At 43.3% G+C, this 60948-nt stretch overlaps 4 protein-coding genes, 1 long non-coding RNA gene, 1 other non-coding gene and 1 pseudogene across 8 annotated transcripts; 6 read left to right on the forward strand and 1 right to left on the reverse strand.

The window, feature by feature from the left end:
* Positions 1-7305: 7305 nt before the first annotated feature.
* Positions 7306-10807, forward strand: LOC148119282 (HLA class I histocompatibility antigen, alpha chain F-like). Its single transcript, XM_087897849.1, has 6 exons — positions 7306-7390; positions 7597-7866; positions 8070-8345; positions 8878-9153; positions 9279-9386; positions 10653-10807. Exons 1-6 carry the CDS (start codon positions 7306-7308, stop codon positions 10694-10696), a joined length of 1059 nt encoding a protein of 352 aa, XP_087753975.1. The 3' UTR covers positions 10697-10807.
* Positions 10808-16658: 5851 nt separating this feature from the next.
* Positions 16659-23130, forward strand: LOC148119283 (patr class I histocompatibility antigen, A-126 alpha chain-like). The gene is made up of 5 exons (XM_087898680.1): positions 16659-17068; positions 17304-17582; positions 20338-20613; positions 20728-20838; positions 22764-23130. Exons 2-5 carry the CDS (start codon positions 17378-17380, stop codon positions 22802-22804), a joined length of 633 nt encoding a protein of 210 aa, XP_087754806.1. The 5' UTR covers positions 16659-17068; positions 17304-17377; the 3' UTR covers positions 22805-23130.
* A 2436-nt stretch (positions 23131-25566) lies between these two features.
* LOC148119284 (U6 spliceosomal RNA) lies at positions 25567-25673 on the forward strand. The gene has a single exon (XR_015735549.1). It is a non-coding gene; the product is annotated as a U6 spliceosomal RNA (small nuclear RNA).
* A 3033-nt stretch (positions 25674-28706) lies between these two features.
* LOC148119285 (uncharacterized) lies at positions 28707-30653 on the forward strand. Its single transcript, XR_015735546.1, has 2 exons — positions 28707-28883; positions 30130-30653. It is a non-coding gene; the product is annotated as an uncharacterized LOC148119285 (long non-coding RNA).
* Positions 30654-31391: 738 nt separating this feature from the next.
* Positions 31392-35342, forward strand: LOC148119286 (HLA class I histocompatibility antigen, alpha chain G-like; annotated as a pseudogene). The gene is made up of 6 exons (XR_015735393.1): positions 31392-31485; positions 31612-32369; positions 32526-32801; positions 33383-33658; positions 33793-33891; positions 34953-35342. The product of XR_015735393.1 is annotated as an HLA class I histocompatibility antigen, alpha chain G-like (transcript).
* Positions 35343-41609: 6267 nt separating this feature from the next.
* LOC148119287 (HLA class I histocompatibility antigen, alpha chain G-like) lies at positions 41610-45511 on the forward strand. The gene is made up of 5 exons (XM_087898681.1): positions 41610-42303; positions 42538-42816; positions 43507-43782; positions 43897-44007; positions 45114-45511. Exons 1-5 carry the CDS (start codon positions 41721-41723, stop codon positions 45158-45160), a joined length of 1296 nt encoding a protein of 431 aa, XP_087754807.1. The 5' UTR covers positions 41610-41720; the 3' UTR covers positions 45161-45511.
* An 8451-nt stretch (positions 45512-53962) lies between these two features.
* LOC148119288 (HLA class I histocompatibility antigen, alpha chain G-like) lies at positions 53963-60548 on the reverse strand. Of its 2 annotated transcripts, none has more exons than XM_087897851.1 (5): positions 60470-60548; positions 59957-60367; positions 56490-56765; positions 56265-56375; positions 53963-54347 (listed from the first exon to the last, which is right to left on the reverse strand). In XM_087897851.1, the coding sequence occupies exons 1-5, from the start codon at positions 60540-60542 to the stop codon at positions 54307-54309; spliced, it is 912 nt and encodes a 303-aa protein (XP_087753977.1). In that variant the 5' UTR covers positions 60543-60548; the 3' UTR covers positions 53963-54306. The 2 variants fall into 2 exon arrangements, with proteins under 2 accessions (XP_087753977.1, XP_087753978.1); XM_087897852.1 differs by adding an exon at positions 59448-59726 and having other exon boundaries at positions 59957-60542.
* Positions 60549-60948: the final 400 nt, after the last annotated feature.

Here is a 60948-nt window from a genome sequence, read left to right on the forward strand (position 1 = left end):
GAACTAAATTCGGGTCCTCTTCAAGTGCTCTTAACTACTGACTTATTTCCACAGCCCCTGCTTCCAGGTACGGATGGCTGAGTGTGCACTACCACACCAAGTTTTATGAGGTGATGATCAAACCCACTCAGTTCCTCCACGTCAGGCTTTCGCTCTGCTGAGTCACAGCTCTGCTCCAGTTTCTTACTGGGTAGTGCAGTTGACCTGAAGCTCTCCATAGTCTTCCTGCCTCAGGCTCCTGAATACTGAGATTAGAGGTGTGAGACACTATGCCTGGTACATAAACAAAACTCTAGCAAAGAGTCAAATTCCTCTCATCGTGTGAGCCACATAGTTTGCTTTCAAATATTTACAGGTTCATAAAAAGTAGGTCAGTGGAAGGGTAAATGAGCTACTTTTAAATGATGTGACAAAGATCAGTATAGGCCATGTGGGTTAAATATTAATCTCAATTACACCCCCAAGACTGTAGGGAGCTGCGTAGTTCCGCGCTTTAAAGATGGTGCCGATTTCTGCTTTCCACCTCCCTAAAGGTGAGCGCTCCCTGGCACAAACAACTCCATATAAGGCTAAGGCTAAAGATCTGGCTTCCTTCTGCCTATTTGGACCTATCTGCATTCCCCACGTAGCATACCGGGGTTGGCTACCCAGAGGGTATTTAAGCTATGGGCTGGCTTTCCCCAGGGTGAGAGGGTCAGAAGATTGTTCAAGGTTCCTGAATAAACCACAGAAAGAAGAGTCCGGTGTTGCTTCTTCTTTGCTGGCGAAGCGGACGTGACACAAGACTATTCACAGTTAAAGCAAATTAGGAACTAGACATTTTAAAGATGGTGGTGTGACTTTTTCTGCTCTCTTCTGAGGAAAGTTATGACAGTCACAACTGACCCCATTTCTCTTCTTGTCTGCCAGACTGCTAGACAGGTGGTTAGATTTTATCAGGACCTCTTCCCTCATAAACAGTGACTTAGAAAACCGAGTACTGATAAAGAAGGAGAATGGGAATAAGGAGGAGACTGAAAGAGGCTGACTGGAAGATATTGAAGAAGGGGATGAGATTGAAGTGAAGAAGAGGAAGGTGATGATAAAGACAAGAGAGGAGAGGATGATGAAGGAGGTCACAAATAAATAAAAAAAATTGATTCCAATCTTAAAATTTTTTTCTTTTTATATTTTTATTTTCTCCAATCCCTAGGAGTGAGTGAGTCGTAGTTATTTCTCTCCTGTCCCTCTTGCTCATCTATTTTTGAGATTCCTTTTCTCAACACCATGGCTTTCAACTTATTTTATTTTGAAAATACCTTGAGCAAAATAAAAGGAAAAAGAATCTCCACCTTTCCGTTCTAAGTTCATTTTTATCCCTTTTTGTCTCAAACTGTGGAATCAATACCACTACTGTGCTCTGTGGGGGGAAAGAGAACCCCTCAGTTCCCTAGAAGACAGATTAAACTGGCCATGCCACAGTTTCCCTTGGGCACAATAAGCCCACTAGGAAGTCAGTTTATGCTATTGAGAATATTGCTCTTTCTAGAGCTTTATTTGGGAAAAAGAAAACAAAGACAGTGTTTTTAAAAACTTACTCCAAACAATGAGTATGGAGTTTGACAAGAAGTAGGTACAGCCTGGTACCTGCATATCCTTACCTTCAGCTGGTACAACACGTACCAGCAGATGTCATCATGATTGCTCTGTCACAGGTTGTTCACCTTCCCACTACGATTGCTACAGCAAAGAAGCTAAAACAGCCATGCAGTGCTGGCGCACACCTCTAATCCCGGCAGCCGGGAGACAGAGGCAGGAGGATCTCTGCGTTTGAGGCCAGCCTGGACTAGGGAAGGAGTTCCAGGACAGCCAAGGCTACACAGAGGAACCCTGTCTTGAAACAATAAAAGCAAAAGGAAACTAAGACGACCTGCATAGCAAATTAGAGGCCTGAGGATGTTAAACATGCAGCCTCAAATGCCCTCATTATTTTTGTATCCAATACATAAGCCTGTATTTATCTCTGTCTAATACTATTAATCTCCCATGGTCTAAAAAGGATAAATGGCTGCAAAAAAGTCCACACATCATGAGGCATCCTGGCCACATGGCCTTCTTGTGACCTTTAACATTTTGGCTTACGCATATCTTCTATAAAATAGGATATATGTGTTCCTCCATAGTAAAAGGACTAAAAAAAAAAATGATTTTGTCCTAGGTTTCTATATCAGAAAAAACTTTACATAGTACTATTGAACCACCCAACTGACATCAAAATGAAAGAAAATAGCCTCCTGGATTCATGTGAATCAAAGCAAATGAGATCAGGACTATTAGGGGGAAGCAGCCTTTTAAGTGACTTTAGATTACCAGGCCAGTTCTCAAGCCCCAGAGGGAGACAGCCATTTCCCAAGGTCATGGATCAGGATCCATCTATTTCCTTCTCATAGTGTTCTTTTTAAAATCCTCCTAAAGATAAAATTTTTAAATTGTATTTTATTATTACTATTATTGTTATTGTTATCATTTAGTTTTTCAAGACAGGCTTTCTCTGTGCAGCCATGGCTGTAGTATGAGGACCGGCTTGTTGGGGTATCTGTTCCCACCCAGTACCCCACAGCCGGCAAGTCCCAGAGAAAATCAACCACACAGAGATCTCTATAAGTTATAAAGCTGATTGGCCCATTAGGTCAGGCTACTTATTAACTCTTATAACTTATGTTACCCCATTATCCTTATCTACATTAGCCACATGGCTCCATACCTTTCTCAGCTGGGCAAGTTACATGCTGCCTCTTCGGTGGTTTGCGCAGGAGTGGCGGAGGGAGCTTCTGCTTCCAGAATACTCCCAGTCTCTTTGCTCCACCCCTACTTCCTGTCTGGCTTTCCCGCCTATACTGCCTGCCTGGCCAATCAGAGTTTTATTAAAATATGATTGACAGAATACAGACAATTCTCCCGCACCATTTCCCTCTTTTTTTTTTTTAAACAAAGGAAAATACCCATAGTCCATTTGTTGGGAATGTGGGCGTAGTATTTCAGGCTACTTCCTGCTGGTTGGGGGTGCTGATAATCTTATGGGGACCTAAAGAAAATTTAGAGTTATAGTCATGTCCAGATTGGAGTATCCTGTGAGTCTTGATCATCTCAGGCAGCATTTTGAATCTGTTCTGGATGTAGAACTCAGACATCTGGGCCATCTATTCCTGTCGGAGATTTTTCAGGTGGCCTCCCTTGGTCAAAGGTGATTTTTTTCTTAACTCTGAATAAATCCAGAGCCTCTTGTTTTCTGTGGAAACACAAGCAGAATCTCTTCTCCAAAGTAACATACCTTTTGACTTCAATTTTGAAGCCAAGATATTTTCAAAATACCTTTCTTGGATTGATTCTGCAGCATTTATAAGCAAATATCTTTTAGCAGCTGTTGCTCCTTCCTCAGCAATCAAACAATTCAAAGAGAGCATAATAGCATACAGTATCAAGATTCTCTGTATATTTTCCATTATGCAGCTTTGTTTTAACCTCTATTTCTTTTATTTTTACTTTTACTTTTTGAGACAGGTTCTCTGTATATCTTTGTCCTGGAATAACTCTGTAGACCAGGCTGTCCTTGAACTCACAGAGATCCTCCTGTCTCTGCCTTCCCAGTGCTGGGATTAAAGGTGTATGCTACCGTACCTTGAACTCACAGAGATCTGTCTGTCCCTGCCTCCCAGGCATTGGGATTAAAGGTGTGCACTACCACACCTTGAAGTCACAGAGGTCAATCTACCTCTGCCCCTTGAAGTCACAAAGGTCAATATATCTTTACCTCCCAGGCATTGGGATTAAAGGTGTGTACCACCACACCCTATGTCTCCCTTTTTTTCTTTTTTCTTTTTAATGACTTTAACCTTTAGCCTGCATATCTTTTTAACATAATGTAAACCAGTTAGAGGTTTTCTTCCTCTTTGAATCTCTCTTTAATGTATATCTCTCTTTTTATGATTACATGAGTCTTTAATTTACTAAGCAATATGGAGAGCAGTGGCTTTGATACTGGATCTGACTCTGTAAACCAGAATAACCTCAGTCTTGGAGATCTGCTACCTCTACCCCTTGAGTGCTGGGATTAATGGCATATCCCACCGCCACCTGGAAAAATAGAATCATTGATCCCCCTCCTTGCAATGTCCAACACACACACACACACACACACACACACACATACACACACACACACACACACACACCAGTCAGCTGGTCTCACCTTTCAAGTGCTGTGATTTCAGGTCTCTGTCATCATATTGAGTTTTGGTCTGTATTTCTTAAAACTCAAGATATATATATTCATCAGACAAATGAGGCTAAACCATTGTAATTAATTATTTTTGGAGTACTTGTTTAATGGGTTTTGATGAAATGTGATTAGATTTATTCTTTTCAGATTGTTTAGTCTTATTATAGTATATTCTTTTCTCTGTTTGAAGGTTTATTGCCATTTGATTATTGATCTTCTTTATCTTTTCTTAACTAACAACTTCTTTGTAAAACTTCTAGAGACATCTCACACAGAGAAAGTGACAAATCCAGGGACTATCACTCAAAATATAAAACTCTGGCATGCTGATTTTTTTGTCAGTTTGTTTGTCTTGTTTTGTGAGAAAGGGCCTCCCTCTGTCTCTGTAATCCTGGCTGTCCTGGAGCTCACTGTGTTTTCATGGTGTTCTGTCTGCTTCTGCCTTCAGAGTACTAGGATCAAGGCATGTACCATCATGTTTGGCTTATACTGTTTTTGTTGTTGCTGATTATTTGTTTTGCTTTTCAATTGCTTTATTACTGTATTTTTCCATGAAAATGATTAAAACTCTACTGTTCACAGAAAGTTACACTGAGTGGAAAGGCAATCTCCAATTACAGGCTGGCAATGTAAGACCCAGCCATCACATGGAAATAACACAGGTCTCACCATAAACAGATCAGTAAAGGTATATCAGTAAAATGAAAGGAAGAAGAATAGAGTATGAGTCACTGTATGAATCTCATGGAAAATTGTAGAAGTCAAGGCATAAGGCAATATTCATCATGATGAGCATGTTGATTAGAGAGTTTCTTCCTAAGAATACATAGTTGACGCTAGCTCTCTAAGTTTTCTCTTGATTCTTCTCATCTTTTCCATCATAACATTCATACCATCTCCATCTCCACCCATCTCATCATTAATCTGCCTGTTGGATACAACCTGTAGGAAGTTAGGCCCATATTCCCTAAATGATTGCTTATAAATATTTGTTTACATTTAAAGGGGGATATGCTACAGAGATAAATACATTGCATTGGTATGGATCTTGGTTTATTGATACAAATTTAAGGTCAATTTTGTTATATGTATATTTCTGCTCTTGATTAAGGTATTGTGTTTGTGCAGCTCATTTAAAATGTAATGTATAATTAAGAAATACAGGTTAATAGATAGTCATCTATAATAGCCAAGCATGTAGTCATGTTAGTTAGGTTTTCTAAAAGTACAAAGATATATTTCAGTTAGACAGATAATCTTCAACACTTTCAAAGACCTACAAAATATGGCATTTAAAATGTTTTAAGAACTTAGGACTTTCATGGCAATGAGACACATCTGATCCTGGCAGCACCAATCTACTTCAAGAGGAAGATGAGCATCAAAGAGGCTCCTTACAGAGTTTGTTAGCCATTTGGGCAAGAAAGTGTTCTTGCTTGATGATATACTGTATAAACTGGACATGCAGGACCCACAGAAAAATGACTGCTGAACTTGCCTAAAGAAGGTGAAACAGTCCTGCTTCATGGAAAAGTCTGCCAGATATTATTGGCCTGTGGGGTGAAGATGGATTCTAAAACATTACAGAAGAACTTTGGGTGACTGTCCAGGCAGCAAGATGTCTCTATCAATTCTAGAATTTTGGAAGTTGCTTACAATGCACTTCCTATTTACTTAGGTAATTTTATATCCTTCTTGAGTCTTTGATGGAGTTGAAGAATAGTTATAACTTTCCTTGGTTATAATAAAAGATAAAGTAGATATAAAACTTTAGACTTTTTAGAAGATAGGATAGAGATAGAGCATTTTCCTTAATTTGTCAAATGTAAATGGACTAAATATTGTAACTATAATTCTTGTTTGATAATTGGATATGTAATTTACTGTTAAAATTAAAACCTTTATTTTTATTTGGACAGAAAACAGAAAATGATGTGGGAAGTACTTCTGTATATATGCTTTTATTGGTTAATGAATAAAGCTGTTTTAATCTATGGCAGGGTAGAATAGAGCTACTTGGGAAAACTAAACTGAATGGTGGGAGAAAGTAGGTGGAGTCAGAGAGATGCCATGTAACCCCCAAGGAGAAAAATGCCTGTGCCCCGTACCAGCAAACCATGAGCCTAATGGTAAAATATAAGATAATGGAAATAGGTTAATTTAAGATATAAGAGCTAGCTAGCAATATGCTTAAGCGATTGGCCCACCAGTGTTGTTATTATTATAATTTATGTTATATAATATAATAATTATATTATATAATATTATAATTTATATATAATTATATTATATATTATAATTTATATAAACTATTATTATAGTTTATGTGTGATTATTTCAGGTCTATGCAGCCAGGAACCAACAAACAGCCTCTGCCTACATATCTCAAAACAAATTGAACAAAAGCTTCCAAAAATACAATGCCAAGTGCAAATATCTGATTCATTAGTTTTCCTGGTTCCCCCTTAACCAAGTTTTACATTGACTTTGTTTCCATGGGAAACTCTCAGATGAGAGAGGCAACAGAAGGTATTTGTAACACAAAGGATGGGTTAAGGCTGGGTGTTAATGCCAGAATTAGGCCAGGTGTGGCCCAGTGGAGTTTCATGCCTATTGGAGGCTGTTTGCTATCTCTCTGGCACCAGGCCAGTAGGACATTGTGCCACAAGATCCTGAAGCCAAAACATTCAGAATCTCAGCATATCTCCTGATCAAGACTCAGAGAGAGCAGATGTGACAAAGAGTACCAATTACAGAAGGAAGAGGTCTCCATAAGTCCCTGGTCTGAGGTTTTGCCTTCAAGGTGTTTGAGGTGGGGAGACGATAGGCTGGGAATTCCCTCATCGCCACAGAATTCCTTTCTGTAGCTTTCAACCCTTGTCAGTTGTCCTCTCCTTCCATCTGGACACATGGTCTCACTCCCACTGCAGGTCAGAATTCTGGAGAAAGCCTCATAGTCACTGTGGAATCTCCCCACAAACCATGATGCTATAAACTCCACAGAGAGGAACAAAGTCTCAATCCTTCCATGTTTTCAGACACCAAGGATGGGTGTTGTGGCGCCGCATTCCACCCTCCTGCTGCTCTCAGTACTTCTGGCTCTGACCCAGACCAAGACCCAGAGTGGCGCTGGTGAGTGTGGGTCAGGAAGGAAAGGGCCTCTTCCAGGAGGAGCCAGGATAGGGCAGCATCCCAAAAGCCATTTTTCATCACCTACTCAGATCCTCCAGCCCCTACTCTACCCGCGTTCTGATCCCTGCGCCCTAATCGCCTCCTGGCCCATGCATGTGTCTGTGGTCCCTGAAGAAGGGTTAGGGCTCATTGCGCACCGCCCACAGGCTCACACTCCTGGCGGTATTTAGTAACCACGACCGCGTCTCGATCGGGTCTCCGAGATCTCCAAGTCTTCATCGTTGCCTATGTGGACGATACGCAAATCCTGCGCTTCCACAGTGACGTGGCAACAACAATGGAGCCACGCGTGCCATGGGCGAAGCAGATGGGGCCCAATTATTGGCAGTGGGAGAGAAATGGTCTGGAGAGATATTCATACACTGCCCGAGAAAACCTGCGATTTGCAATCCGGATCTATAACCAGAGTAATGATGGTGAGTGACCCCTACATGTCCCCACGAACTGGCCCCAGTTGCCCCGGGTCCCAGGACCAAGACTACCCGAAACTTTGGAGCCCGCAGAGTCCCTGGACCCGGGAGAGCATCGAACTGAGACCCGGTTTCCGGTTCAGTTTAGGTGGAAATTATGTGGGTGGGCAGGGCCCTGTGGACAAAGCTGACTTTGGGGGTGGTTGCAGGCTCTCATACCTTCCAGTGTTTCATTGGTTGCGACGTGCGTCCAAACGGACACCCTCTCCGTGGGCACTATAGACATGCCTTTAATGGCCGTGATTACATCAGTCTGAACGAGGACATGAGAACTTGGACTGCTGCAGACAAGACGGCTCAGATCACGCAGCGACGGTGGGAGGCAAAAAATTTAGCAGAGCACTGGAGGATCCTCTTGGAGGGCTTGTGTGTTGCTTGGCTGCTCAGGCACCTGGAGATAGGGAAGGCAATTCTAGAGCGCTCAGGTAAGAAGGGCTGAGTAGCAACTCCTCCTCCATCTGCACTCAGAATAGGACTCAGGTCTCCAAGGTTGGGGAAAAAAAAATGGGACTAGTTGAAATACTGTAGCTCTCTCTTGTATCTAAAGGGGAAGTCATGTTCCCGTTTTCCTGGCCCAACAGCAAAAAATGACTCTCCCAGGACTTGCTTTCTCTTAGGACAGTTTAGGTTCCCTAGAGATTATAGGAAATAAGATCCCTGAAATAAACAATAGGAGCCCAGTTCAATCTGCAGCCCTTGTGAACAATGGCCTCTCACCCCTCCATCCAAGACAGGATCAGAAATCCTCTTTTAATTGTGGGAAACTTGGGAATCTTTCTTTTTTCAAGGAATAGATTATACTAATGCCTGAGTGTAGACAACTTGTGTGGGGTTTGCATCACCCTCCTCCCCCAACATCTTGATTCTGCTGTGCTTTGTTAGAATAGGCGCATGAATCCCACTTAAGTCCTTGGAAAATGCAATAGAATGCTTGAAGTTTCTAACTTTTCTCCTCAGATCCTCCAAGGGCACATATAACTCATCACCCTAGACCTGAAGGAGATGTCACCTTGAGGTGTTGGGCTCTTGGATTCTACCCAGCTGAGATAACCCTGATCTGGCAGAGGGACGGGGAAGACCAGACCCAGGACATGGAGCTGGTGGAGACCAGGCCTGCAGGGGATGGAACCTTCCAGAAGTGGGTAGCTGTGGTGGTGCCTTCCAGGGAGGAGCAGAGATACACATGCCAAGTGCAACATGAGGGGCTGCCTGAGTCCCTCACCCTGAGATGGGGTAAGGAGGGGTGTGAGCACAGAACCTGATGTCAAGGAAAGCAGGTGACCTTCTGGAGACCCTAGGTAGGATCAGTGCTGAGCTGGGGGTGGGAATTGGTCCTCAACTCTACTCTCTCTTCCCAGAGTCACCTCCATGGTCCCCAACTGGAGTGATATTTGGTGTGGTTCTCCTTGGAGTTGTGGTCACTGGAGCTGTGGCTGCCATCGTGATGCTGTGGAAGAAACGTGCAGGTAGGGAGGAAGTGGTTTCTGAGGGTTTTCTGTAGAGATGAAGCCATGGGTGGAAATGTGCTCATCTCCTGTCTTGTTACTGTGAGACACACCATGTGTGACTGCTTACCAGTACACAGGACTGGGTGTACTGACAGATTTTGTTCTTTTGTTTGTTTGTTTGTTTTGAAGACAAGGTATCTTTACATAGCCCTGGCTGTCCTGAAACCTACCATGTAGGCCAGACTGACCTCAAACTCAGAGATCCACCTGCCTCTTCTTCCCAAGTGCTAAGATTAAAGTTGTGTGCCACCATGCCCAGTTGTGCTACCACTTTTTAAAGTCCAGGGCTATGAGGATGCTAGAACATGATTATCCTGGATCTATCAGTAGTTTTATATCCCTGATGTAGTTACTCAGATAACTTTTCCAGGAATTTACTTTCATTATTGTATTTCCACATTTTACCATCTTCTCCCAGCTCTTGAAGTTTCTTTACACTTTAAGAGAACACCTAGTAAGGGTACAGAAAGGAAGCAGAGCAAGTCCCTCAGTCACTTTCCCTGTCCCAAGCATTCCTGCAACTGGACACCACAGAGTCCTCCTCAGCCCCCAGCTGAGTGAGCACGTGGTGAGAAGGAAAAGCTGGAACTGCAGGAATGAACTGGGCTGGGGTAACACTGCACATCCAGTTCCCAGAGTAGCAGGAAAGCTGTCCACAGAGACCAGCTCCAGGGCCTCAGTGATTCCTGTGCTCAGAGGATCCCTGTGGGACCTGATGTTGATGGACTTGTCAGTTCTGTTCCCAGCTGTGAAGCCTTGGATTTGGTTCATTGGCTTTTTCCAAAATAAAATAATCACCAACCCTCCAATATCACATATTAAATTTTTTTGTTTTTAAAGCATAAGAGTTTGGATTCTATTCTTTATATCTAAAAGTAAGAAGTCAATCTAGGGAATTTTTAGATAGTAGCCAGTCAGAGTCTCTATATAATTGATTCCTGTATTTCCTCTCTGAGGCTATACTTCATGGGAAAGAAAACAATATGTATCTGTCAACATGATAACTCAGGACTGATAATGTATATTCTCCCTTGTCTCTCTCAACCCCTCCCACAAATGGAGTGCCCACATAAAACCCTTTTCCATCATGGATGCTGTTCTCATCACTAACAGTGGCCATAAATCTTGTGCTAAAATACTCAGACTCTTTCCAGATCCCTCATTTACTTTGCTCAGTTTGTATCCCAGGACTCACTCTTCCTTTTTCTGTTTCTCTGTTAACAGCATCTCACACTGTGTCCCGTGCTGGCCTAGAACTCACTAAGTAGCTGTGATGGCTAATCTTCAGTGTCAGCTTGACTGGATTTAGAATCTGCTAGGAGATTCAATTCTGGTCACATCTGTAACAGTGTTTCCAGAGATTAATTGAGGATGGAAGATCCAACCTGGGGACCAAGGGTAAAAGGAAGAACAGAAGAAAAGCAGATGAGAAGATCCCTAAATTCTATGTCCTGATCTACTAAAGTTTGTGGAATCCCACCCACATGCTCCTGCTGCCACATACTGCATCATGCTTTATGCTGAGAGTGACTGTACTCTTTTAAATCGTGAATCAGAATAAACCTTTCATTCTTTAAGTTGCTCTGCTGGGGATTTTGTCACACAATAAAAAACAGTAATAAATAAAATTCCATGTGGGCTTTGAAATACTTGCAATCCTCTTTCCCTTTCTTGCTGTGTTAGAATTATGTATATGTGCTATCATACCTGGCAGCGGGAAATTCTATGTAACATGTCATAAATGAGGCTGATGCCCAGCCTGGGAGCTCCTGTCTACATCAGTGTAGCTCCATGATCTGAGTAACAGCTGCCTCTGCACACACTTAGTTATAAATGCAGATTCTTGACTCTTCAACAGACTTCAAAAAAATAAGTCTTTGTTTTGATTTTACTTGTGAGGCTTTGTTTTGATTTTTTGTCCATTTGTTGAAACAGTCTCACTATGCAGACTTGACTGGTCTGGAACTTCTATACTTGTAGACCAGGCTGGCCTTGAACTCAGAGAGGTCCTAGGAGAGGAGGCACTGAACTCTGCCCAGAGTGCTGAGATTAGAAACCTGTGTCATCAAGCCTGACCTTTTTCTTGTTGCGAAGTTCAGAGATTTCTGTGCACAGGGAAGTCTGGGAATCTCTGGTCTATGGGCCTTCTAGACACAAGCCCAGAGCTGCACAGTCTACTCAAGGTGTGTGCTCTAATGAGATCACTGTGCACTGAGGGGCCAGGGTAAGTCTGTTTTTCACCTACTACTAACATTCTTTTGGCGATTTTATTCAACTCCAAGGTTTGACATGCCGTTTAAGACTGCCTCCCAAATAAATTTCTCCAGCCCAGGCATGAACATCTCTAGGCTCATCTGTCCCTGTCAGTCTGGCTGCTTTGCATGCATTTCCTTGTTTGCAAACAGCAAATCTACTCTACTGCCTGTGCAGTCCTGAAGTTTTGTTGTTGCCTTACTTCATTCTGTAGTCCAGATTTAACCAGTAGGAAATATTGCAATGTCCATGTTTTAAATGAATCCAAAATTCATTTTTTTGCACTGTTTTCTCTTGCTCACACCTTGAGGAAAAACAACCCGTGTCCTTTGCCTGAACTACTAAATGAATATCCAATTCCTTCCTCTGTTGTCTTGCTTACTTCTAACAAATTCATTCAGTTCTCAACCGGAATGATTTTGTTTGTTTTTTTGTTTGTTTGTTTTTGCAACACAGTCCATGAAGCTGGACTTGTAGTCTCATGAGTCTGCTTCCCAGTTCGTGGGCTTCCAGGTATGCACCACAACACCTGGCTCTTGGTTTTGCTGTTTTTGAATTATTTGTGTATTATAAACATTAATCCTGTTTTAGATTTATAGCTGGTTTATATTTTCTCTCTTTCCTTAGATTGTCTTTACCCCCTCTAATTGTTTCCTCTGCAGGGCAGAAGCTTTTCATTTCAGGCAACCCATTTGTCAGCTCTTGTTATTGTTTCTTGAGTAATAAACACTTTCAGACCATCCTGACAGACAGTCTGTGCATCTATCAAAAGGGTTTTCCTCTAGCAGATTTCAGAGTTTGGGGTTATATTTAAGGTCTTTGAGATTAGTTTTCTACAGGATGAGAGATAGAGATGTAATTTTGTTCTTCTACATGGGGATATAAAGTTTTCCCAACATCATTTGCTGAATGGATTTGTGTTTTTTCCCCCCCATTGACTGCTTTAGGCATTGTGGTTGAAAATAAAATAACGGTGTATAAGGGGTTTGGTGGTATCAGAGGGCCAAGGAATGCCATAAAAATCACACAGACTTCACACAAGGGGTTTATTGGGAGGAGGGGAGGCTGCCTCTGAGTGGGGATGTGAGAGACAGGCAGGGAGGAGAGAGAGGGAGTAGAGGGTGGAGGGAAGGAGGGAGGGAGAGGGGAGAGAGAATGGGAAGGGTGATGGCTCAGACTTTACAGTGGGTATGGAGCATAAACATAAGGGACCTTGGCTCAGGGGAAATGTGTCCCATTGTGATGACAGGGATGCTGGCCCTGAGTCCTAGAAGACTGGTTTGGGATGGGGGAAGCACCTGCTTCTGGAATGTGGGTTATTCTAACACTGTAACGATAGATGGTATCTGAGTCTATTCTGTCCCATTGGTCTGTGTCTATTTCTGTGCCAGTACCACACCTTTTTGCTGCTGCTTCTGTAAAACCATATGTCTGTAACAGAATTTGATACAGTATTTTAACTCTTCTAGTATTTCTCTTCCAGCCAAGTAAGACTTTAACTATTAGCAGTTTTTTCTGCATCCATATAAATTTAGAATTTTTTTTTAGTTCTTAAAGAATGCCATTGGAAATTGCATTGAATTTCTAGATTTATTTTAGAACTATAGCCATATTTGCAATATTAATTTTGTCTATTCATGAGCATAGTAGATCTTTATATTCTAGTAATTTATCTTTCTTTCTTTTTGATTCTTTGGTTATTTTAAGTTTTTGAGATAAGTTCTTACTATGTAAACCAGGCTAGCCCCAAAGTTGCTGCAATCCCCTTTCTTCTGTCTGCTGAACATTGGAATTACAGACATAAGCCATCATGCCCTGTCTTATTTAGTGTCTTATTTATTGTAGATGTCTTTAACCTCCTCGTGTATATTCCTAGATATCTAATTGTTTTGTTCTGTTTCTGAAACCATTATGTCTGGGACTGTTTTTCTGTATTTCTCACCATGTTTGTTGTTGGTATATTGAAAAGCTGTTGGCTTTTGTCTGGGACTTTACATCCTGTTACTCTGTTGACATTATTTTATTTTATTTTTAAAACCTATGTTTTTTTAGGTGTATTTATTATGTATACAACATTCTGTTGTATACATAACATTCTGCCTCCATGTATGCCCACACACCAGAGGAGGGCGCCAGATCTCATTACAGACGGTTGTGAGCCACAATGTGGTTCCTGGGAATTGAACTCAGGACCTCTGGAAGAGCAGCTAGTGCTCCTAACCACTGAGCCATCTCTCCAGCCCCTGTTGACATTATTTTAGATTTCAAACACAAGATCATATCACTGACAAATAAAGATCATTTAATTCTTGTTTCATTTCTGGTTTCCTTTTCCTTTCTTTCTCTTGCTTTATTATTCTTAAGACATCAAAAACTATATTAATCAGGAGTAGAGAAAATAGACAACCCTTGTCTCATCTTAATTTTAGAGGAAATGCTGTTTCCCCATTTGGTATAATGCTGACTAGAACTTTCTTATATATGGCATTTATTGTGTTGAAATACATTCCTTTTATACCTAGTTTCTTCAGGGTTTAAATTTATCCTAAAAGATGTTGAACTTTGTCAAAGACCCTTTCTGAATATGTTGAGGTGACTCCATGATTTCTGTCCTTGCAGCTACTTAGGTGCCACATCATAGTTATTGATCAAATATATCGAGTCATTCTTAAATCCTTGGAATGATACCAATTTGGTCATGGTATACGATATCTTAATGTGTTGTAGACTTATGCTTGCAAGTGTCATATTGAAAATGTCCACATCCAAGTTCATCATGGAAATTGACCTATAATTTTGTTCTGTGTCTTTACCCAGTTTTGATATCAGGATAATTGTGGTCTTAAAAATGCTTTTGGTAGTACTGCTTCCCGTTCTATTTTATGAGATGATTTGAGATACGCTGATGTTAGTTCATAACCGAGTCCATATGTCCTTGTATTTTTACACGGTTCTCATTTTTATCATTATCAGGTGTGAAACTGTCCCACAGCCATCAGTCACATTTACACTAGATTTGGAGACTGGTGGGAAAGGAACACACCAATTCTTTGTTATAGAAAAAAATCCACCTCTTTTTGAGGCAGTCACTAAATAGCCAGAAGTTCACCCACTGGACTAGGTTGGCTGGAAGTGAGTCTGGGGGACCCACCTGCCACACTCTCCACAGTGCTGGACTATAAGCCATACCGCATGGGCTCTGGGGGTCGATCTCAGGATCTCATGCTTGCACGATAAGCACACTACCAATTCCCAGGACCACAGTAAACAACAGCGTCTCAGTGTGTAGCTCTAGCTGTCCTAGAACTCATTATATAGACCAGGCTGCCATTGAACTTGTGGACATCCTCTGCCTCCGCCTCTGCCTCCTACCCAAACCTCCACATCCCCATTTGTCATATGAAAAGGTGAAGGTATCAGGGCTTTGGGGTAACTTCTATTTGGTCAATAGAATGGAATCTAATTTCCACATCTGACCAAGGGTGGAGACTATACACACACACACACAAACACGCGCACACACACACACACTCACACACACACACATATTGATCTGTCCCTACATTCTGATCTGTCCTCAAGACCAGAATATTCCAACCAATGTCAGCTCTTTTAAGAGTTAATCTAACTAGTCCTGTCAATCACCTGGTCAGCAGACAACCCTTCTAGAAAGCTGGTCATTTGAAAATACACAAAGAAGTTTGGCAGTGGTGGGTTGTGGTACAACACACCTTCAATCCCAGAACTCAGGAGGCAGAGGCAGGTGGATCTCTGTGAGTTCTAAGCCAATCTAGTCTACAGAGCGAGTTTCAGGTCTGGCTCCATAGCTTCTGAATAACCCTGTCTTGAAAAACAAACAAACAAATAAATAAAAATAAAAAAGAAAGCAAACAAAGAAATGGGAAGAATAATAATGCCCCAAGTGAGATAATTCTTTACTACATCCCTGGAGGCCCTCTCTCAATTCAGTTCTTGCATATATTCACTGCTAAGCCTAATACTTTCCTGATTTTTCTTTTCTTCATTTTCTTTTCTTTTTTCTTTCCTGTTCTTTCTTTTCTTTTTCCTTTCTTTCTTTCTTTTTTTCTTTCTTTCTTTCTTTTTTTTTTTTTTTTTTGGCTTTTTGAGACAGGGTTTCTTTGTAGTTTTAGAGCATGTCCTGGAACTAGCTCTTGTAGGCCAGGCTATCCTTGAACTCACATAGAACCTCCTGCCTCTGCCTCCCGAGTGCTGAGATTAAAGGCATGTACCACCATTGCCTGGCTGTCTTCCTGATTTCTAACTCAAAAAGGTTAACTTTCTTCTTTCTTTTTTATTTCCCCCTTACTATCTCTCCTTTTGATCCAGAACAAAATCTCCAGTACGCTTACTTTGACAGTCTGGGTTTTTTCCTCCACACTTTTTCTACAGTTGCTTACAGTTTTGACCCTAACTCAAAGACATTACCCTTTCCTTTGTTACTCCAGATAGCAGCTGTTATATTTTGGCTTTCCAGTGCTGTTGTTGCCCCTACCCTTACCCCAACCTCAGCCAAAACTAAGCATCCTTCTGAGACTGGTTTTGTTATTATTTTTGTTGTTAGCCCTATTTTTTAAAAGCAAGAAACACTAAGAACTCATAAATAAGAACCCCTTATTCCCCAGTAATGTTTGAACACCCACGTGTTCCTTTCTGCTATATATGGGAATTTCAGAGAACCACTCAGACTCATCGCTATCCGTCCCCACACACCCACAAAGGCATTGCACTCCACAGCGAGGAATAAAGACCTAATCTCATCAAGTTCTCCAAACACAGAGGATGGGGTCAATGGTGCCCTGCATCCTCCTTCTGTTGCTTGCGGCCATCCTTGCCCCAATTCAGGCCTCTGTGGGTGAGTGCGGGATGGAGAGAGAAATCATCTCTGTGGGGAGGAGTGAGGGCACCTGGCAGGTACAGCAGCACTGAAAACCACGTCTCCGCCCTCTCCTAACTAGACCTCCCCTCTCCCGGAGAAGGGCAGCCTCTGCCAAGCTCCCTTCTCCAATCCTCCTCCGGAGCCCTGCGCCCTGCACCCTTCCCAGCAGGTGCAAAAGTTCCCCAGTCTGACCCGGCGCACGGTCAGCGCGCAGCGCTCCAAGGCTCACACACCATGAGGTATTTCATCACCGCCTTCTACAATTCTGGCTACGACAAACGTCTTCGGTTCATGGTCATGGGCTACGTGGACAACACGCAGATCTTGAGCTTTGACAGCGAGGTGAGCCAGCGAGTGGAGCCGCGGGTGCCATTTATGGCGCAAGATCCAGATCATTTAGAGGAGCTGGCGCTTTTCGGCAGGCGCGTCTTATAAATTGGCCGAATCGAACTTTGGACCCTGTTCAGCTTCCGTAGCCAAAGGGAGAATGGTGAGTGATCCTAGACTCAGAAGATTAGCCTACAGTCTCAACATATTACTAGGGCCATGGAAATATACTTGGGTTCGTGAAATCAGCCAAGTTCCGTCATCCTGGAAAAGGTTGAGAAAATGTATTTGGGGTTTCATTTTAGTTTGAAATAGGCTTCGACCCATCACTCTTAGGCTAAGTGTGTTTTGAGTGGGGCTAACCTAGGAGCTCATACTGACCTCCCTGGCTGCAACAGGGTCTCACACTATCCAGTGGCTGTGCGGCTGTGACACCGGACCAGACCACCGCCTCCTCCGTGGGTATAAGCGGATGGCTTATGATGGCCTCTCTTACATCTCTCTGACCGAGGACCTGCGCTCCTGGATCGCAGCGGATACTGAGGAGGCTCAGAGCACCAGGCGCAAGTGGGAGGCAGCTGGGTTTGCAAGGTCGTGGAGATCTTTCTTGGAGGGAAGGTGTGTGGCCTGGCTTGTCAAATACCTGGATAAAGGGAAGGAGATTCTGCAGCGTGTAGGTAAGAGGGGTAGGGTAGTTTCTGTGTGCTCTTGAGTTTATGGGGAGAAAACAAAACGGGACCAAGTCCTAAGCAATCTATTGTGAAATACTGCCTGTCTCCCAGGTGCAACACAGGTTTTTAATGTTTCAAAATCAGTGTGGTTGTGATGACGCTCACTGGGGATTTTAGCCATTCACACCCACCTCCCATGTTGTTCCCCAAACACAAGGAATCCTGAATCCTACCAGCTGCACCTGGTACAGAGTTACTAGTGTGTACAGGAGTTAGAAGGTTAATTGATGGGCAGGGTGCAGGGGTTTGATGCCTTTACTCCCAGCATTTGAGGAATAGAAGGATGAGTGAGTTCAAGGCCAGCCTTGTCTATGTAGCAAACTCCAGGACAGTCAGGATGGGAGAAGTTAACTGATGGAATAAAGTGGTTGCAGGCTCCTGTGAGGCAGGTTTTGTGAGCTGTCATTCATGTTGGAGTGGATTTTTCTGTGATGAAGGTGTTTTTGAGTATTAAGTAACTCCTGACTCATCTGCCAAAAAAATTATGGGATTGCCACACTAGTGTTAGATGGTAAAGATAGACTTGGATGGAACCTTTCCTTTGGTCCCTTGCTGGTGTCTTATCTAGGGTGAATAGATGTGTGTTCATATCTCTCCAGATAAGGTAATAAAACATTTGACACCTGAGTGGGAACTCAGCAGGACCAAAGATGAGTTTGGGAGGATCCATTTCATGGTTCCTGCTATGGGATATAAAACATACAAATGAAGCTAAACCATCCATGCAGGGAAAGTGCTGATGTGGCCTGCTTTCTCCCTGTGGAGTGGAATGGCAGCTGAGAGCTGCACTGCCCTTGGCATGGATGATAAGACTGGCCTCTGAGACTGCTCCATCTGAGGAGGATGGATGTCAGTGCTGGGAACCCCAGGGTAGTTGTCTTCCTCTACATGGCATGAGGTCTATCACATGAGCACCAACCACAGCAACTCCAGGAATAACACCTGTGGGGCACTGGGCAGGATCCTCAGCAGACAGTGGCAGCAGCTGTGTGGCCTTTGCTGTGGGCAGAGAGACTTGCAACTGAGCTGAGTCACCTACCCAGAAAGGACTTGCCTGCCTAAGGGAGGAAGGACAATGAGGAAAAGACAGGCAAATGCTGCCTTTGTGATAAACTGGCTCACCATTTCTTATAGCTGGGGAATGTGAAGGAGGCATAAAGGAAAGAGCAGGAATTAGATGTCTGCTTCTGCAATCCAAAAACCTGGAAATGAAGGAAAGAATAAGACAGTAAAGAGAGAGAAAGTGGAGTAAAAGTAATAGAATACCCCTCAGGTTCACCTTTAACTCAGGGAAAAGACTATGATTCAGCATACATGCAGGGCCTTAGCAGTGACTCAGTCTGGGAAACATTAGAAAAACTGGAATATTTGCCTCTGAACCTCTTGAAACAGACAAAAAAATAGTACTTTTAAATTTTAATGAGCCCCTACACAGGGTACCTGATACAGTGTGACAAACATGTAGAAAGGATCTGAGCTATGGAAACAGAGAAACTGAGTAGATAAATTAAGCACTGTAACTACTCACCCCGCTATGGGACAAAGGCTGCACAATCTGAGGCGGATGAAAGGATCATTAGGACAGCAAGAGAATGACTCCCACAAGTTGTCTTCTACCTTCAGATGTGTGCTGCACATGTGCAGGTTTACACACGCGCGCACGCGCACACACACACACACACACACACAGACACCACACAATTTTAATGTTTGGTTTTAAGTGCAAACTGTGTAGGACAGATTAGGAGGTGTGTCACTGGGAGTGAGTTGTGAGGTTTCAAAACCCCAGACCATCCAATTAGCTTGTTCCTTTCCTTTATCATGGCCTTGGTCATGGTGTGTTGTCACAGCCCTAGACCAGTACCAAGACATTTGTCATTGGTACCATATCTAAGAGGAACAGACACTTGCTCTTCCTACTCTAGAAAGTCACTAACTACTTCTTTCGTCATTGATTTGGAGCAGGGGAGCCTCCCTGATTTCCACGTCCCACAGAATCCATTTCTTTCAAGGATGTATGACTTGCTTCTTTCATTCCTGTGACAAAACACCTGAGAAGAAACAGCTTAAGGGAGGAAGAACTCAAGTATTGTGGATTTCCTAACTTTGACTAATAGTTCATAATGGGCGAATGGTGGTGGGAGCCGTTTAGGGCCACAGCCTAGAAACATCAGGGCTCACATCTGGGAACATCGGGGAGCAGAGAACAGTCAGAGACAGATTATAACCCTCAAGGCCCACCTCCCAGTGACCTACTCCCTCCAGTTAGACTCTACATCCTAAATATTCCACTGGAATCATCAGTATCACCAGATACAAACCAAGGCTTCATATACCTGAGCTATGGTGGAATATTTTATATTCAAATCATAATAGAGATCCCATCTGTTCAGGGATGGAGAGGAACCAACTCTGGAAGGGGTGAGTGGCAGTTTGCTTTTGATCTCAGCCCCTGTTTCTGCCAGTGTTCACAGACCAGCTATAGCTACTCAGTCACTGGGTTTTACTCCACTTGGAGGTGTACAGGTTCAGCCCTTTATTCTAGAACTTTCCAAGGAATAGAGAGTTCTGCATCCTGGGCCCATACAGCTTAAGTGCTGCTCTCTAGATCTCCAGCCCAACTCTTGTGATGATCACAGGATCAGTGCCCAAGTTGTCCACAGGAAGGATCAGACGTTTGTTCTTCTCTGATTCTTCTCAGATCCTCCAAAGACAAATGTGACTCATCACCCCAGACCTGAAGGAGGTGCCACCCTGAAGTGCTGGGCCCTGAGCTTCTATCCTGCAGACATCATGCTGACCTGGCAGAGGGATGAGGAGGACCTGACCCAGGACATGGATCTTATTGAGACCAGACCTGCAGGGGATGGAACTTTCCAGAAGTGGGCAGCTGTGGTGGTGCCTTCAGGAGAAGAGCAGAGATACACATGCCATGTGCTGCATGAGGGGCTGCCTGAGCCCCTCATCCTGAAATGGGGTAAAGGGGTGTGTGTAGGCCCAGAGTCTGTCTTAGGGAAAGCAGGTGCCCCTCTGTAGACCCTGAGCAGGGCCAGGGTCCCTCACCTCTATCCTCTCCTACTCTCTCTCCCAGAGCCTCCTCCATCTCCCACCACCCCCATCATGGGAATCGTTGCTGGTCTGATTCTCCTTGGAGTGTTGGTCGCAGGAGCTGTGGCTGCCATTGTGAAGAGGAAGAGTACAGGTAGGACAAGGGCAGTGTCTGAGATCTGGGCCTTACTGAGAAATTTCAAGCCCTGGATGTAGATGTATCTGTCTCCTGTTTTGTTACTATAAAGTATGTCCATTTCTGTGTGCTTAGCCACTTTGGGACCTTTTTTGTTTTGTTTTGTTTTGTTTTCTTCCAAAAACTCTTTTCTTTTTAATTAATTAATTAATATTTATTGAGCTCTACATTTTTTTTCTGCTCCTTTCCTTGCCTCTCCCATCCTCTTTAACCCTCTCCCATGGTTCCCATGATCCCAATTTACTCAGTAGATCTTGTCTTTTTCTACTTCCCATTTAGATTAGAGACATGCATATCTCTCTTAGGGTCCTCATTGTTGTCTAGATTCTCTGGGATTGTGAATTATAGGCTGGTTTTCTTTGCTTTATTTCTAAAAGCAGCTTATGAGTGAGTACATATGATAATTGTCTTTCTGGGTCTGGGTTACCTCACTCAATATGTTTTCTAGATCCATCTATTTGCCAAAAAAATTCAAGATGTCAGCATTTTTTTTCTGCTGTGTAGTACTCCATTGTGTAAATGTACCACATTTCCCTTATCCATTCTTCAGTTGAAGGGCATTTAATTGTTTTCAGGTTCTGGTTATGACCTGAAAACAATGCTGCTATGAACATAATTGAGCACATGTCCTTATGGCATGATTGAGCATTCTTTGGATATATACCCAAAAGTTATGGTATTGCTGGGATTGAGGAAGATAGTTTCCCAATTTTTTGAGAAATCGCTACACTGACATCCAAAGGGACTATACCAGTTTGCACTCCCACCAGCAATGCAGGAGTGTTCCCTTTACCCCACAACCTCTCCAGCATAAGTTGTCATCAGTGTTTTTGATCTTGGCCATTCTTACAGGTATAAGATGGAATCTCAGAGTTGTATTAATTTGCATATCTCTGATGACTAAGGATGCTGAGCATTTCCTTACATGTCTTTAAGTCATTTTATTCAGGATGACTTTTTTTGTAAACCAAATCTGTAAGGAACACCTGAATATAGAGGACAAAGGTTTCAAATTGTGGATACTGTTGATAAGACACAAATTTGAGGGGGAGTGTCCAGGAGGATGAAACGGGACCCTGGGAGGATTCTTGATTCTTCTCATATGTTTTCTGACCCTGTTCTAGGTCTGTCTGCTACCATACCCTGGAATGTTATCTGAAGTCTAGGACTAAGAGTTTCCTCTGGCACTACCTGGTTCTGTACCCTTCTCTGTCTTATCCTCCCAGAGATGGAAAAGAATGCAGTTAGATAACATTATTAGTTTATTTCCACGCCTTGACCTCATTTCCTGGCATTAGAACTCTCCCTAAAAAGGAAGCAGAGACCCAGTCCCCCCCATCACTCTGCTGAACATCCCTGCAGCTGAGCACAGCCTGAGTCCTTGGCTTCACCAGTGTGTACCTGTATCTTGTGCAGGACCCGGTGCTGATGGGCTTTAGTGTTCTGTCCTTCGATGTGAAGACTCGAGTTTGCAGCTTTTTGTTTTTCTAAGATAAAAAGGTTTTAAGCCCCTAAGTTCACATATAGAATTAATTTACAAGTAAATGATAAGAATTCAGATTCCATTATTTTTGTCTATAAATTGTAAATCAGTCTAGGGAACATATAATATATAAGTAGCAATCAGTCAGAGACTTTCATTGTGTTAATTGCTTCCTATTTCTCAAACCTGAGGTCAGACCCCAATGGAGAGAAAACAATATGTACCTATCAACATGACAACTCAGGGCTGATGACATTTGTTTGTTGTGGGTGCTACTGTGATGATTGACAACAGTGACCTGAAACCTTTTCCTAGAGTTCCCAGGCCTCTCTCAGACCCCACTTACTTGGACTGTAAAGCAGGGAGCTCAGATATTACTGTTTTTCTCTCTCTTTGGCAGGGTGTCATACAGTACCTCAGGCTGACCTGGAACTCAAATGAAGCTGTGAGGGCTTCAGTGTCAGCTCTTCTGGATTTAGAATCTTCCAGGACTTGCATTCTGGAAATGTCTGTGAAGTTGTTTCCAGAGATTAACTGAGGAGGGGAGAGCTGCACTGAACGTGGGTGACACCAGCCCATGATCTGGGGCCCAGACTGAAGAACAGGGTGGAAAAGGAGAAAGCCGGCATCCCCACACTCTGCTTTTGTATGGAGATGTGAGTCATCCCAACCACAGCTCCAGCTGCCATGAATCCAACCAAGCCTTTCCTCCCAGGATGGGTTGTACCTTCTTAAATCGAAACCAAAATAAATCCTTCTTGCCTTAAGTTTTTTTTTTCAGGTTATTTTGTGTTTGTTTTGTTTGTTTGTTTTTGTTTTTTGTTTTTTACATTAATGAGTAAAGTGGGTGATACAACTTCTACTGCCATAAATCATCCTTCTTCATTCTGAATGTTGGTATTGCAAGTGGTAATTGAAGTCTGTTTCAAGAATGTCTCGTGTTACCAGCTGTGAGGTAAACTCATGCATTGCCTAGGGGATCCTGGTCTACATCTTTGCAGCTTGTGAGGTGAACATCAGCAGGCTCAGTCCAAGTTTATTAATCTCAGTTCAGACAATTCTGAATCTTTAGCTGTCCCAGGGACTCCTGTACACAGGAAAGCAGAGACTTTCTGTGCCTTTTTTGTCCTTTTATTTTCTCATACAATACATCCCAACCAAAACCTCCCCTGCCAGTCCCCCACAACTTTCCCTTCCTCCTCTCAGTTCCCTATAACCTCCCCTCCCCTCAGCTCCATTCTTCCTTCAGTTCCCTATAGACAAACCTGGGCTTCCAATAATATCAACCAATCATCATAAAAAGGTACAATAAGACTAGGTGTAAACAATCACATCAAGGCTGGACAAGGTAGCCCAGTAGAAGGGAATAAGCCCCACAAGCAGACCCCACAAGCAGGCAAAAGATTCAGAGACACCCCCACCCCCACTGTTAGGAGCCCCAGAAACAACCCAAGCTAAACAACCACAGAGGACCTTGTGCAGATCCACGCAGGCTCCATGATTGCCATGTCAATGTATGTGAGCCCCTATAAGCCCTGCATAGTTCATTCTGTGGGCTGTGTTTTCCTGGTGTCCTTGACCTCCCTGGCTCCTAAAATTATAATCCTTCCTCTTCTTCTTTGAGGTTCCTTGATGTTTGACTGTGGGTCTCTGCATCTATTTCCATTAGCTGCTGTAGGAAGCCTCTCTGATGCCTACTGGACTAGGAACCAACCTATGAATATACTAGAATATTATTGGGAATCATTTCACTTACCATTTCCTTTGTCATTTGTGTTTGATTCTACCCTAGGTCTCTGAGCTATCCAGCTTCTGGTTCCTGGCCATCCAAGCAGTGTCGGACATGAACTCTCTCTCTCATGGCTTACGCCTCAAGTTAGGTCAGTCAATGGGTGGCCATATCCTCGGGCTCACTTATAAATGGATTTTATCTGTTAAATAAAGCGTAATCACACTGTAATCCATAAAACCAGAGAAGATAAAAAAGAAGGAGGTCTTTAGGGGGATGCATGGATCTCTCTAAAGGAGGAAATTTCTATACATTTTCTAAGCTTATCCCTGGAACTGCATTGTTTCAGAATTGGGGTCTAACTATACCATTCCCTATAGGCTCGTGTGCTTGAACTCTTGGGCCCCAGCTGCTGGTGCTGTTTAGAAATGTTTGGAACTTTTAGGACATAGAGGGTGGCTCTAGAAAACGGTTGTCAGCAGTGGTGCACGGTGGCACAAACCTTTAACACCAGCACTTGGGAGGCAGACGTAGGCAGATCGCTATGAATTGAGGCCAGTGAGTTAGTGAGTTCCAGGACAGACAGGGCTACATAATGAGATGGGTGGGTGGAGTAGGGGAGGAATTTGCTGGGGCTTGACCTCCAGGTGTTGATGTTGTTGCTTTAAATAACATCATTTATTTTGTAGGCCTCTAGACCATTTTTCCACAAACATCTATTTCTTTTTTACTAAGCTTAGTTTATTTATTCTTTAACAATTGTGCACTTTTTACATGCATTTTGATCATTTTCATGTATAGAGTTACCCTGTCTCATCCCCTTCCAATGCCCACTGTACCCTCCTTCCCAACAAGTACCCCACCTACCGTCATGAGCTGTGAGTTCTTGAGTGCAATGGTCATGTATTGTCCACAAGATGGCATTCCACAGAGCTGTCCATTTTCCAGCCCTAACATTCTTTTGCCATGGTGTTTACTAAGCATCAGAGGGAGTGATGCAGAGGTCCCGTTAGGAGTGAATGTTCAATAGACACTTGTGTGCAGCGTTTTGACCAGTTAGGCTCTACTTTGCTGTAAAAAGAAGCTTCTCTGACCAAGGTTAAGAGTAGCTGCAATCTGTGGGAATCAATATAAATATTTAGAAGGTCATTTGGCAGGACTACCATTTAGTAGCACAACAGCAGTAGGTGAAGTCCTACCTACTCCCTAGGGCTTATTCAGGAATTAAGGGCATGGGTTGCTCTTTTAGGGGATCTAGGTCCCTGGACATGGGACCAGGTGATCTGACACCCTCTTCTGGCACTGTGAGCATTGGTACATAGATACACATTCAGGAAAAACACCCCAAATCATAAAGTACATATAAATCTCAAAAAACATAAAATCATCATAATAATTGATTTGTAGGTCATGTATACCCCTATCCTAGCTCTGGAGAGCAATGGGGCAGGAGGGTTGTTAAGAGATTAAGGCTGTGCTTGCTTCGGCAACCCATATACTAAAATTGGAACAATACAGAGAAGATTAGCATGGTCCCTGTGCAAGGATAGCTTGCAAATTTGGGAAGTATTTCATATTTTTTACTAATATCTCTTAATATAAATGGACTCAACTCAGCTATAAAAAGGCACAAACTAATAGATCGGATACAAAAATAGAACCCATTCTTCTTCTGCATACAAGAAATACACCTCAACCACAAAGACAGACATCGTCTCAAGTAAAGGGTAGGGAATAATATTTCAATCAAATGGACCTAAGAAGTAAGTAGGTGAAGCTATCCTAATATCTAACAAAATAGACTTCAAGCTTAATTCAATCAAAAGGGACAAATAAGGACATTTCATATTATTCAGAGGAAAAATCCATCAAGAGGAAATCTCAATACTGAACATCTATGCCCCAAATACAAGGGCACCCTTATATGTAAAAGAAACACTTCTAAAGCTTAAATCATACATTAAATCCCACACACTAATAGTGGGAGACTTCAACACTCCAATCTCAACACTGGACAGGTCTGTCAGGCAAAAAAAATGAACAGAGAAATAAGAGAACTAACAGATATGATAACTCAAATGGACTTAAAAGACATCTATAAAAAAGAGAGACATCTATAGAATATTCCATCCAAACATAAAAGAATATACCTTCTTCTCAGCACCTCATGGAACCTTCTCAAAAATTGACCACATACTCAGTAACCAAACAAACCTCAACAAATACAAAAACTTGGAATAACAACCATGTATCTTATCAGATCACCATGGTTAAAAACTCTAAGTCAACAGCAACACTAATTCCAGAAAGTCCACAAACACATGGAAATTAAACAGTGCTCTCCTGAATCATCAATGGGTTAAGGAAGAAATAAAGGGAGAAATTAAAGTCTTACTAAAATTCAATGAAAATGACCACAAAACATACCCAAATTTATGGTACACATTGAAAGCAGTGTTAAGAGGAAAGTTCATAGCAGTAAATGCCTACATAAAGAAGGTAGAAAAAATCCCATACTAGTGAATTAACAGAACATTTGAAAACTTTAGAACAAAAAGAAGCGAACTCCCCCAACAGTACTAGAAGGCAGGAAATAATCAAATTGAAAGTTGAAATCAACAAAATAGAAACAAAGAAAACAATACAAAGAATCAATGAGACAAAGAGCTGGTTCTTCGAGAAAATCAACAAAATAGACAAACCTTTATCCAAACTAACCAAAGGCAGAGAGAGAATATCCAAATTAACAAAATCAGAAATGAAAAGGGGGACATAACAACAGACATGGAGGAAATACAGAGAATCATCAGGTCATATTTCGAAAACCTGGACTTCACAAAATTGGTAAAATTAAAGGAAATGGACAACTTTCTAGATAAATATCACTTACCAAAATTAAATCAAGACCAGACAAGCAAATTAAACAGACCTATAACTGTTGAAGAAATAGAAACAGTCATCAAAAGTCTCGCAATCAAAAAAAGCGCAGGACCAGATGTTGATGACTCTAAAGTGTGGGACCCTCACATTTTAATATAGTTCATGTATATGAGTATCTGTGTGTATATGAGTATCATGCATGGCTGGAATATGAAGGTCAGAAGACAGTTTTTGGGAGTCAGTTCTCTCCTACAGCATGTGGGTCTCAGAGATTAAATTTAGGTTGTCATGCTTGGCAGCAAGAACCTTTACCTCTTACTGACCTCGTATCTGACTTCTTTGGACTGAGAGTACAAGTACTATGAGGCTTAGGGAAATTAAAAGCCAGCTGCCCATGGTAAGACGATCCCTGGGTCAGAAGGTCCTACCATAGCCTTTTCGTTTCTGGGTTCTCACCAGCAAGTCCTTCAGATAAACTTCAGAAATTTGTTATGGAAGTGTAGCGCCATCATTTTAATATCAGAAAAATGTAATGTTAGGGCCTTTAATCCAAGTACTTGGAGAGCAGAGGCAGGTGGGTCTTTGCAAATTCAAGATCAGCTAGCTGATCGTCCTGGTCTCCAGGTCAGGACACTGCCTCAAAAAATGAAGTAGTTAAATTCAGTTGCTGCTCAGGCTACGGTACCTGCAGCACCCTCCCATCCTCATAGATACCACTGAGACACGGTCTGTACATTTCTGCAGTATGGAGGACCAAAATGTGAGCCTATTTCCAGGTTGATCAAAGGTCAGAGAGTTGGAACTTACCTCTAGCTCCTTCAAGGTTAGTGTGCTTCTACCTCAAACAAAGGTCCCATTAGAGGGAGCTCAGAGAGTTCTGCTCTCTTAAGGTTATGGTCAACCGGTGTTCTAATAGCCAGACTTTGTACTCCAGGAAAAGAGAACTAGATTGTTTCCACCTCAAACAAGAGTCTAAGGGTCCAACTAGGGTCCAGTTCTTTTATGGAGATAACACTGGATTTTACCCAGGGAGTTGTTCGTCTACAGAATGTTTTGGTCTAGGACAGGAGTGTGGTTTGTTTTGTCCTAACAACAGAATTTTTAACTACAGGCTGTACCCTGTGACCTTCAATTGGTAGGTTCATTTCCTTTATCATGTTAATGTAGTCTTTTGTCTTACTCCTACCTTTTGAGGCCAGGAGTATTTTAAGCTGTTGGAAATTAAATGCTGGCGAATTTCAGTAATCACTGAAATTCTTTCCCCATACTATCCTATATGTTTCTCTGTTTTATTATTATTTTCTTTTGCATCTTCATAGTCTTTACTAATATTTTCTAAATCCATGCCCTTACCCTGGGAAGAAGTAATTTGGTTGAGGCTGGTCCCAGACATATCAGGATTTCCCACATGAGGAAATGAGTTTATATCAAAGTGGGTATTAGAGCCCACACATCCCGCTCTCCATGCCCTTCCCTGCCTCCTGCCAGGAATTCAGAGCCTGGCTGTAGACTTGTGCTGTGCAACCATCTCAGTTCTCAGAGAACTATAAAATGGGGCCCCTGCTTCTGCCACAACTCTGCACCCTCTCTTCAGAGCCTTCAGCTGTGCTCACGCTCTCTCTCTCTCTCTCTCTCTCTCTCTCTCTCTCTCTCTCTCTCTCTCTCTCTCGAGCTGGGACCTAACTTCCTCTCAGAGCTCTACCATGTTGCTGTCTGCCCACGGCATTGATAAACTCCTTACCTTCAACAGTCTGTCTCAGTGTCCATCATGAATCCACAACCCAGATGCTTCAAAGAACGTATTCTATTTCCATACCCTCAACCTCCCACATTCTTTTCTTTATAGAAACCTGACTGATTGAAAAAGAAACCTGAAGAAAAAGACATCCAGTGTGGATTCACACGCATGAGGTAGGACTGTCGCTGACCACAGACCCATGGGTGCAGCCTGGGAAAGGAGCAAAGATTTCCCTTTAGAAACCCAACAACACTTCTCACAAGACAGAGGAAATTTCACTTTTCAACAGGATTTCTTATTTTCTTTCTTTACCTTTAACCCCAGTCTTTTAAATGGACTCACACTTCAAATCCATCAATTAAAAAACATTCAAATGTCATAAATTCATTTTATCCCTCATGTTGGTGTGCCCTGGTTTACAATGATCATCTTCTACTCATTTTTCTTTAAGATTCCTTTATTCCCCGACTTGGCATTTCTCTTTGATTTGTATTTAAAGGGAGAAAATTAACCTGGGTTGAATACTCCAAGTATACTGTGAATTTCCCTCAGTATCTTCATCAGTTCTAAACTACGGTTCAGATTCTGTAGCCTTTGTCCAAGCCTCCAGTCATGTACATTAAGTCGATAATTACTTACTATAGAACAAAGCAAACAGAGTATCCTAATTGGCTTCCATATTTCAGGAAGCTCTTATTGAATGAAACCCATGGAGATTCTAAATCCAAGTATCAATGGCTGTGAAAACCTACTGTAACATAGGACATAGCATACCTCGGGACCCTGCAAAGTTCACTTTAAAATGCTTAGAATTGATTTTGTCTAAACTGCTCTTCCATAAAAGTGAGATCAGGACAATTGGAGCATCAGTCCTACAGGTAACCATAGACTACCGGTGCCAGCTCCGGGGCCCCAGAGGCAGAAAGCACCATGGAGTAGACAGTCATTCCCCAACATCACAGATCAGGACCCATCTCCTTCTTCTCTACAGAGTTCTCCTAAAAAAGACTTTTAAGCACTTTTTCAAAAAAAAATCCTATTCTCTTTATGGGCCATTTATTGATTCCCTACCCCTATCAATCACACACACACACTCACACACACCCCACATGCACATACACACATGTACACACAAGTATATCGATCAGGCTCACCTTCCTTTCCAAGTGCTAGGCTTTCAGGTATGTATCATAAGACTTAGATTTGATCTGAGTTCCTTAAAACACAAGGTACATATTCATCATCCACACGAGGCTAAGCCACTCGTGACTAAATTAGGACTGTAATGTTGGTTTAGTGACATTTGGGGAAATGTGCTTAGATATGTCCTTTTCTGTTTGGTCTTATTCTAACTGATGACCTTTTCTCTCTTTGAAAGTTTATTGCCACTTGATTACTGATCCAATTTCCTTTCCTCAGCTGCCAACCTCTGTGTGAAACTTCTAGGGAATTTCAGCTAGGGAAGTGACAGAGTCCTGGAACTGCCACTCGAGACATGGATCTCTGGCATGGTGATTATTCTGAGTGATGGAATTTGGTATTTAATGACTTCTCTGCTCTGCTCAACTCGGCCTAATATTCTGAATCACCAAAACAGAAGACCTGTGGGTCTCTCAGTCAGTTTTGTTAATGGACTCTTCCAGAAGGAAGCCTGTCAGCATCCTGGACAGACTTTTGCTGGCCGCATCCCATCATCATCTACTTCAGTCCCATCCAATGCTCCAAAGAGCATCATTTCAAACCGTGTACAAACCAGCCTGTTTTCTGGACCCAACAGGCCATTGATGCTCTCCTTGTCCATTGACTTCCTATCTCTTGACATTGTGCATTCTAATTCTCCTACTTAAAGGGCCATACAAGCTTTTATATGCTAGCCTGAAGTCTCAGCAATTCCCCTGCCCCGGCCTCTTAAAGTAGCCTGAATAAAGGCATGTGTCACTAAACTCAACTAAAAGTAGTAATTCTTAAAGCTCACATTACTTAGATACTTTCACAAGGTGCATGAAAATAAAGTAAAAAACACTTGTAACTGACTTGTCATATTTACTGTATTGTGCTTGATAGTGAGTTCATCTGTTGACACCTTAGTATGAATCAAGGCTGTAAATTCAAACTAATTAGGGGTTGTTACATTTGTTTTACCGCCACTAATTGCAGAATAAGAGGCAGATACACTTGTGAAATATCTCTCTCTCTCTCTCTCTCTCTCTCTCTCTCTCTCTCTCTCTCTCTCTCTCTCTCAAACCCTAACCCTAACTTTAAAACAGTCTCAAGGGGTTGGAGAAATGGCCCAGTGGTTAAGAATGCTTGCTACTCTGATAGCTGACCCCAGTTTGGTTCCCAGCAGCCAGGACTCCCAGCTCACAACCTCCTGATCCTCCTGGAACTGGAGTTACAGGAATCTCTGACCCCCTATTCTGGCCTCCATGGACAAATTCATGCTTCCAGTATACACTGACACAAACTCACATGTATACACATAATAAAAATAACTTTTAAAAAATGTCGGTCTCATCTAACCCACATTGGCCTCAGCTTAAGTTAAACTGGGCGTCAGCCCACTCTCCTTAGTGCTGGGTGTACAGGCAGGCAACAGCCACATGACCAATTGAGCTTCAGTTTTTAACAAGGTAAATGTCATTAGAGACAACCTACATAAAAACTCTTGGAGGTCCTCCATAATGTTTGAGCACAAACAAGAGATGGTGAACCCAAACCGTTCAGAATCTCCTATGACACAGCTTCTGAACAGGATTCAGGGAGCAGATGAGAAAGGTGAGAGGTGAGAAAGGGCACCACGTACAGGAAGAAGGGGGTCTCTGTAAGTCCCTTGTCCAGACATGTGTTTGGGGATTCTTGCTTGCCTCTGAGTTAATTTCTCAAGCTCACCACATGTGTCAGCTGGTCAGTCTTTCCATCTGGACAAATGTTCTCACTCTATTGCGTGCCCGAATTCTGGAGAAAACCACTCACGGCCACTTTGGTATCTCCCCACAAACCACGACGCTATAAACTCCACAGAAAGGAACAAGGTTTCTATTCGCCCAGATTTTCCAGACACCAAGGATGGGGGCTGCAGAGCCGCGTCCCATTCTCCTGCTGCTTTCAGTCCTGGCTCTTACCCAGACAAAGACACAGGCCAGCGCGCGGGTAAGTGCAGAGTCCGCACGGAAACAACCTCTGAGGCGAGAAGGGCAGCTCCGCGGAAGGCACATCACCCAGCTAGACTCGCCCGCTCTCTAGCTGGGCTGCCTTTCCTCGCCCCCCCCCCCCCCGCCCATCCCTGCCTTCCAGTGCCCCTAGTCGGGTGTCCCACTCCCCTCCAGGTCTGTGGACCTGCCCGCGGATCCCCGGGGGAAGGATCGGGGTCTCATGGCAAGTCACCCCCAGGCTCTCACTTGCTGCGTTATTTTGTTACCACGACGTCTGGTCCCGGGATCCGGGAGCCCCGAGTCATCATCGTCGGCTATGTGGACAACATCGAGTTCATGAGCTTCGATAGCGACGCGGAGAGTCCGAGGACGAGCCCCGGGGGTCATGGGTAAAACGAATGGGTCAAAAGTTTTGGGAAGAGGAGGTAAACTATGCCGAGCAGTATGCACAGAGGGCCCGAGAAAACCTGCGATTGGCACTGAGTGTCTACAACCACAGCAGTAACGGTGAGTGATCCCAAGCCAAGTTGCCTCAGGCTTCTATGTCCCGGGTTCAGATCACCAGGAGACAGGGACCCGGTTTTGTTATCAGTTTGGGTCCAAATACCGGGAGTGAGTGGGTCGGGGCTTTGTGGGCAGGTCTGACTTCAGGGGAGGGACCAGATTCTCACACCATCCAGTGTTTAATTGGCTGCGAAATTGGACCGGACGGGCGGCTCATCCGAGGGGAATATGCGCACGCCTACGACGGCAACGATTACCTCAGTCTGAACGAGGATCTGCACTCCTGGACCGCTGGTGACACCTCAGCTCAGATCGCTGCCAACAAGTGGAAAGCCGATGGTGTAGCAGGATGCATCAGAGCCATTCTGGAGGGGAGATGTGTAGAGACACTCCTCAGACATCTGGAGATAGGGAAGAAAACACTGCTCAGAACAGGTAAGAGGGAGAACGAGGAAATTCCTCCCTCTGCGCTGGAACTGGGTCTCAGGTCCCTGGAGGTAGGAAAATGCGATCAGATGGAAGATCGTCTCTCTCTCTTGTTCGGGAGGGGTAAGAGTACTCCTGGGTTTACTAACCCAACATCAAAGAGTGACTCTCCCAAGTGCCCACCCTTCTCTTCGGAATGTTTCTTGAGATGGAAGAGAGACCTCAGAAACAAGCAGCAGTTCCTTCAAACTGCAGCCCATTGTGAACCCTGGCTTCTCCCAACCTGGGTGCTGTCCCCAGCCAGTGTTTGTGGAGGCCTGATGGAGTCATGCTGGGTCTCTTAATGCCTCACTCACTCAGGATCTGAAATCCCCTTTCCATGGTGACAAAACCTGGAGTCTCTACTGGGCTAGATTACACAATTTAACAGGGAATAGTTTATCCTGAATCCTGAGTCCAGGCTACTGAATGGGACTTGTTCCATTGTAGCGTCTCAAGTCAACTGTCCATTTCCAGGACGGTTACAGGAATACTGCGTAAGTCCCCAGAAAGAATATAAAATGCCTGAACCTTCCTAATCTTCCTCTCAGATCCCCCAAAGGCACATGTAACCCATCATCTAAGACATGAAGGGGACGTCACCCTGAGGTGCTGGGCCCTGGGCTTCTATCCAGCTGAGATCACCCTAACCTGGCAACGTGATGGAGAGGACCAGATCCAGGACATGGAGCTAGTGGAGACCAGGCCTGCAGGAGATGGAACCTTCCAGAAGTGGGCAGCGGTGGTGGTGCCTTCTGGGGACGAGGAGAGATACACCTGCCTTGTGCATCATGAGGGACTGCCTGAGCCCCTCATCCTGAGATGGGGTAAGGAAGGGTGTGAACACAGAGTCTGTTACCAGGAAAATCAGGTGGTCTGGAGACCCCTGAGTAGGATCAGTGTTGAGCTGGGGGTTAGGGTCCCTCAACTCTATCCACCCCTCCCCACCCTCTCTTCCCAGAGCCATCTTCTTGGCCCAAGATTGGAACGACTGTTGGTGTGGTTCTCCTCAGAGTTGTGATCGCTGGAGCTGTGGCTGCCGCTGTGACGATGAGGAAAAGTAAGGGGAGGGGAGGGGAGGGGAGGGGAGGGGAGGGGAGGGAAGGAGGGAGGGGAGGGACGGAGGGAAGGGGAGGGGAGGGGAGGGAAGAAGGGAAGGGAAAGGAAGGAAAGGGAAGGGAAGCACATATTTAAATACAGGGTTGTGGGGGTACTCCAGGAGACCATTATCCTGCATCCCTATCAGTCCCCCCCCAGATGTAGTTACTCAGATAACTTTCAGAAATCCGTTTTCCCCACTCTATTTCCATCCCTTGGTCACATGTCTCAGCTCTTGAACTCTTCACACATTAGGGAAATACCCACTCACAGTGTAGAAAGGAGGCAGAGACCAAGCTCCTCATCACTTTCTCAAACATCCCTGCAGCTGGGCACCACATGAGTCCTCAATTCCATCAGTTCAATGACCACACGCTGGACTCAGAGCATGGTCATAAGGAAAAGCCAGAACTGCACAGATTGCATTTGGGAAGGATGACATCGTCACATGCAGCTTCCAAGAGCAGCAGGGGAACTGTCACAGTGACCAGTTCCAGGGTCTCAGTGGTTCTCTGTCCAGTTTAGCACACGTGGGACCTGATGTTGACGGTCCTATCAGAATTTTGTTTATTGGACTTTTCCAAAACAAAATAATCTCCTATTAATCAGCATCACAAAGAAAATCATTTTATGTTTAAATGATCAGAATCTAGACTTCCTTATTTGTACCTAAAAGTAAGTAATCAGTTCAGAAAGACTTTGGATAACAGCCAGAGACTTTCCCTCATAACTACTTCTTATGACTTTCATCTGAGGCTATACCCATGCTAGAGAAAACAATATGCATTTCTGAACATGCTTGAGTGATGATATATGCTCTCCCTTTTCTTTCTTGGGCAACAACAAAATGATAATAAAGCCCATGCAAGATCCTTCTTCATTATTCTTACTACTAACATCAGTGGTCACCAGCCTTTTTCCAGAATACTCAGGCCTCCTTCTTCACCCGTCATTTAGATCGTTGAGTAAGGAGCCCAGGACTTACTTCCTCATTTTTTGCTTTGTTTATTTGTTTTTTGACAGGGTCTCGTACTGTATCCCAGGCTGGCTTTGAGCTCACTGTGTAGCTGTGATAGCTAATCTTCACTGTCACCTTGACTGGATTTAGAATCTCCTAGGAGATGCAGTTCCGGGTATGTCTATAAGATTGTGTTCAGAGATGATTAAATGAGAAGAGAAGACCCACTCTGAATGTGGGTGGTGCCATCCCTTGGGCTAGGGTCAAGACTGAATAAAACAAAGAACAGGAAAAAGCCAGCTGAGAAGATCTCTATGTTCTCCTTTCTGATCCACTGAAGTTGGAGGAGTCCCAGCCACATGTTCCCAATGCCGTGAACTCCACCACACCTTATGTTAAGAAAGACTGTATGCACCCTCTTAACTCGTGAATCAGAATAAATATTTTTAAAGTTGTTTCTGTCAGATATTTTGTCACAACAATGAAAAAAAAGTAACTAATACAGCAATTCAGAATGGCCTTGATGTCCCTGATATCCTTTTGCCCAATTTCGGGAATGTTCGCATAGTCAACCACAAATAGCCTCAGGAATGACTCAGCCATGAGTGAGGCTGATGTATGGAGTTTGGGGCTCCTTGTTTACATTCTTCTTGCTATATTATCTGAAAAACCAGCAGTTTCTGCACCAAACACCCAGAGTCTCAGCGCAGTACTGAAATTTCTGAATTTCGAGATGTCCAGGGGACTCCTGGATCTGACAAAGTCTGGAACTCTCTACTCTATGGACCTTCTAAACACAGTTCCAGAGCTGTGTCATCTGCTCCAGGTAGATGTTCCATTGAGATCACTAAGTACTGGGCCAGGACTAGTACATCTTCCTTTCTCTCTTCAGCTAATCACTCTGTTGGTGATTTTATTCATCTCCAATGTTTTAAATATCATTTACTATTACTTCCCAGATAGATTTCTCAAGTCCAGACATTTCTGCCAAATACCTCCAGACTCATCTGTCCCAGTGCTAACCCTACTGTTTCATACGCATTTCCCATTTCTGTTAATTGCAACTCTATCCTGCTACTTAGACTGTCAAGACCTTTTTTTTTGGGGGGGGGTCATCTTTACCTTGTTTTCATAATCCGTATTTAACTCAACAGGAAAATTTTGAGTTATTTATGTATTGTAGATACTAATCTTTCAGATGTACAACTGGTAAAGATTTTCTCCCTTTCCTTAGACTGTCTTTCACTCTTTTGTTTCCTTTGCTGTGGAGAAGCTTTACAATTTTATGCAATGCACTTGTCAATTCTTGCTATTATTTCTTGAGCTGTGCTTTCTGCACGTGGCAGCTGAGAGCTGCACTGCCCTTGGCATGGATGATAAGACTGGCCTCTGAGACTGCTCCATCTGAGGAGGATGGATGTCAGTGCTGGGAACCCCAGGGTAGTTGTCTTCCTCTACATGGCATGAGGTCTATCACATGAGCACCAACCACAGCAATTCCAGGAATAACACCTGTGGGGCCCTGGGCAGGATCCTCAGCAGACAGTGGCAGCAGCTGTGTGGTCTTTGCTCCTGGCAGAGAGACTGGCAACTGAGCTGAGTCACCTACCCAGAAAGGACTTTCCTGCCTAAGGGAGGAAGGACAATGAGGAAAAGACAGGCAAATGCTGCCTTTGTGATAAATTGGCTCACCATTTCTTATAGCTGGGGAATGTGAGAGATGTGTAAAGGAAAGAGCTGGAATTAGATCTGTGCTTCTGCAATCCAAAAACATGGAAATGATGATAAGAATAAGACAGGAAAGAGAGAGAGAAAGTGAAGTAAAAGTAATAGAATTGCCCTCAGGCCAACGTTTAACTCAGGGAAAAGACTACGATTCAGCATACATGCAGGGCCTTAGCAGTGACTCAGTCTGGGAAACATTAGAAAAACTGGAATATTTGCCTCTGAACCTCTTGAAACAGACAAAAAAATAGTACTTTTAAATTTTAATGAGCCCCTACACAGGGTACCTGATACAGTGTGACAAACATGTAGAAAGGATCTGAGGTATGGAAACAGAGAAACTGAGTAGATAAATTAAGCACTGTAACTACTCACCCCACTATGGGACAAAGGCTGCACAGTCTGAGGCAGGATGAAAGGATCATTAGGAAAGCAAGAGAATGACTCCCACAAGCTGTCTTCTACCTTCAGATGTGTGCTGCACATGTGCAGGTGCATACACACACACACACACACACACACACACACACACACGCAGACACCACACAATTTTAATGTTTGGTTTTAAGTGCAGACTGTGGAGGACAGATTAGGAGGTGTGTCACTGGGAGTGAGTTGTGAGGTTTCAAAAGCCCTGGCCATCCAATTATCTTGTTCTTTTCCTTTATCAGTTGCCTTGATTATGGTGTGTTGTCACAGCCCTAGAAAGGTACCAAGATATTTGTCATTGGTACCATGTCTGAGATATTTGTTACTACAAAGTGTATCCATTCCTGTGTGCTTAGTCATTTCAGAACTTTTTTTTACTAACTCTGTAAAAAAAAAAAAAACTGGAAATAGAGGACAAAATTTTAGACTGAGGTTTCTTGTGATGTGACAGAAATCTGAAGAAGAGTACCCAGGAGAAGTCAGCAGGCCCCTGGGAGCTAACTTGATCCTTTCCTCATGTTCCCTGACCCTATTCTAGGTCTGTCTGTAATCATCCCCTGGAATAGGATCTGAGATCCAGACTAGGAGTTTCTTCTGGCACCAACTGGTCCTCCATCCTTCTCTGTCTTTATCCTCCCAGCAGTGGAAAAGGATGTAGTTAGTAAACTGTTATCATTTCATATCCATCCTTTGCCTTCATGTCCTGGCATTAGAACTCCCTTCTCCCTAAAAGTCTAGAGAGGAAGCAGAGACCAAGTCCCCCCATTGCTCTGCTAAACATTCTTGCAGCTGAGCACAGCTTGAACCCTTGACCAGTGTATACCTGTACCTTGTGCAGGACCTGGTGTGGATAGGCTTTTGTCTTCTATCCCTACATGTAAATACTCCAGTTTGTGAATTTTTATTTTTCTAAGATAAAAATTTTGAAAGCTTCTAATTTCACATCTAAAATTAGTTTGTGAATAAATAATAAGAATTTGAATTCCATTTTTTTCTATAAGTTGTAAATCAGTCTAGGGAATATATAATATATAAGTAACAATCAGTCAGAGACTTACACTATGTTAATTGCTTCCTATTTCTCATACCCGAGACTACACCCTTGTCCTTATCTACATGAAAACTCAGGGCTGATGACATATGGAACTGTTCTTCATTGTGGGTGCTACAGTGATGATTGACATCAGTGGCCTCAAACCTTTTTCTAGAATTCCCAGGCCTCTTTTCAGACCCCACTGTCTTAGACTGTAAAGCAAGGGGCTCACATTTTACTTTTTTCTGTCTCTCCTTTGCAATGTCTCATATTGCACTTCAGGCTGGCCTAGAACTCACCATGTAGTGTGACAGCCGATCTTCAATGTCACCTGAACTGGATTTTGAATATCCCAGGATTCGCAATTCTGGAAATGTCTGTGAAGGGTGTTTCCAGAGAAGATTAGCTGAGGAGGGGAGAGCTGCACTGAATGTGGGTGACAACAGCCCATGATCTGGGGCCCAGACTGAAGAACAGGGAGAAAAAGGAGAAAGCCAGATAAGAGCCAGCATTCCCACACTCTGCTTCCTGATTCCTGGAGATGTGAGTCATCCCAACCACATGTTCCAGTTGCCACAAACCCAGCCATGCCTTTCCTGCCAGGATGGGTTGAACCTTCTTAAATCAAAATCCAAAACAAATTTTTTCTTGCCTTAAGCTACTTCCTTCTTTTTTCAGATTTTTGTTTGTTGTTTGTTTGTTTTATGTGAATGAGAAAACTGAGTGATAGTACATTTGGATTGACCTTCTACTCTCAGAAATGATCCCGCCTCCCTCTGAGAGCTGGTGTTGTAAGTGTGAGAATATAATCTTCTATAAATGTATTGGGATGAACTGAAACTGTGGAAATATGTCTATATATTGAAATCTTATGAGGGGAACCAGGCCCAAGAACTTATGAGACATCACCAGTCAATGAAAGGGTATATCTTCATCAAAATCCCAGAAAGACGTGAACACCCAACACTGTAATGTCATGGACCCCACACCAATCTGTTATTTGGCACTCAGTATGTGAATCAGTGGCTGACAGAGAACTCCACACCGTCCCTGGGGCTTCAGCTTAACTATGCTGATGTGGACTACTTTGCTATAATTTACTCATCTTCCTTTCATCCATCTGCATCTCTGTCCATTCCTTTCCCTAGATCTGATCCCACCTTTTACCTCTGCAGCTAGAATCATTTCTCAGTCTTCTGCTCAGTGTCTGACTCTAGAGCAGCAGCTTCCTCTGTGCATCGTTTGGGTTCCCTACCATATTAAAAAAGACTCTTTACATTTCTTTAAGGGTTATTTTCATTTTCTGTGTATGAATATTTTGCTTGCATGTATGTTCATGCACCAGGTATGTCCCTGGTGCCTGCAGAGGCCAGAAGAGGGCATCAGATACCCTGCAACTGGAGTTACAGATGCTTGTGAGCCATCATATGAGTGCTGAGAATCAAACCCAGGTCCTCTACAAAAGCAATGAATCCTCTTAAACTGAGTCATCTCTCTAGCTCCCTATTTACATTTCTATAAGCCCACTTCTGAAGCATCATGAGATGCTACTGCAGCCTCCTTAACCTTTGTATCTATCTATTCTATAACCCGCATATATGCATATATTTACTGTGTGATGTGTCACATTTCAGTTAATATTAGTAATTAAGATTGGAATAAAAGGGCTGTAGCGATGGCTCAGTGGTTAAGAGCACTGCCTACTCTTCTAGAGGTCCTGAGTTCAATTCCCAGCAACCACATGGTGGCTCACAACCACCTGTAATGAAATCTGGTGCCCTCTTCTGGCCTGCAGGCATGCATGCAGGCAGAGTACTGTACACACAATAAATGAATAAATCTTTAAGAAAAAAAAAGAGAATGGAATAAAAGAGCATGTGTGTTGTTTCAATTAGATTACCATGGAAATAAATATTACCTGCTAAGTTCCTAAAATGGATACCATCACATTTAGTGGATTTATTGTTACTTAATTGTGACATTGTAGAATGTCGGATGTTCTGTGTTGTGTGTGCTGTTCAAAGAACAAGAGTCACCCAGAATGTGATTTTAGGCTCTCTGGTATCAGGGGGAACAGTTTCTGAGAACTGAACCTCAAACCTCTGCTCAGAAGCATATTTACTGATTACACACAAAGGTTGTGTTTGGAGCACAAGGTCCTTATACCAAAGCCCCTTTGATCTATATGTTCTCTGAAGAAAATCATCATGCCCCCACAACTTTAATCTTTATTGTGTACTGTTTGCAATACCCAATAATTCAAGACCTGCAAGTGTGCCCAGATAGTCTTGTGACCAAAGTCATGCAAGGGACTGAAAATTTCCTCAGAAAAAGTTTATAAATCATGGAAAACAATCACTGTACTATGATTTTTCAAGTTCTAGATACATTCATCAAGCACTAATACATTCTACTAATACCCTAGAAACAGTGAGAAACAACTATTCCATTGTAATGTTTACCCTAGATACAATGACTCTACTAGATTCCCACTACAGTGGAAAGATACAAGCATGGCCATCCATGTTTCTTATGTAAACAGAATACTCCTGATACACCGTGAATGTAAAAAATAAAAACAGAGATCACAACTCAAAGGGAGTTTATTCTGGAGTCAAATGTAAGTGACAATAGCCTGGGACACAGATTTCAGTTTCTATAAATTCCATGTCCTAAAATGGTAACAATTTTATTGTTTTCACAGTAACAGGACAACAACAACAAGGCACAAACAACAGATCTTAGAAATACAATGGTGGAGACATCAGGCAGGCAGGTTGTATCCACCCAGGGAAATCTGTTACAGATCTGAGATGCTCTCTGATGACATGAGTTGGTGGAAGCTAGGGGTCTGTTTGTACATTCTGAAAGGATTTACCTAATAGTCACAAGGATGTCAGGTCACACACAGAGAGGAGTAATAATGGATATTTAAGGGACTAGGACACCCTTATTTATTTATTTGTTTGTTTGTTTTGCTTTGGTTTGGATTGGTTTAGTTTGGGTTTTTGGTTTTTTGAGACAGGGTTTCCCTTTGTAGCCTTGACTGTCCTGGAACTCTCCCTGTGAATCAGACTGGGCTCGAACTCACAGAGATCCTCCTGCATCTGCCTGCATCTGCCTCCCGAGCACTGGGATTATAGGCCTGCGCCACCACAGCCTGACTTGGTGTTCTTTTTAAAAATTTATTATTGTTATGTTATGTGTATTGGTGTTTTAACTGCATATTTTTTTTTCTCCACACTTTCTATAGCTGTTTACAGTCCTCCATTTCTGACCCTAACTCAAAGGCATTACTCCCCTCTCTACATTACCCCAAGATTAAGGCTTGCAAGAGCTGTTCTCATCCTATGCCCAACCCCTGCTAAAAGTAATGAAATGGTGCCAGAGCATCTTCTGAGTCTGGTTTTATTATTGTTTTTGTTGCTAGCCTTATGTTTTTCTTTTTAATCAAGAAGAATTCACAGATTAGAACCCTTTATTCCCAGTAATGTTTGGACACCCACACATTCTTTTCTACTGTATGTGGGAATTTCAGAGAACCCACTCAGACTCATCGTAATCCGTCCCCACATAACCACAATGCTATAAAACTCCACAGAGAGGAACAAAGACCCAATCTCCTCAACTTCTCCAAACACCGAGGATGAGGTGCACAGTGCCAAGAGCCCTCCTTCTGTCGCTGGCAGCCACCCTGTCCCCAACTCTGGCCCTCTGGGATGAGTACCAGGTGGAGAGAAAAACCATTTCTGAAGGAAGAAACCCAGTCACTGGACTGGGACCACACCCAGAAAGCCATGTCTCCGCCCTCGCCCAACGAGCCCTCCCTTCTCCCGGAGATGGGCAGTTAGTTTCAAGCTCCCTTCTCTCGGCGTTTGCATCTGCGCCCCCTGCACACCTCCCAAGGGGTGCACCTGTTCCTCGATCTGGCCGGAGGCAGGATCATCGCGCGCCACTCGTAGACTCACACTCCCTGCGTTATTTCTCCACCGCCTTCTACAATCCTGGCTACGGCGAACCTCGGGTCAGGGTCGTTGGCTACGTGGACAACACACAGATCTTGAGCTTTGACAGCGACAATGAGAATCAGCGAGTGGAACCGCGGGTGCCATTTATGGCGCAGGATCCTGAGCATTTGGATGAATTGACGCGTATCGGCAGGCGCATCTTAATAATTGGCCGAATCGAACTGAGGGCCCTGTTCAACTACCGTAGCAAGAGAGAGAATGGTGAGCGACCCTAGATTCGTAATGCTAGTGTACAGTCTCCAAATAGTCTTAGGGACATAGGAACATATCTTGGATTAGTGAAATCCACCAAGTTTCAGCCATTCTGGGGAAGCTTGAGGAAAATTATTGGGGTTTTATTTCACTGTCAAATAGGCTTTAAGCAATCATGCACAGGCTATGTGTATTGAATGGAGCTAATCTAGGAGACTGTACTGATCTACCTGGCTGCAACAGGGTCTCACACTATCCAGGAGATTTGCGGCTGCGACATAGGGCCAGACCACCGCCTACTCCGTGGGTATAAGCAGATCGTTTACGATACCCAGGATTACATCTCTCTGACTGAGGACCTGCGCTCCTGGACCGCGGTGGATACCAAGGAGGCTCAGAGCACCAGGCGCAAGTGGGAGGCAGCTGGGTTTGCAAGGCCATGGAAATCTTTCTTTGAAGGAAGGTGTGTGACGTGGCTTCTCAAATACCTGGATAAAGGGAAGGAGATTCTGCAGCGTGTAGGTAAGAGGGTTAGGGTAGTTTCTGTCCGCCTTTGAGCAGAATTTCTGGGAAGAAAGAAAACAAATTCGTAAACCACCTATTGTAAGGGAAGGTTCTTCTCTGTCCAGCTGGTCCCCCGGACCGGTTTCTGTCTGCCTGCCTGTTCTCAGAGGCTTAATATCAGTTACATTGTCTGGCTTATTGCTTAGGCCATTACTGACTAGTTCTCTCTATAAATTAACCCATTTCAATTAATTTCTATTTCATCCTGGGGCTTCTTGGATGGCTACTTGAAGTCTTCTGACTCTGTCTTCTCTCTGTGTATCTTTGTTTGGACTTCCAGCCTAGCTTTACTATGCTAAGCCATTGGCCGAAACTGCTTTCTTTATTCATTAATCAATAAAAGCAACACATATACAGAAGGACATCCCACATCAGGTAATTCCCTTTTGATCTCAGCCCCTGTTTCTGCCAGTGTTCACAGACCAGCTATAGCTACTCAGTCACTGGGCTGTACTCCACTTGGAGGTGTACAGGTTCAGCCCTTTATTCTAGAACTTTTCAAGGAATACAGAGTTCTGCATCCTGGGTCCATACAGCTTAAGTGCTGCTCTCTAGATCTCCAGCCCAACTCTGGGGATGATAACATGATCAGTGGTCAAGTTGTCCTCAGGAAGGATCAGACGTTTGTTCTTCTCTGATTCTTCTCAGATCCTCCAAAAACAAATGTGACTCATCACCCCAGACCTGAAGGAGGCGCCACCCTGAAGTGCTGGGCCCTGGGCTTCTATCCTGCAGACATCATGCTGACCTGGCAGAGGGATGAGGAGGACCTGACCCAGGACATGGATCTTATTGAGACCAGACCTGCAGGGGATGAAACCTTCCAGAAGTGGGCAGCTGTGGTGGTGCCTTCAGGAGAAGAGCAGAGATACACATGCCATGTGCTGCATGAGGGGCTGCCTGAGCCCCTCATCCTGAAATGGGGTAAAGGGGTGTGTGTAGGCCCAGAGTCTGTCTTAGGGAAAGCAGGAGCCCTTCTGCAGACCCTGAGCAGGGCCAGGGTCCCTCACCTCTATCCTCTCCTACTCTCTCTCCCAGAGCCTCCTCCATCTCCCACCACCCCCATCATGGGAATCGTTGCTGGACTGATTCTCCTTGGAGTGTTGGTCGCAGGAGCTGTGGCTGCCATTGTGATGAGGAAGAACACAGGTAGGACAAGGGCAGTGTCTGAGCTCTGGGCCTTCCTGAGAAACTTCAAGCCCTGGATGTAAATGTGCCCATGTCCTGTTTTGTTACTATAAAGTGTGTCCATTTTTGTGTGCTTAGCCACTTTGGGACAAATATTAATTATTATTAATTATTATTATCATCATCATCATCATCATCTCTGTAAGGAATACCTGGAAATAGAGGACAAAGATTTCATATTGAATATTCTCGTGATGTGACACAAATCTGGGGTGGAGTCTCTGGGGGGGGGGTGAAATGGCTGGGAGGATACTTGATCCTTTTCTCATGTTTCCTGATCCTGTTCTAGGTCTGTCTGCGACCAAACCCTGGAATATTATCTATGTGGTCTAGGACTAGGAGTTTTCTCTGGCACCAACTCATTCTGCATCCTTCTCTATCTTTATCTTCCCAGAGATCGAAAAGAATGCAGTTTGATAACCTTATTAGTTTATTTCCACCCCTCATGTCCTGGCATTAGAATTCCCTTTTTCTTAGAAGTCTAAAAAGGAAGCAGAGACCTAGTCCCCCATCACTTTGCTAAATATCCCCACAGCTGAGCACAGTTTGAGTCCTGGGCTCCACGGTTGTACACCTGTACCTTGTATAGCACCTAGTGTTAATGGGCTTTTGTGTTCTGTCCCTCAATATGAAGACTCAGTTTGGTTTTTTTTTAAATTTTTCTAAATTAAAAAAAATTGTATGGTTATAAATTCATATATAAAGTTTTTATGTTTAAATGATAAGAATTTCCATTATCTTTGTCTATAAGTTGGAAATCAGTCTAGGGAATGTTCAGATAGCAGTCAGTCAGAGACTTTATTGTATAAACTGCTCACTATTTCTTATACCTGAGGCTGAAGCCCATAGGAGGGAAATCATATGTTCCTGTCAACATGACTTCTCAGGGCTGATGATGTCATCTGGGACTGTTCATTGTGTGTTTGCTTCTCTGATGGTTGACATCAGGGACCTCAAACCTTGTTTTAGAATTCTCAGGCCTCTTCCCAGACTCTTCCATCTTAGAATGTAAAGCAGGGAGCCCAGATATTACTTCTCTGTCTCTCTCTCTCTCTCTCTCTCTCTAGTAGGTTCTCACTCTGTACCTCAGGCTGGTCTGAATCTCACCGTGTAACTGCAACAGCTAATCTTCCGGGCCAGCTGGATTGGATTTCGAATCTCCAAAAACTTGCAATTCTGGAAATGTCTGTGAAGTTGTTTCCAGAGAAGATTAACTCAGCAGAGGAGGACTCTATTGAATGTGGGTGACAACAGCCCATGCTTTGGGGGTCCAGACTGAAGAAAGGAGAGGAAAAGGAGAAAACCAGATAAAAGCCAGCCTCCCCACACTCTGCTTCCTGATGCATGGAGATGTGAGTCATCCCAGCCACAGCTCCAGCTGCCATGAACTCCACCCTGCCTTTCCTCCCAGGATGGGTTGAGTTTTTCTTAAATCAAAAACCAAAATAAATCCTTCTTGCCTTAAGTTGCTTCTTTCTGGTTCTTTTGTCCTTGTTTTTGTTGTTTTACATTAATGAGATAAGTGAGTGACACGGCTTCTACTCCCATAAACCATCCTGCGTCAACCTGAATGCTGGTATTGCAAGTGTAGGGGAATACAGTCTGCTTCAAGAATGACTCCTGTTGTCAGCTGTGAGGGAGACTCAAACATTGACCAGGGGAACCTGGTTTACATTGTTGCAGCTTGTGTCGGAACATCATCAGGGACTCACTAACAGAAACTCAGTCCAAGCTTATTATACAGAATCTCAGCTCCGACACTCTGAACCCTGGGCTGTCCCAGGGACTCCTGTACACAGGAATGTTGAGACTTTCTGTGCCTTATTTTCTCTTTTTCTTTTCTCGTACAATACATCCCAACCAAAGCCCCCTTGCCATCCCCCACAACTTCCCCTCCTCCCGGTTCCCCACAACCTCCCCTCCCCTCAGATCTACTCTTCCCCAGTTCACTCTGTACAAAAGCCTCCCAATGATACCAACCAAATATCATAAGAAGGTGCATTAGATTAGACATACACCATCATACCAATGTTGGAAAAAGCAACCCAGTAGAAGGATCAGAGTACCACTGGCAGGCCCCACACCACGTAAAAGAGTCAGAGACACCCCCACTCCCACTGTTAGGAACCCCACAAACAACCCAAGATAAATAACCCCAGCATGTATGCAGAGGACCTCGTGCAGATCCACGCAGGCTCCATGATTGCCGCTCAGTCTCTGTGAGGCCCTACGAGCCCTGCCTGGCTGACTCTGTGGCTGTGTTCTCCCCGTGTCCTTGACCCCTCTGGCTCTTAATCCTTCTTCCCCCTCTTCTTTGAGGTCCCCTAATGTTTGACTGTGGGTCTCTACTACTGCTACCATCAGCTACTGGAGGAAGCCTCTCTGATGCCGACTGGACGAGGCACCAACATATGAGTATACAAGAATATTATTGGGAATCATTTCATTTGTTATTTTATTTTATTTTTCATTTGTGTTTGGTTCTACCCTAAATCACAGAGCTATCCATCTTCTGGTTCCTGGTCATTCAGGTAGGGTCAGGCACGAGCTCCCTCTCATGGCTTGAGCCTCAAGTTAGATTAGTCATTGCTTGGTCGTATCTGCAAGCTCACTTATAAATGAATTTTAGCTATTAAATAAAGAATAATCACACTACAATCCATAGATTCAGAGACGCTAAAGAAAAAGGACTTTATGGGGGATGGATGGCTATCCCTGAGGGGGAAATTTCTATACATTTTCTAAGCTTATCCCTGGAACCGTGTATTGTTTCAGGATTGGGGTCTAACTATAACATTCCCTATAGGCTCGTGTGCTTGAACTCTTGGGCCCCAGCTGGTGATGCTGTTTAGAAATGTTTGGAACATTTAGGAGGGAGAGGGTGGCTCTAGAAAACAGTTGTCAGCATGAGATTCCAAGGAGAACAATTCACAGTCACATATTCAGAAGGAAGGACACAAGTGTCATTAGACTAACTGCAGACCAGTTATATACAAAAGTTTATATTTAATCCTAATCCTGGATGTGACGGCATTTGAGGTTAGGGGCTTTGGAGATAATGGGATCAGGATGGGGCAGCCTTAATGAATGGGATTAGTCCTCTAACAACTTCTAACTTCTTGGTATCAGCAACAAAGTCATTTAAGAATAGACTTAACGGCTGGAGAGATGACTCAGTTAAGAGTATTGCCTGCTCTTCCAAAGGTCTTGAGTTCAATTCCCAGCAACCACATGGTGGCTCGCAACCATTTGCAATGAGGTCTGGAACTCTCTTCTGGTCTGCAGACATACATACAGACAGAATATTGTATACATAATAAATAAATATATATATAAAAGAGTAGACTCATAAAGAAGATCAAGGATAATTTTATCAGTTAAAAAGGAATCTCAGAGTAAGCAAACTTCAAAGCCTCGACAGCTTCCTGTAGGAAGAGAATGGAGCCTAGAAGGGAAAGGGACATTTTAAACTGGCAAGGAGGTCAGACACATGGCAGACAAGCAGTCACATGGCTAGGAAGGAGGCTTTAAAGAAAGAGGAAGGAAGCTGAAAATGGTGAAGGGAAGACCCAAAGTGTTAACAAAAGATGCTTGGAGAAGAGACAGAAGAAAGGGAAAAGGACTAATTCAGGAATCAGGCAAAGTTACAAACCTACATGGCTGTGGCCCATGAGTTACTGCACTAGGGGATGGGGTTCTGGGGAGAAAGAAATATGGTATCTCATTAGAGGACTAATTTTTCTTTCTATCTCTTTAGCATGGATTAAGGTGAGCACACCTTCCTAGGGGTGTCCTTAGGCCAAGGAATGATCCTGACCAACTGTAATCCTAGGTCTCCGTCCAGCCTAGAGATTCTGCTCTCTTGCCAGGAGTTTTTATTTTTTTTCTACTCTAACACTTAGTCGTATCAACCTTCTATGAATATGTATTGAAGAAAGATTTCTGATATAGAACAAAGACGTGCAATTGCCCGCTTTTGTAAGGGTAGAAACACAAACCTGCCAACCACTTTGACAAGTAAAGTCCTCCCAGAAAAGCTGCTTTCTCTGGAGACTATAGAAACACATAAAGTCTGTCTGTATTATAAAGTGGTACAATGGTTCCTTGTATAGCTCACACGGTCCAGAAGTTGCTTTGTAGAGCAGGCTGGCCTTGAACTCAGAGATCAGTCTTCCTCCACCACCATGCTTGACCCTTGCATTTTAATTTATTGTGTATGTATGTCTGTGTGTATGTACTCAATGTGCAGATGTGAGAAGATAACTTTTTGGAGTTGATTCTCTCCTTCCACCATGTGGATCTCTGTGAGTTCAAGGCCACCTTGGGCTACACAAGATCAATGCAGAAATAAATCCAGGTGGTGGTGCCCCACACCTAAATCCCAGCGCTAGATGGAAGATAAAGTGAGAGGAGAGAGAGGCTCTGTCAGCTTAGTCTGCAGTCGCCCAGGCTTGGTAGAGGTAAGCCTTTACTAGTGGCTTGGCTGCTTTGCTTTTCTGGTTTTCAGGTTGAACCCCAATAGCTGTCTCTGGGTTTTTATTATTTGTGCTAATAGCAAGTCCCTTCACCTACTGATCCATCTCATTGGCTTCTCATCTGAATTCCCTTGCTGGGAAGTACATGGACTATGGTTAGGACAGTTAAGAGCAAGATATCTGTGGTAAGATCTCCTCTGTATCAATAGGCCTTTATCATGCCTTTTAGGTTTCTGGATTTTCACCAGCACAACTCTTAATAAATTTAAACGTTTAACATTTTTGTTATGGAAGTTTAATGCCACCACTGTGTATCATAAGGATGTAGGAATGTTACGTTAGTGCCAGGCATGGTGGCACACACCTTTAATCCCAGAACATAGGAGGCAGAAGTCTGTGAGTTCAAGACCAATCTGGTCTACATAGCAATTTCCAGGTCAGCCAAGGGCTATATAGAGAGCCTCGTTAGAATCCAGCTACTGCCAGGCCACAATTCCTGCAGCATCCCCAACCCCATCCACACCCCAAGGTACTGCTAAGACCCTGTCTACGAATCTCTGGATAATAGACTTTCAGGTATCAGGATTTTTCACAGGAGGAAGTGAGTTTATGTCAAAGTAGGTATTTGTGGTCTTATGTTCCCCATTTCCTTCTCTGCCTCTTGCTGGGATTCAGAGCCTGGCTGCAGGTTTGTGCTGTGCAACCATCTCAATCCTCAGAGAACTATAAAATGGTAGACCTGCTTCTGCCACATGGGCACTTATTCCCCTCTTCAGAGGCCCCAGACATGTCGTCTGTCTCTGGTGCTAGAGCCTGAACTCTTCTGAGAACCCCACCATGCTGTTGTCTGTCTATCCATGACATTAACAACCATTTTAACAAGTTCCTTATCCCCAGCAGTCCATCTCAGTGTCTGTCTTGAATTCACATCCCAAGTTGTTTAAAAAAAAAAAAAAGCATTTTATTTCTATACCCCTAGACCAACCTCAAGCTTCCTCCATTCCCTCTGAAGAGAATGACATCTTTCAGGAAGTATCGTCCAGTGTGGGATTCACACACACGGGGTGGGACCATCACTGACCACAGACCCATGAGTGTTGCCTAGGAAAGGAACAAAGCTTTCTCCTTAGAAGCCCAGGGTCACCTCTCACAAGATGAAGAAAATTCCGCTTCTCAACAGGATGTCTAATTTCACTTCCTCACCTGTAACCTCAACATTGTCAACAAAGGAAGTGAACAAATGGATACAAGTCCATTAATTATAAAATATTTAAGTGCCATAAATTCTCTTGTCCTCTCGTATTGCTGTGTACTGTATTACTGTGATCATCCTCTGTTCATCTTTCTTAGATTCCCTAGGACCTGACTTGTCATTTCTCTTTGCTTTGTATTTAGAGAGAGAAAATTAGCCTGGCATTGATACCCCAGGTATACCATGAATCTCCTTCAGTACTTTCATCAATACTTAAATATTGTTCACATTCCATAGTCTTAACCCAAAGCTCCAGTTTTGCATAGCACATTGATAATTTCTTGTTTTATAACAGACATACAGAGTCCTTACAGATTCTCATTGTTCAGAAAGCTCCTGTTGAATGAGGAGGCCCCTGAGCCTCTGAATCTTAAAGTCAATGGCTGCAAAACCCTGCTCTAGCTTAGAACATACCATGGCGAACTCCAAAACTCACCTCAAAATGCCTAGCACTGATTATTTCTGTCCACTCTATTCTCCCAAACAGCAAGCAGTCAGGTACATTTCTAGGAAATGCTGGCTGCCACTAATGGATTCCTAAGCCTCCTTTCTCTTGTTCTCTCCCTCACCCACCATTTCAGGATCTTTTCTCTCTCTCTGGAGCGCTACTTCCTGTGAAACCCTACATCCAGCACTGTCCATATCTCTGAACTGCAGTTTAAATGGTTTTGATAAATAAGCCTCGGGGCTGGAGAGATGGCTCAGAGGTTAAGAGCACTGACTGCTCTTCTAGAGATCCTGAGTTCAATTCCCAGCAACCACATGGTGGCTCACAGTCCTCTATAATGAGATCTGGTGCCCTCTTCTGGCATGCAAGCATACATGAAAGGAATGTTGTATACATAATAAATAAATAAATCTTTAAAAAAATAAGCCTCTCAGCTATATTACCACAAAAACAATGATTGCTGAAAGCTTCACTGACAGCCCTTCCTTATCAGGTCCATCTAGTGCCTGACTTTTCACAACGATTGGACCCGAACACAACACATGGACCCTAGTGTCTGTGTGCAGAGTCAGCAACAGTCATCCTGATTGACATCACTAGCCTCTTATACAAGGATCCTCATTCACCCCCAGCTCTTAATGCTGCGGTGTCTACTCTCTTACAAGTCCTTAGGACAAAATATCTATGGGCCATCCTAAACATTCTGAGTACTGTCCAAGACAATACAAGTAAAATTTGTTAAAGTAAAAATCTCAAGAGACAAAACAGATAAAACTCCTGAACAAGATGAAAAGACCTTTGTTGACTCCTAAGACATTTCATCCCACCAATTAAATGTAATCTAATCCAAGTCAGTTAATTAGACTTTTTGATTTAAACTTCAACAGTTGAAGAACCGTAACATTTCCACTCATTTCATAAGCTTATTACTCAAGTAGGATAATCTTGATGAAAGTGTTAGAAAGGCCAAAACATTCTAGATGATGTAGAACATCTATACCAACATGTCATACAAGTAACAAATTCAAGGGTTCTCTTCAAGTAAAGAAGCCTCTCAATCCTAAAATACATCAATAACAAAACACATGGAAAATAAAAAATCTTTCTTCATAAATAATTGCTGATACCTGGCAATATCTTTTCCCCAAAGCAAGAAAATATACTAAAGATAAATTATTTATAGTTGATAATAATAACAGCAATAAAATATTAGTTTTCAAGTATTTCATCTATAATTTTTTAGAAGGTCAAAAAGGAAAAAGTATAGCAAACAAATAAACAAATGCATGTCAGAAGGAAAAACAAATTCTTAGAGACATGATTACTTGCAGGGAGAAATTTCTCCAGTTACTAACTTTAGAGTCTTTGGGGCACTAGTTTATCACGCTCTCCTACAAAAGTCTTAATGTCTTAAAGGAAAGAAACAGTAAAGCTTTGTCACTCTGTAGCCCACATGTAACAAGGAGCAAAAATGTATCCATCCTCAAACGTCTTTTCCACAAAACCTGTAGTAGATCCCATAAATTCTTAAAAATAGGAAATCATTTACCCTTATCATCCACCTCCAAAACAAAGAATGACTTTTAATAATCAGTACAAAGCTATGTTCAGTTTGTTTTCATTTCCCACTAATTCCTTCCTGTTTTAAAGATAAAAGGCAGAACCTTGACTTCTTTTGCTGAGAGATCGGTACCCATCCCCAGTCATGGATTCTACTGGGAATCCAGATGCTTCTGTTTATACACCGTATAACTGTAAGCTTTGTACTGAAGACTAAAATCTATTCTTGCATTTTAGCTGTCTGTCAATAAACCCCAACTCCAGTACACTTAGGTGTCATTTAACATCACTGGGTAATTATTTCTGACCAAATAGAATATTCTGCAGATATCTATTAGATCCATTTGAGTTATTCTATAGTTTGATTTTGGAGGGTTATTATTTTTATTATGCTATTGATTTTAGGTTTGGATGACCTATGTATAAAAATAAGACTGGAATATTGAAATCACCCACTACTACTGTATCAAGAACTCTATCAGACCTTTTATACACTCATTAATGTTTGTTTTAGGAAATAGTCACTATTCAGAGCATATGTAGTATCTTTCTGAATAAACCACTTTTGAGTAATTTTGCTTTGAAATTTATCAAATATCAGAATAGCCATGCCAGCTTTGTCCTCAGTCTCCGTTGTCTTCAGTCACTGTTTTCTGCATGTTCAACACATTTTCTTGGAGATAGCAGACAGATGGGTCTAGTTCTACGATCCAGTCAGCCAGTATATGTGTTACCTGTGGATCCGCTGAAACAATTACTATCATTAAGGTTGGTCCTAGGAGAGATTTACTAATTTCTTTGACTTTACAGGCTATTTCTCTGGTTGTTTGATCATTATGTGTTCTCTTCTTTCACCCCTACTAATATTAGAGATTTGCTATTTTATGTGTTAGACAGGAGAGATTTTTTTCTAACTCTCCCTTATCTATTTCTTCTATTAATTTTATGTTTTCTTGTCTTCTCACTCTTAAAACCGCCTTTCTACCTCCTCTGTGTATACTGTTCTTTTAGGTTTAGTATTTGCTGGAATACTGGCTTGGTTTTGTCAAGAAATGCTTAGTCTATGGTATTTGAATGCTTATATTTTATCATTAATTAAGACAGATTAAATAAATATGGCATTATTAGATATCAATTAATTACTTTTAATGTTTAAAATAAATTCTTCCATTCTTTCCATGCTTTTTGGATGGCTGAAAAAGGGATTTGATGTTATTCTGATCTGTCTTTTTTGGATAAACTATTTTTTCATTAAAGTTTTAAAATTTAAAAAAAGAAAGAAAAAAGATGCAGAGAACCAAAGCCAAACATTAGGAAATCTCAAAGAAGAGGGGGAAGAAGGAATAGGATTGTAGGAGCCAAGAGGGGTCAAAGACACCAGGAAAACACAACCCACAGAGTCAACCATGCAGGACTCATAGAGGCTCACATAGGCTGAAATGGCAATCATGAAACCTGCATAGAACTGTACTAGGTCCTCTGTGGTTGTTTAGCTTGGGTTGTTTCTGGGGTTCCTAAGTGGGGATGGGGATGTCTCTGACTCTTTTGCCTGCTTGTGGGGACTGCATGTGGGGCTTCTTTCCTTCTACTGGGTTACCATATCCAGTCTTGATGTGATTGTTTATACCTAGTCTTATTGCACCATTTTATGATGTGTCGTTGGTATTATTGGAAGCCCAGGTTTGTCTGAAGGGAACTGAAGGAAGAATGGAGCTGAGGGGAGGAGAGGTTATAGGGAACTGGGAAGAGGAAGGGGAAGTTGTGGGGGACTGGCAGGGGAGGATTTGGTTGGGATGTATTGTATGAGAAAATAAAAGGACAAAAAAAAAGGCACAGAAAGTCTCAACATTCCTGTGTAGAGGAGTCCCTGGGACAGCCCAGGATTCAGAGTGTCGGAGCTGAGATTCTGTATAATAAACTTAGACTGAGCCCACTGATGTTCAGCTCACAAGCTGCAACAATGTAGACCAGGATCCCCTAGGCAATGCATGAGTCTACCTCACAGTTGGTAACACAAGTCATTCTTGAAACAGACATCATTACTACTTGCAATACCAGCATTCAGGATGAGGAAGGATGATTTATGGAAGTAGAAGCTGTATCACTCACTTTACTCATTAATGTAAAAAAAAAAAAAAACCAAAAAACAAAACAAACTCAAAATTACCTGAAAGAAACAACTTAAGGTAAGAAGGATTTATTTTGGTTTTGATTTAAGAAGGTACAACCCATCCTGGGAGGAAAGACATAGCTGGGTTTAAGGCAGCTGGAGCTGTATCTGGGATGACTCACATCTCCATGCATCAGGAAGCAGAGTGTGGGGAGGCTGGCTCTTATCTGGATTTCTCCTTTTCCACCCTGTTCTTCAGTCTGGGCCCCAGATCATGGGCTGGTGTCACCCACATTCAGTGCAGCTCTCCTCCCCCTCAGTTAATCTCTGGAAACACCCTTCACAGACATTTCCAGAAATGCAAGTCCTGGAAGATTCTAAATCCAGAAGAGCTGACACTGAAGCCCTCACAGCTTCATTTGAGTTCCAGGTCAGCCTGAGGTACTGTATGACACCCTGCCAAAGAGAGAGAAAAATAGTAATATCTGAGCTCCCTGCTTTACAGCCTAAGTCAGTGGGGTCTGAGAAGAAGCCTGAGAATTCTAGAAAAAGGTTTCAGGTCACTGTTGTCAGTCATCACAATATCACCCACAACAAACAAATACCATCAGCCCTGAGTTGTCATGTTGACAGGTACATATTGTTTTCTCTCCTATTGGGTGTAGTCTCAGGTATAAGAAATAGGAAGCAATTAACACCATGTAAGTCTCTGACTGATTGCTATTTATATTATATATTCCCTAGACTGATTTACAAGTTATAGACAAAAATAATGGAATCCAAATTCTTATCTTTTATCCATAAACTAATTCTTTATGTGAAATTAGGGGCTTAAAACTTTTTTATCTTAGAAAAACAAAAAGCTGCAAACTCGAGTCTTCACATTGAAGGACAGAACACTAAAGCCCATCAGCACCGGGTCCTGCACAAGATACAGGTACACACTGGTCGAGCCAAGGACTCAAGCTGTGCTCAGCTGCAGGGATGTTTAGCAGAGTGATGGGGGAGGGGACTAGGTCTTCCTTTCTAGACTTTCAGGAAGATGGGAGTTCTAATGCCAAGACATGAGGCCATGGGGTGGAAATAAGATAAAAGTTAACTAACTACACCCTTTTTGATTTCTGGGAGGACAAAGACAGAGAAGATGGAGGACCAGCTGGTGCCAGAGGAAACTCCTAGTCCTAGATCTCAGATAATATTCCAGGGTATGGTTGCAGACAGACCTAGAACAGGGTCAGGAAACATGAAAAAAGGATCAAGTATCCTCCCAGATATTTCCCCCTCCTGGAGACTCCACCTCAGATTTGTGTCACATCACAAGAAACCTCCATGTGAAACCTTTGTCCTCTATTTCCAGGTGTTCCTTACAGAGCTAGGGTTTTTTTGTTTGTTTGTTTCTTTTTCTTTTTAAAAATAGTCTCGAATAAAATGGCTGAAAGGGACTTAAGGAAATGCTCATCATCCTTAGTCATCAGAGAAATGCAAATCAAAACAATTCTGAGATCTGTAAGAATGGCCAAGATTAAAATACTGATGAAAACTTATTTTGGAGAGGTTGTGGGGTAAAGGGAACACTCCTGCATTGCTGGTGGGAGTGCAAGCTGGTGCAGCCCCTTTAGATATCAGTGTGGCAATTTCTCAGAAAATTAGGGAACAACCTTCCTCAAGACCCAGTAAAACCACTTTTGGGTATATATCCAAAGGATGCTCAATTGTGCCCAACTATGTTCATAGCAGCATTGTTTGTCATATCCAGAACCTGGAAACAATCTAAATGCCCCTTGGCTGAAGAATGGATAAGGAAAATGTGGTACATTTACACACAGAGTACTACACAGCAGAAAAGAAATAATGACAGCTTGAAATTTGCACAAAAATGGATGGATCTAGAAAACATCATTTTGAGTGAAATAACCCAGACCCAGAAAGACAATTATCATATGGACTCACTCATAAGTGGTTTTTAAACATAAAGAAAAGAAAGCCAGCCTACAAATCACAATTCTAGAGAACCTAGACAACAATGAGGACTCTAAGAGAGACATACATAGATCTAATCTACATGGGAAGTAGAAAAAGACAAGATCTTCTGAGTAAATTGGGAGCATGGGGATCAAAGGAGAGGGTTGAAGGCGAGGGGAGAGGCAGGGAAGGGAGCAGAGAAAAATGTAGAGCTCAATAAAAATTAATTAATTAACTAAAAAAAGAAAAGAGTTTTAGGAAGAAAACAAAACAAAACTAAAGGTTCTGAAGTGGCTAAGGACACAAGAATGGATACACTTTATAGTAACAAAACATTAGACAAATACATCTACATCCAGGCCTTGAAATTTCTCAGTGAGGCCCAAATCTCAGACACTGCCCTTGTCCTACCTGTGTTCTTCCTCATCACAATGGCAGCCACAGCTCCTGCGACCAACACTCCAAGGAGAATCAGACCAGCAATGATTCCCATGATGGGGGTGGTGGGAGATGGAGGAGGCTCTGGGAGAGAGAGTAGGAGAGGATAGAGGTGAAAGACCCTGGCTCTGCTCAGGGTCTGCAGAAGGGCTCCTGCTTTCCCTAAGACAGACTCTGGGCCTACACACACCCCTTTACCCCATTTCAGGATGAGGGGCTCAGGCAGCCCCTCATGCAGCACATGGCATGTGTATCTCTGCTCTTCTCCTGAAGGCACCACCACAGCTGCCCACTTCTGGAAGGTTCCATCCCCTGCAGGTCTGGTCTCAATAATATTCATGTCCTGGGTCAGGTCCTCCTCATCCCTCTGCCAGGTCAGCATGATGTCTGCAGGATAGAAGCCCAGGGCCCAGCACTTCAGGGTGGTGCCTCCTTCAGGTCTGGGGTGATGAGTCACATTTGTTTTTGGAGGGTCTGAGAAGAATCAGAGAAGAACAAACGTCTGATCCTTCCTGAGGACAACTTGACCACTGATCATATGAGTTGGGTTGGAGATCTAGAGAGCAGCACTTAAGCTGTATGGGCCCAGGATAAAAAACTCTGTATTCCTTGGAAAGTTCTAGAATAAAGGGCTGAACCTGTACACCTCCAAGTGGAGTACAGCCCAGTGACTGAGTAGCTATAGCTGGTCTGTGAACACTGGCAGAAACGGGCTGAGATCAAAAGGGAACTGCCACTCACCCCTTTCAGAGTTGTTACCTTTCCATCCCTGAACAGATGGGATCTCTATTATGATTTGAATATAAAATATTCCACCATAGCTCAGGTATATGAAGTTTTGGGTTGTATCTGGTGATACTGATGATTCCAATGGAATATTTAGGATGTAGAGTCTAACTGGAGGGAGTAGGTCACTGGGAGGTGGGCCTTGAGGGTTATAATCTGTCTCTGGCTATTCTCTGCTCCCTGATGTTCCCAGATGTGAGCATGGTTTCTAGGCTGTGGCCCTAAACGGCTCCCACCACCATTCGCCCATTATGAACTATTAGTCAAAGGTTGGAGATCCACAATACTTGAGTTCTTCCTCCCTTAAGCTGTTTCTTCTCAGGTGTTTTGTCACAGGAATGAAAGAAGCAAGTCATACATCCTTGAAAGAAGTGGATTCTGTGGGATGTGGAAATCAGGGAGGGATTCTCTGCTCCAAATCAGTGACGGAAGAAGTAGTTAGTGACTTTCTAGAGTAGGAAGAGCAAGTGTCTATTCCTCTTAGATATGGTGCCAATGACAAATGTCTTGGTACTGGTCTAGGGCTGTGACAACACACCATGACCAAGGCCATGATAAAGGAAAGGAACAAGCTAATTGGATGGCCTGGGGTTTTGAAACCTCACAACTCACTCCCAGTGACACACCTCCTAATCTGTCCTACACAGTTTGCACTTAAAACCAAACATTAAAATTGTGGTGTGTGTGTGTGTGTGTGTGTGTGTGTGTGTGTGTGTGTGTGCGTGGTGTAAACCTGCACATGTACAGCACACATCTGAAGGTAGAAGACAACTTGTGGGAGTCATTCTCTTGTTGTCCTAATGATCCTTTCATCCGCCTCAGATTGTGCAGCCTTTGTCCCATAGTGGGGTGAGTAGTTACAGTGCTTAATTTATCTACTCAGTTTCTCTGTTTCCATACCTCAGATCCTATCTACATGTTTGTCACACTGTATCAGGAACCCTGTGCAGGGGCTCATTAAATTTTAAAAGTACTTTTCTTTTGTCTGTTTCAAGAGGTTCAGAGGCAAATATTCCAGTTTATCAAGGTTTCCCAGACTGAATCACCGCTAAGACCCTGTATGTATGCTGAATCATAGTCTTTTCCTTGAGTTAAACGTTGGCCTGTGGACAATTCTATTACTTTTACTCCACTTTCTCTCTCTTTACTGTCTTATTCTTACCATCAATTCCATGTTTTTGGATTGCAGAAGCAGACATCTAATTCCTGCTCTTTCCTTTATGCCTGCTTCACATTCCCCAGCTATAAGAAATGGTGAGCCAGTTTATCACAAAGGCAGCCTTTGCCTGTCTTTTCCTCATTGTCCTTCCTCCCTTAGGCAGGCAAGTCCTTCCTGGGTAGGTGACTCAGCTCAGTTGCAAGTCTCTCTACCCACAGCAAAGACCACACAGCTGCTGCCACTGTCTGCTGAGGATCCTGCCCAGTGCCCCACAGGTGTTATTCCTGGAGTTGCTGTGGTTGGTGCTCATGTGATAGACCTCATGCCATGTAGAGGAAGACAACTACCCTGGGGTTCCCAGCACTGCCATCCCTCCTCCTCAGATGGAGCAGTCTCAGAGGCCAGTCTTATCATTCATGCCAAGGGCAGTGCAGCTCTCAGCTGCCATTCCACTCCACAGGGAGAAAGCAGGCCACATCAGCACTTCCCCTGCCTGGATGGTTTAGCTTTATTTGCATGTTTTATCTCCTGCAGCAGGAACCATGAAACCGATCCTCCCAAACTCATCTTTGGTCTTGCTGTGTTCCCACTCAGGTGTCAAGTACCCTTGATAAGACTCCAGCAACAGACCAAAGGGGGAGTGCATCCAAATCTATTTTTATTATCGAACACTAATTTGGCAATCTCATAAAGTTATTGGTAATTACTTACAGGCACAAGAGTAAGGAGTTACTTAATACTAAAAATCACCTTCATCACATTAAAGTCCACTCCAGCATGAATAACAGCTCACAAAATCTGCCTCACTGGAGCCTGCCACCAGTTTATTCCATTAACTATCCTCCCTACCCCTCTTCCTGACTGTTCTGACTGGCCTTGAACTCATTCCCCAGCCCCTGCCTCTCAAATGTTGGGATTAAAACCATTAGCCCCTACACTCATCCCAATTGCCCTCTAACTTCCATATACACTAGTAAGTCAGTACCAGGTGCCGCTGGTAGGATTCCTAGTAAGAGGGGACATAGGAGGGTGTGAATGGCTAGAATCCCCAGTGAGGGTAATCCCAGCTACTCTGATTTAGAACATTAACAGATTAAGAGTCTGTGTCACAGTGGGAAACAGTACTTCACAATATGTGGCTTAAGAATTGGTTTTCTTTTCTACCTATGAACACTGCTCAAGAGCAGACAAAACTACCCTACACCTCTTACCTGCACGCTGCAGAACCTTCTTTCCTTTATCCAGGTATTTGAGAAGCCACACCACGCACCTGCCCTCCAAGAAAGACTTCCAGGACTTTGCAACAAGAGTTGCCTCCCACTTGCGCCTGGTGATCTGAGCCTCCTTAGTATCCACCGCGGTCCAGGAGCGCAGGTCCTCAGTCAGAGAGATGTAATCCTGGCCGTCATAACCAACATGCTTATACCCACGGAGAAGGCGGTGGTCTGGCCCTATGTCACAGCCGAATAGCCACTGGACAGTGTGAGACTCTGTGGCAGTCAGGGAGGTCAGCAAGGTGTTCTAGGTTAGCCCCACTCAATACACAAAGCCTGTGTGTGATTAGTCAAAGTTTATTTCAAACTGTAATGAAATCCCAGTAAATTTCCGTAAGCTTCTCCAGGATGGTTTAACACAGATTTCACTAACCCAAGGTATGTTTCCAATGCCCTAGGAATAGGAGGACTCTGTAGACTAGCCTTCCGACTCTAGGGTCACTCACCATTCTCTCTCGGGCTATGGTAGCCGAACAGGGTCCACAGTTCTAGTCGGCCAAGTATTAAGATGTCTCTGCCAAGTCGAGTCAGCTCCTCCAGATGCTCTGGATCCCGCGCTATAAATGGCACCCGCGGCTCCACTCGCTGACTTGCCTTGTCGCTGTCGAAGCTTACAATCTGCGTGTTGTCCACGTAGCCGACGACCATGAACCGAGGTTTGCGATAGGCAGGACCGTACAAGGTGGTTGTGAAATATCGCAGGGAGTGTGAGAGTAGGGGTGATGCGCGGTGACCTTGCACTTTGCCAGACCGGGGAGCTGGTTCACCCGCTGGGAGCGGTGCAGGGCGCAGGGCTCCGGATGCGGATTGGTGATGGGAGCTTGGCAAAGGCTGCCCATCTCTGGGAGAGGGGAGGTCTGGTTGGGCGAGGATGGAGACATGGCTTTCTGGGTGCAGACTCTGCCTGGTGCCCTCACTCATCCCCACAGAGAAGGTTTCTCTCTCCACCCCGTACTCACCCACGCGGGCCTGAGTTGGGGGCAGGGAGGCCATCAGCAGCAGAAGGAGGATGCTTGGCACCGTGAACCCCATCCTTGATGTTTGGAGAACTTGAATAGATTGGGTCTTTCTTCCTCTCTGTGGAGTTTTATAGCGTTGTGGGTGTGTGGGGACGGATCACGATGATTCTGAGCGGTTCTCTGAAATTCCCACATACAGCAGAAATGAACATGTGGGTGTCCAAACATTACTGGGAAATAAAGGGTTCCCGTTTATAAATTCTTCTTTATTACAAAAGAAAAAAATTAAGGCTAACAACAAAAAACAATAACAAAACCAGACTCAGAGGAGGATGTTCTGGTACCATTTCAATAGTTTTGACTGGGGTTGGGGATAGGATGAGAACAACTCTTGCAAGCATTAAGTTTAGCACCTGCTGTCTGGAGTAATATAGAGAGGAGAGTCATGCCTTTGAGTTAGGGTCATTAATGGATGACTG

The sequence above is a fragment of the Myodes glareolus genome, chromosome 18 (assembly GCF_982192425.1).
Source record: "Myodes glareolus chromosome 18, mMyoGla1.1, whole genome shotgun sequence".
Taxonomy (NCBI): domain Eukaryota; kingdom Metazoa; phylum Chordata; class Mammalia; order Rodentia; family Cricetidae; genus Myodes; species Myodes glareolus.

What these genes read in the sequence shown, in the direction of transcription:
- LOC148119282 (XM_087897849.1), top strand. Translation starts at nt 7,306, where the DNA reads ATGGGTGTTGTGGCGCCGCATTCCACCCTCCTGCTGCTCTCAGTACTT. An exon ending in CTATAACCAGAGTAATGATG is followed by an intron (nt 7,867 to 8,069) that starts GTGAGTGACCCC and finishes GGGTGGTTGCAG; the next exon opens with GCTCTCATACCTTCCAGTGT. An exon ending in GGCAATTCTAGAGCGCTCAG is followed by an intron (nt 8,346 to 8,877) that starts GTAAGAAGGGCT and finishes TTTTCTCCTCAG; the next exon opens with ATCCTCCAAGGGCACATATA.
- LOC148119283 (XM_087898680.1), top strand. Translation starts at nt 17,378, where the DNA reads ATGGCTTATGATGGCCTCTCTTACATCTCTCTGACCGAGGACCTGCGC. An exon ending in GGAGATTCTGCAGCGTGTAG is followed by an intron (nt 17,583 to 20,337) that starts GTAAGAGGGGTA and finishes GATTCTTCTCAG; the next exon opens with ATCCTCCAAAGACAAATGTG. An exon ending in TGTGAAGAGGAAGAGTACAG is followed by an intron (nt 20,839 to 22,763) that starts GTAGGACAAGGG and finishes TCTCTTTGGCAG; the next exon opens with GGTGTCATACAGTACCTCAG.
- LOC148119287 (XM_087898681.1), top strand. Translation starts at nt 41,721, where the DNA reads ATGAGGTGCACAGTGCCAAGAGCCCTCCTTCTGTCGCTGGCAGCCACC. An exon ending in GGAGATTCTGCAGCGTGTAG is followed by an intron (nt 42,817 to 43,506) that starts GTAAGAGGGTTA and finishes GATTCTTCTCAG; the next exon opens with ATCCTCCAAAAACAAATGTG. An exon ending in TGTGATGAGGAAGAACACAG is followed by an intron (nt 44,008 to 45,113) that starts GTAGGACAAGGG and finishes CTCTCTCTCTAG; the next exon opens with TAGGTTCTCACTCTGTACCT.
- LOC148119288 (XM_087897852.1), bottom strand. Translation starts at nt 60,542, where the DNA reads ATGGGGTTCACGGTGCCAAGCATCCTCCTTCTGCTGCTGATGGCCTCC. An exon ending in GCCCCTCATCCTGAAATGGG is followed by an intron (nt 56,376 to 56,489) that starts GTAAAGGGGTGT and finishes TCTCTCTCCCAG; the next exon opens with AGCCTCCTCCATCTCCCACC. An exon ending in TGTGATGAGGAAGAACACAG is followed by an intron (nt 54,348 to 56,264) that starts GTAGGACAAGGG and finishes TCTCTTTGGCAG; the next exon opens with GGTGTCATACAGTACCTCAG.